This window comes from Antechinus flavipes, chromosome 3 (genome assembly GCF_016432865.1).
Source record: "Antechinus flavipes isolate AdamAnt ecotype Samford, QLD, Australia chromosome 3, AdamAnt_v2, whole genome shotgun sequence".
Taxonomy (NCBI): Eukaryota; Metazoa; Chordata; class Mammalia; order Dasyuromorphia; family Dasyuridae; genus Antechinus; species Antechinus flavipes.
The window spans coordinates 626,146,533-626,218,621 of NC_067400.1; the positions used below are offsets into that span (position 1 = coordinate 626,146,533).

General features: G+C 43.7%; 1 protein-coding gene across 1 annotated transcript; it reads right to left on the reverse strand.

Annotated features, from left to right (window-relative positions):
- Positions 1 to 13,486: 13,486 nt before the first annotated feature.
- Positions 13,487 to 54,966, reverse strand: LOC127556636 (intestine-specific homeobox-like). Its single transcript, XM_051989903.1, has 7 exons — positions 54,801 to 54,966; positions 53,252 to 53,336; positions 42,962 to 43,011; positions 36,739 to 36,834; positions 24,010 to 24,068; positions 21,342 to 21,523; positions 13,487 to 16,207 (listed from the first exon to the last, which is right to left on the reverse strand). Exons 2-7 carry the CDS (start codon positions 53,282 to 53,284, stop codon positions 15,557 to 15,559), a joined length of 1,071 nt encoding a protein of 356 aa, XP_051845863.1. The 5' UTR covers positions 53,285 to 53,336; positions 54,801 to 54,966; the 3' UTR covers positions 13,487 to 15,556.
- Between the last annotated feature and the right edge of the window lie 17,123 nt (positions 54,967 to 72,089).

Genomic DNA, 72,089 nt, shown 5'->3' on the forward strand with positions numbered 1-72,089 from the left:
AAAGCTATGATTATTGGAACTTGCTCCTTAAGGACTTACGGGACTAAAACTGATGATATTCTGAGTCTGACTCCAAGTATGATCATCATGGAATACTGTTAAGCCAATGACCTATGTGCCAGCAACCTTATGGAATTGAGGTCTGTGACCTGAAGGTGGAGTTCTCATGGGAAAGGTTGAGAGAGTGACTTAACATGGAATGAGGTAGGCTTCTCCTGATTCAATTTCTCTGGTATGAAATTTACTTTTGAATGGAAAATATTCCACTACCTGTATGACTTTAGTCCTGGCTCAAAGCAAATGGCTGTCTATGACTTGAAATTAGCATCAAAATTGGGAAATATTTTCCCTTATTGTATGGCTAGGTCCCTCATATTTTATGGCAAATTTCTATAATCATGTTAGGTACCCAGCATAAATACAATAAAGTAGATCTTTTAGGTTAATAGTAAACTCCATCTGAGTTATAATAAGATGCAGGCATAAGATTTGAGATATTTAGCCTAGAATTTGTGTCCTTTCTATGTTCTGAACAATTAAATAGTCTCTTTCTCTATATACATACATACATACATATATATACACATATACATATAGTATAGGTGTATACATATACATATATACACACATATACATAGGGAGGCATAAAATTTGAGATATTTAGCCTAGAATTTGTGTCCTTTCTATGTTCTGAACAACTACTTAGGCTTGTCATCTGTTACTATTTATGTCTATATAAATATATATGTATGTATACACATATACATATGTGTGTATAACTATATCTCTGTATGTGTGTATGTATTCATGTGTGAATTATGTGTATATAAATATATCTCTGTATGTATATGTGTATGTATTCATGTGTAAATTATGGGCCTTTCATTTCTCACAATACTATGGGATAAATAGGTAAATTACATAAACACTTGTGAAATGGGTATAATTCTGTTATTTAGTGATGTTAATATCATGACTGTCACAGTTCTGAAAAGAATTATTACAGTATACAGAAATACTGAAATATTAGCACAATTAGTTATCTTAAAAACAGAATAGCTTGTGATATAACTTAGTTAAGTTTACTTAGCTGATGAGTGAGAAGTAATCTCTGAATTGGCATTTTTATAATTAATAATTTGGAGCTTTTTTCATATGGCTGTTGAGAACTTGAATGCCTTTCTTTGATTGTTTACACCTGTAATCATTTATCAACTGGAAAATGGCTTTTAGTTTTATAAATATTAGTCAGGTCATTAAGATTTCCCATCCTATTTATTCAACTTTATCTCAGTTTATCACATACACATACACACACACACAAAACCAACTCATTTTACATGCAGTTTATGTTCCAGTCAAAAAGCTTGGCTCTTATTTCCTCCCTCATTCTTATCCTGGCTTCTCTGCTCTATACATCATTGTGCATACCATCCTCTATAATTTTTGTTTTTTTTCCTTGGTTACACATGTACATTCATTTTTTACATATTTTCACATGAGTCATGTGGGGAAAAAAATCAAAAGGGAAAAATCATGAAAAAGAAAAAAAATGGAAGTAAAAAAACAGATGGAAATAGCATGCATTGATCCACATTGAGTCTCCATAGCTCTCTCTGAGTGCGGATGGCGTTTTCCACCCAAAATTTACTGGGATTACCTTGGATCACTGAATTGTTGAGAAAAACCAATTTATCAGTTGCTCTTCACACAATTTTCTTATTGCTGTGTATAATGATTTCCTGGTTCTGCTTGCTTCACTCAGCATCAGTTCATGTAAATCTTTCCAGGCTTTTCTAAAATCAGCCTGTACATAATTTTTGATAGAACAATAACTCCATTACCTTCACATACCACCCCTTCTTCAGCCATTCCCCAACTGATGAAAATCCACTCATTTTCAATTCTTTGCCACCACCAAAAAACCTGCGAGAAATATTTTTGCACACGTGAGTCCTTTCTCTCTTTTATGATTTCTTTGGAAAACAGACCCAGTAGAGACACTGCTGGATCAAAGCTTGATAGTTTGATAGCCCTTTGGGTTCCAGAATGGCTGGATCAGTTCACAACTCCATCAACAATGCAATAGTGTTCCAGTTTTCCCACATTCCCTCCAACATTTATCCATTTCTGCCATGTTAGACAATCTGGGAGGTGTAAATTGTTTTAATTTGCATTTTCTTTTTTTTTTTTAAATTTGCATTTCTAATATCAATAGTGATTTAGAGCATTTTTCCATAAGATTATAAATGGTCTGAATTTCTTCATTTGAAAATTGTCTGTGCATATCCTTTGACCATTAATCAATTGGGGGAATAACTCATATACTTAAAAACTTGACTCAGTTCTCTATATTTTAGAAATGAGGCTTTATCAGAAACACTGGCTGTAAAAACTGTTTCCCAGTTTTCTGCTTCCTTAATAATCTTCTAATTCTAATCCCAGCTAATGTTTGTGCAAAAAAAAAAAAAATTAATGTCATCAAAATGATCCATTTTGCCTTTCATAATGTTCTTGATATCTTGCTTGATTATAAATTTCTTCCTTCTCCAAAGATCTGGCAGGTAAACTATTCCTCCTTGCTTATAGCATCACTCGTTACATCTAAACATGTACCCATTTTAAGCTCATTTTGGTACGCGTCCGTAATTTTCACAAACTCTCTGCTACGTTAACAACCACCACCATGTTCTTCCGTTAAGGTTCCTTTTCTTCCGGTCTCCAATCCCGAGGTTCCGTGAAATATTCTCCGACCCCACTCTCTGACCTCCTTCCGAGTGACCCCAATTTCTCGGCTTCCAGGATTTTCCCCCCAGTTCCTTTGATCTTCCATCATACTTTTTGCCTACAAGTCTGTGTCTCTGCCTCTGTCTGCCTTACTGTCTCGAAGGAATAAGTGAATGAAAACGCATTTATTTCGCACTTACAATATGCGATGGGGGGAGGTGGACTGCCGGGGTACAAATACAAACACAAAAAGGAGATTGTGGTCATAGGAGTAAATGATGGCCAGGCAGGAGTGCTTTGGCCTGAGAAGTTAGGTGGTCGGTGATAGAGGTGGAAAGAGGGAGGGGAGATGGCCTGGGGCCCCACGGTGGGGAAGAGGGGTCTGATTCCTTTAGATAAACTCTTATCATCAGAAGTCCCGGAACCAAGGACAGACTTGAGAGGTGCTAAGGTGGAGCCCAGGCTGGGAGCAGCATGGTGAGGGCAGCCCCACCGTCGGCTTCTAAGAAAAATGTGTTTAAATGCAAAAAAGGAAAATATGGAGGATGACAAAGGGAATAAGTACATTTAAATAAATAAATTATATTTAAATATTAAATAAATGAAATATATATATATATATCATCAAAGTATTTTTTTAAAAAACAAGTTCCCAGACTCCTAATGAAGAAGATGAAGAGGACGGATTCTCCTGCCCCACAGAACCCTCCCTTCCCACCAGGGCTTCCCAGCCGGAGGAAGCTCTACTCCCCCTTCCATGCCCCCCCCCCCCAACTCCAGCATCCAGAAGGGCCTGGGAAAGACTGAAACCCAGCAAGACTCTGAGGGGAGACGGGGGTCTGAGGCCGCTAGCATTATCACCCCCTCCCCCAGCTGGAACTGATCTCCGAGTAGGCAGGAAGAGAAGCAGAAGGAAGGGTAAGGGGAGAGGAGAGAGGAGAGGGGGAGAGGAAGAGGAGGAGAGGGGCAGGTAGGGTAAGGAGAGGAAGAGGGGAGAGGAGAGAAAAGAAAAGGAATGGGGAGGGGAAGGAGGGAAGAGAGCGGGAAGGGAGGAATCCCAGAACCCCCATGCACTAGGAGGAAGCAGCTGCTGTTCTCTGAAGCCAACGTGCCAGCATTCGGGGCTTTTAATGTCCTCTTCCTCCCTTCCCCCTTCTCTTTCCCCCAATTCTCTCCCTTCTCCTCCTCTTCTCCCTGACCCCCCGTCTCCCTCCCTCCTCTTCTTCCTGCGTCTCTTCCCCCCACCCCCCATTTTCCCTTCTTTGGTTTAGAAGCCGCCTCCTACAGGAAGCTTTCTGTGATTTTCCCTCCCGGATTTCCTTCTATCTGGGGGTCAGCAGTGGCCCGTGGGCCGACGGCCTTCTTCCCCCATGGACCTCTGGCCCTCTCGTCCCCTTTCTGCTCTTCCTCCTGCTCGCCGCCGCCCTCTACCTGGAGTGGCAGCCCTCGGGGAAGCTCCCGCCATCCCAGCCCCCCGAGTCCGGCTGCCGGCCAGCACCCAAGGGCGCCCCGGGAACCAGATGGCCAGTCCGCCCCGCTCTGCGCCCCCGCCCCGCTCTGCGCCCCCGCCACGCCGCACGGGAAGCAGGCCGCCATCTCGGCCAGGACGCAGAGAACCCCGGGCCGCCTGTTCCGCCACGCTGCCCGTCCTGCCAGATGGGCCGGCCGCGCGGGTGCCCCGGCACGGCTGGAGGACCGGGTGCTGGGCGACTACCGTCAGCCCCTAGAACTACGTCTTCTTCCGGGGCTTCGCTTGCTCATGGACCTTCTACCACCATCTGCGGGGGGGAAATCCTGCGCGAGACGGGCCGGGCCTTACTGCTCCACGTGGCCCAGGGCCTTGGCCCGAGCCTCACCTTTGTGGGCGTGCACGTGCGCAGGGGACTACGTCAGCGTCAAGCCCGAGGTGTGGAGGGGGGAGGGGTGGCCGACAGTCGCTCCCTGGAGGCGGCAGTGATCTGGTTCCGGGTCCTACGCGGTCACCAGTGACGGGATGGCCTGGGGCAGGAGAAACACGGACCCTCGGGGGGAAAGCGGTGTATGTCGGGCCGGGGCAGCTGCAGGGACGCTATGCCCCAAAGGGCTTTGCCTCGCTCCTAGCGCAAACCCACCGCCATGACCATCGCCGCCTTCCGCTTCTGGGCCTCCTGCGTGGCCGGAGGGCGCGGGGTCTACTTGGCCAACTGCACCCTGCCCGCTGCGAGTTCTCGGAGGTGTTCGCCGAGGCGGCCTTCTTGCGAGAGGGGGTGGGGAGCCCTGACTCAGCGCCAAGCTTAGCTCTCCCCCCTCCTCCCGCCCCCCCAGCGGGACCCCACAGGATCGATTCTCTCCTCCGGCTCCATCCCCTGGCCGGTGACCCATTGCTACCCCCCCCTTTTTGCAGGCAATCTTGGTTGGGCTTGTGTTCACCGACGCCCGCCGTGGCTCCCCTTTCCCCAAGGAGGCCGAGCTCTCTGGGCCTTCTCCCGGCATAGGAGTGAATAAGGGTTTGTACAATTCCCTTAGTTGGCCTCCGAATGACTGGGCTGGCGACGGGAGGTTGGGATGGTGGCGTCTCGTCCCCTCGTTTTGCTAACAACAGGTAACATTTAGCACAATGTGTATATTACTCACGCACATATGCACTTGTTTATGTTTTAAGAGTATAAGAACCAGAAACGGATGCTGTTGGCTTAAGGAACTCTCCCAGTGCAATTTATCGTGTCACACAATTGGAAAACCAAAAATTAACAGTTTTATGGCATTTTTGTTTATTTTGTTCCACTTCCTAATGACATTTTAATCCGGTTTCGGATGCCCTCAGAGCAGCATCAATTCCTGTCAAAGGTGGGCCTAGAGCCCAGGTTTCCTTCCTGTTGCATGCTGAATAATAGTGACATAGGCATGTTGGGAGAATTAAATGAGTGATATGCATGAAGAGCCAGAAGCAGCACTACGGCAGCAAACTTGGAAAACTCCACAGTGGTTCCTGGATTAGGAAAGATCAGTTTATGTCTCAATCTCTCAAAGAAATTGTATTCATTTCACATGCTAGCAAAGGGATACTTCCGATTCTGCAAGGTGGACTTCAGCAAAATGTGAACTGAGGATTACCCAGGAACAGATTGGTTTTCAAAGAGGCAGAAGAGTCCAAATTGCCAACATTTGGTAGATTATGGAGACAGAAAAGGAGTTCCAAAGAAACCTCAATTTCTTCTTGCACCAAAGCCTTTGTCTTTGTGGATCACAACAAAACGTGACAAATTTTCAGAGATGGGAGTGCCCGATCATCTTTTGTCTCCTGAAGAACCTTTATACACAGCGAGAAGCAGCAGTTAAAACTAAACATGTCACAACTAATTGGTTCACAATTGGAAGAGGAAAAGAATAAGGTTATCTAAAGTTAACTTATTTATTTAACTTACATGCAAATTTGGTGTCATTGCTGAATTGTTTTGTTGTGTCAGACTCTGTGACCCCCTTTTTGGGGGGATGCCTCTTGGCAAAGATATTGGAATGGCTTATTTTCTTCTCCAGTTTATTTTGCAGATGAGGAACTGAGGCAAACTAAAGTTAAGGTAGCTTGCCCAGAGTCACACAGCTACGTGTCTGAGGCCAGATTAGAATTCAGGATCCTGTCTTCCAGATTCCAAGCCCAGGGCTCCATCCACTGTGCTACACAGCTGCTCTATATTCAGAAAAGAAAACACTGGATGAACCAAAGGCTAGAATTAAGCTTCTCAGATGTGCAAATGATGTGATTGATGGCAGAAATTGGAGGAGGATTAGGAGCCTTTTGATGAGCGTGTGAGAAGAGCATGTAAGAGCTGACTTGGAGCTTAATATCATTCAGATATATGTGTAGTACACTGATAACAGAGTGAAGAATTAAGAAGTCTTTTGATGGGAACCGGTGTTCCTCCTTAGTCCTTGAAGAGGATCGATGATATTATGAGGGCCACATCTTAACTTGTGAGTGAATTAGATTCGAGTGAGACAGAGCTGAAGTCGTCTTCTCTCCTCCACTCAGCCAAGTCCAGTGGCAAGACAGAGATCAAAGTGACTGATAATGGCCAAGGGTGCAGTGGGTGTGGATTTCTAAATTTTTAGCCTCTAAGAGAGCCATCTGCACCCAGAGAGAGGACTGTGGGAACTGAGTGTGGATCACAACATAGCATCCTCACTCTTTTTGTTGTTGTTTTCTTGCATTCTGTTTTCTTTCTCATTTTTTTCCTTTTTGATTTTTCTTGTGCAGCAAGAAAAATGTATAAATATATGCATATATTGGATTACTTGCCATCTAGGGAACAGGGTGAAGGAAGGGGATTGAAATTGGAACACAAGGTTTTCCAAGAGTTAATGTTAGAAAATTATACATGTATATGTTTTGAAAATAAAAAAACTTTAATTAAAAAAAGAAACATAAATTATTAGCATCTTTAACCAAGTCCAGCTTCCAAAGATTAGAGTTTTCCTAGATCTCCAAAAACTGCAGACATAACTCCAGAGAAACTAGCAAGAAGCAGCCAATCACAATTAAATGGTTAATTTGTCTGGAATTTTACTAAGTTTTCCTCCATCTAAAACCCAACAGGCAATCTTGAGGGCCTGAAGCATTTCCTCCTTTGCCTACCATGGCTAAGATGTCTGCTGGATGAGACAAGTAGAAAAAAAAGGCACAATTCAACATGGCATAAAGAAAAATGGTAGCTTATGTCAAGACACACACACCTACTGCCTTCAGATCTGGCCAGAAGCTTGAAATGGCAGCTCACATAGATCCCAATATTTGTAATATAGGCCTGGGGTAAGATCGGACTAGAACAAAGAACATAGGGCATGGGGTAGGATAGGTGGGATGGAATAACTTGTGAAAGACAATCCATCCTATGAATATTTTCAGAAGAAGAGATCAAAGTTATCAACAGTCCCAGTAAAAAAAATTGCCCTAAATCACTACTGACAGAGAAATGCACTTTAAGACAATTCTGTGTGAAGTGAGTGCAAGGGATAAGGTTGTAAAAAAATTATCCTGGCATGGATTCTGTCAATATAAAGTTATTATAAAATAAAATAAAATAAAAAAAAAGACAATTCTGTGTGACTCCTCATTTATTGCTTATGTGATAAAAAAGGAAAACTGACAGATGCAGAGGGGATGTGCAAAAATTGGGACACGAGTATTGTTGGAGGAATTGTAAATTCATCTACATTTGGAATTTAAAAAAAAAAGATTATAACAAAAAATAAAGAAAAGTAGAGCAATACCCCCCCCAAAAAAAAGAAAAAAAAAAAAGGAATTAAACCCAAAGGACTAAGAATCATATATACACTTTAACCCAGTAATACAGCCATTAAGTCCATATAGAAAAAAGGTCAGTGAAAAGGAGAAAAGACATATTTGTATCCAAAAAATATAGCAGCTTTTTTGTGATGGTAAAGAATTGTAAATCAAGGAAATGCCCATCGATTAAGAAATGGCTGAACAAGCTGCAGTACAAGATTGTGCTCTTAGAAAAGAGCAGCAAAATTTTGGAAAAGCCTGTAAAGATTTACATGAACAGAAGCTAAGTGAAGTAAGCAGGATCAAGAGATCATTGTACAATCACAATAAAATTATGTGATGGACATGACTCTCTTCAACAATGAGGGGATTCAAGGTAATCCAGTAGACTTGTGATGGAAAGTGCCATCCACATCCAGGGAAGACAATGTGGACCAAAGCATCATAGTTTCACCTTTTTTGTGCTATTGTTTTCCCCTTTCTTGTTTGTTTGTTTGTTTGTTTTTTGGCTCAGCATGACAAATCTGGAATACATTTAGAAGAATTTAACCTATTTCACCTATATTATATTGCTTGCTGTCCTGGAAAAGGAGAGAGGGGGGAGACAAATTTGGAAAGCAAGATTTTGCCTAGGTGAATGTTGGAAACTCTCTTTGCATGTATTTGGAAAAATTAAATACCATTAAAAACAAGAAAGAAAAGAGAAGCAGGATAGTTTCAGAAAAATCTAGGGAAAATGCAAAGTGAAGTTAGCAGAATCCTGCAGGTTTGCAGAACACGTGTGCTGACCTCATGCTCCTACGTCTGTGAAACCTGGACAGCGTCCTGCCAGGAAATGGAATGCTTCCATTGGGATTGTCTTAGGAAGATTCTGAAGGTACCAGGATGAGGTACCAGACACGGAAGTCCTTTCTGGATCTAAAATGCCCAGCATGCCAACTATACTGCAGATGGAGAAACTCCATTGGGCCGGACACATTGTTCGAGTGCCAAATGTACATTTGCCAAAAAGACACTTTTATGGAGAACTTGCCCAGGGCAGTGCTCAGTGTGGACACTCTCCGGGTCTTTTAAGGATTCTAGAATTGCCTGTATGCCGTGGGAGTCACTGGCTCAGGATAGTCCAGCTCAGCGTGCTGAGTAATACAGAACTGAGTTAGCTTGGGAGTTTAATCCACCTCCAGAGCTCACATCCACTTCGAGCTCATTCTGCGCTAATCGGCCACTGCTGAACAAGTGTTAATATGACTCCAAGTCTCCAACGTGGTGATGTCTTAACTTTCAAGAACTAAGGAGAACAAGTCACCAATGTGACTTTGGACAAATATTATAATACTAAAATCACAGGGATGTTAGAGGCTGGAAAGAAAAACAATTGATATAAAAAAGAAAAGTACAATTAAGGAAATCCTCTCTTCTCTTTTCAGACTTGAGAAAGGATTCCTATTTATCAGGATTAAAATCCTTATCACAGTGAACCATTCAAAAAAGTTTGTTCATTCATTCTCCTGCCTGAACAAAATTTTTATTACCAATTTCTAGTAATTGCACTGCCTATGCATTATTCCTCAAGGATGTTGACTCTCTGAAGATTTTCTTTTTTCTTGTTTTTTGGGAAGGGTATATAATGAAGTGGTGAAAATACAGTATCTGGAGTTGGAGGGGCTGTAGACTCAAACCTCAGCTCCAGCATTCATCGTTGTGTGTGATCTCAGAAACTGGGCAAATCTCAGCCTCTAAAAGTACTTTCCCCCCCATTCTTATGTAAACAATAATCCTGGCTTATATTACTTTCTTCCAAAATCAGAGGCAGTCCGGTTGCTTGCAAAATCTATTGTTTAGTATTAAAATCATGAAATTTGCTACATGCTTTGAAGTTTCATGCATCAAGTTTTTCTCAGGTAGCAATCTATAGATTTAATCAGTACATAAGCATCTGTATTCAAATTTCCTAGTTTTCTTTATTATTTCCAATAGCATAGTCTTCGAGTCTTTTACATTTATCCTCCCCTCCCCCCCACCTCCCACCCCGGGAAGATTCTTCATTCTGATTTCTAAGTTGACTACTATGTGGTCTTTTTTCTCGTTTCAACCAAATTTCCATTCTCTTAATAACTTGGACTATAAATACAAAATAAGAAAGTTCTTGCTCTCAAAGAGCTCGTATTATAATAAGCAGAAACAACACATATAGGGGAACAATGGCCAGGGAAGACAGAGGAGAAATTACAGGAATGGCAAGTTGGTCCATATGGTACCCCTTTATAGAAGCTCATTTCTCAAATCTGCCCATCTCTTCTAAACCCTTGCTTTTAATCAGCAACTATTAAGAAAATACAATCTTTATCCCAAAGTCTTCACAATTTTAATAAATAATTAACAACAAAAGATCTAGGGCTTTTAGTGGTTTCTAAGTTCAATATGGCAGCTGGGTGGCACACTGGGCCTGGAATCGGGGAGACCCAAGTTCGAATATGGCCTTAGACACTAACTAGTTGTATGACTCTGGACAAGTCACAACCTCATTTGCTTCCTTATCTATAAAATGAACTAGAGAGGGAAATGGCAAATCACTCCAGTATCTTTGCCAAGAAAATCCCAAATGAGATGATGACAAATTGGACATGACTAAAATTCAGTACTCAATATTTGAGTTAGCAATGTGACTTGAGAATGAAAAAAACTAGTGCAATCTTGGGTTGCGTTAAATAGAGTACAGCTAGGAGAAATGCAAATATAAATAAACTTGAAGCTCCTCAGAGAAAACTTGAAAAGATGACAAAAGATGGGAAAAGTCAAGGTTGGAGAGTTTGGCAAAGACTGCATGCAATTCAGTGTTGGTAGAGCAGTGAACTAGTCAGAAAAACATTTTGGAAAGCGATTTTGAATTGTTAAAGTAGAGTGATTGATGTCCATACTCTCTGACCCAGAGATTTCACTGCTACCATAGAAGAAAAGAAAGGTGGTTTAGTTGTTTAATTGTCTCCAGATCTAGTGTTTTATGCATGGCATACGTCCTAATACATGCCAAAATATTTATAGTTTTTTTTTTTTTTTTTTTTGGTAGCAAAGTACTAGAAACAAAATATAGATCACAGATTGTGAACTGGATAAACAAACTGGCAAACAGCTTGTAGTATATGAATGTAACAGGATATTGTGGTGCCGAAATAACAAATATGATGAATATGAAGAAGCATGGAAGCATACGAACCATAAGCAGAGTCAAGAAAACATAATACACAGTAACTGCAATGATGTAACTGGAAAGAAAAATCACAAAACTACCAGAAGTGAATATTGCAAAATTAGAAAGAATAGCTTGGGCCCCAAGGAATAGCTATACAAACCTCCTTTACAGAGGAATCGGAGGGGAGAGAAGAGGTGGTCCATGGATATACAATATATCGAAATTTATGCTATGTAAAAAAAAAAGCCGTCAACAAAAATACTTCTAAAATTTGTTCTCTACGAAGAGCTATAAGAAAATGTCTCTTTTCCTTCTTTTCCCCTTCCTCCCACCTTTGCAAAGCTCAGGATCCACGAGTATAAAACATGACTAATATTAGATTTTCATTTGGTTTTGTTGAATTATTTTAGTGGGTTTTTTTCTTTTTCCTTAAAAAAAAATCTTTCTGATAAGGAATGACTGACTGAGAGGGATGGGAAAGGGGAAGAATACAGGAAGCAATCTGGGTGACAAAGACAGAAAATATAGCCGTTAAAAAACAATTTTTTCTTTTTTTAAAGAGGCATAACTTTCAGGAATAGAGATGACATTGCCCATATCCTCTGCAAGTGTTTTGTTTTTTTTTTTTTTTTAAGAGTGGAGAGAGATACTGGGATCAGATGGATCTTGGTCCCAGGGCTGGACAAGACTATCATCTCAAAGAATCCAGCCCCAAATACTGGGACAGCAAGCTTTTTTATAGGATAACAAGAATAGTGACATAATGGGGGAGGTATCTAGGTGGGGATATCTAATGATGGGGGAGGCCCCTAGCATGACACAATGAAGGGAGGTTACTGATATTCTAATGACATCTAAAATGGATAAAGGTTTATCCTGTCAAACATTAAGAAGGAATGTCTATAACCTAAAGATAGAAAACCTTTATCTCATCAACCATTTAAGAGGGAATGATTATAGCCTGGAGTTTTGGGGCAGAGCAACTGACTCATCAAACATTAAGAGGGAAAGGCAGAATACCCTGAGGCAGAATAACTAAATAGGATAATTGGAGAAACTGGGTCACAATATTAAAAGGAAACTGGTACAACATTCCCCCCTCTTTCTCTTGTAACTATTCAAATCTTTGAATTACCTTCCTCTAGAAGGTCTTAGCACCATAATTTTGACCAACCCTATGTGAAGTAAATAGACCAAATAAAAATCAAAATAAAGCTAGAACAATGCAAGGACTTATGAAAAGGTCAAGTCTCTCCCTGATAACCCCAGAATGAATCATCAGTACAAAGTTCCTTATTTCAATTATTTCTGACAATCAACTGTCTCTGCAAGTGTTCTTGATCGGAACTGAATCATGAAGGTTTTAGAAAAGGGGTGATAAAAACTTGTGGGCCTGGAGCCCATGTCATGGGGGAATGAGCAGGAAGACAGTGTCAATTAAGACTGATGTTAAAAAAAAAACCAAAAAACTCCCTAACAATTAGGGCTGCCCAAATGGAAAATGGCTCCCTGAAAGAAGGGGTGGGCTGCCTTTCCTTGGAGGTCCTTTAGCAATGGTGGGCCAAGTACTTAATGGGGATTTTTTTTTTTTTTTTGGAATGAATTGAACTAGATGGCTGCTGAGCCCATTAGCAGCTCTCCAATTCTTTTAATCTATAATATTTTTTAGAATAAACACAGTTAAAGTCAGAATCCTAGAGTCTTAAGAGGAATCACACAGATTACATCAGTTCAGCTATTTCTTAGAGGACCTCTCCTACCAAGGAGCTCTGTGTTATGTCCAGCATGGTTGGACTGATCATGCATTTTTTGGCTATCATTTCACGTGATTGCATCCTGACCCGTTCTTGTGCCAGACACACATGCATACAGTCTTAAGCAGCTTGCACAAATGGGCAGGTAAACACGGCACTTTGTACTCTAGGACAGCACTTGAACACTTTCTTACACAAAAAGGTATCCTTTTCCCATCATTCAAAAGCAGTGTAGGACAGGCTCCCAGCAAAGTCTGCTCCCACTGGAACAAGCCTCTGCCAAATCTGCTCCCCAATGCCCTTCTGGGAAGGGACCAGGAGCACCCAGACTTCCCGGCTCTGCTTCTGAAGGCCGCCCACAACTTCCTGCTCCATCTCCACCACAAGAAGTCAATGGGCTCCAGCTCCTGACCATTTAGTCATGGCTTGTGACTGTGCCTACAACTGGGAAGGCCAGCCAACCCTCCTGGGCCTCCGTGGTCCCTTCAGTTCCAGAGCCCCGAGCCCTTTATGTCCCCGAACGTTCCGACAGACCACAAACGAAGAGCGAGGTAATGAAAAGTCATTTCAGTTTATTGACATAAATAGGGTGATAAAAATACAACGTCGTGCCTGCCAACAGGGCCGACATATCACACAATCGAAGTCCTTGGGAATGGGAGACAAGGAGAGTATTTCCAAAGAACGGCTGCAGTCGTTTGGATCCATGGGCGGCGGTGACCTCTTCCTACTGCCCCGGGACCCCTCCACAGAATGAGGTTATGAATTCATCAAGAGCAGCTGGAGGCAGACAGTCTCAGGAAGGCTTGCTGGGACAAGAGCTCCTTGGCCAGCGCCGAGCCGGCGCCGTCCTCCCATTCCGAGCGCCAGTCCTCCCCGCCTGGAGATGCTCCAGGTGAATCCCAAGGGGTGCTGGGCCCCAGATCCCGAGGAGGCCCCTCCTCGCCGATCTCCGGAGGCTGCCGCCACAGCGCCGCTCAGCCCGCCATGGGTTCACAGTTTCTTTGGCTTCAACACTGCCCTTTACGATCCTCTCTGGAGGCAACATTTACCCACCAATCATTATCAAACAAGTACTGCTGCAGGGTCTGATTAAAATCCATCCTCATCCAATTCTCTAAGTATAATTAAGCGCCCACTACACGTGTGACACATAGCAAGGATACAAAAATAGGAGGAAAAAAGCAAACTCCCACCCCCCTCCCCCCACCCGGCCCTTCCATTCTATTGGGAATTCATTATCTAGTAAGTCAATAAGAAGAGGGGGAGATAAGCAAAGGCTTCCCATATAAAGTATCCCCTGAGATGAGCCTGGAAGAATGAAGAGCTTCTGGAGCGACAAGAAAAGAAAGAAATGCTCAGAGGAGCAAGAAAGATGGCCGCCTGATGCAGGAAGGGACCGCGGAGGTGGGACCTTGGCCCAAGCAAGCCCAGGTCCCCGCCTGGGGTGAGGGGGGACGTTGGTCCAAGTGAGCCCAGGTCCCAGCCCGAGGGCATGCCGGTGCCTCAGGCCACGCTGCCCCCTTGAAGACCGAGGGAAGAGAGGAGAAAGGGAAGGGACAGCAAGGCAAGTCGCCACTGTGGCCGTGGCCATCAGGGCCAGCTCGGCCCGCCGGCCTCTTCCCCAGAAGCAGTCGACACTTAAGAGGGAAGCCAAGAAGAGAAGTGGGCCTTGGAGAAGGTCGAGGGGTGCGGAGGGGAGAACCCTAAGTCCATCAGCGGGCCCTAACAGGAAGGGAAGGGGGCTCGCAGCGAGAGCCAAGCCCTGAGCAAAGTGCCAGGAGCCAGCTGACCTCTGCTTAATGGGTCTCGCGGAAGTATCTCCCGTCAGGGTTGGGATAAGGAAAATGGACTGTCACCTGTAAAAATACTCGTTATTATTGCCATCTTCTGTTCCTTTTGATAGGCTTAAGGCATAACTGCAGAGTTCTCAAGGGGGCCCCTCCCACTCCGTTCTCCCTCCCACACCTGCCCACCTAACACACATGGATTCCACACCATGCCCTGCCCAGAGGAGTGATGGCTGGATACAATTATGTGGGTTTTGTTGTGTCAGCTGAGAACAAAGCCTCATTTTAGGGTGGCCATTTGCAGGCTAATACAAGAACCGGGAGGGCCTCCATTTCTGGGTGCTTGGCCCTGACGTGCCACTGACGGCCCACGTACCGTGTCGTGATGAGCGGGTATGGTGCCCGGAGCCCACCAGGTCCCGCCCCTTCTTCCTCGGTCCATGGTTAATTAGTGGCCCACGGACCCCGTTAATTAAGAGGCGTCATTCCGCGAGCTTGTTGCTGCCCCACAATGGTGTCGATCTGAATCACTGATTACTAGCCGAGCGGCCGAGGATACCCACCGGCCCGCTCAGACCGAGACCTTCCCAAGCCATCACCGACCTCGGAGCGAAGATCTGTCCTTGGACAACAAAAGGGGAATCCATCATCAAACTCAAAGTACATCGAAGAGACAATTTGGGTCAAACAGCTGCCTGGTCCCAGGAAGCCGAGCGGATCGTGGATCATGGAGAAGTCATTGGGAGGAGGGGGATGGACGAGAAAGAGGTCCATAATGGTTGAGATACGAAGTGACTCCAGATGCTCCTGCAACTTCAGGCCGAGGGAGGATTCATTTGGCAGCAGCGGGGTCTGACCCCGCGTCTGTGGCCAGGGCTGCTGAGACACTGGGAACAGTATCTGCAAGGGGGGTTGCTGGTGGGCTGGGGGCGAGGGCTGGGGCCACCGGGACCGGGTGCTGCTGCAAGTATTCCAGGTACTCCTGCATCCAGGGATACTGCTGCGACTGCTCGTGCAGCTGGCGGAGATACTCCAGCCAAAGCCGCCTCTCCGGCTGCTGGCCCCTCTTCAGGCTCTGCAGCCGGGGCGGGGTGTTCTGCGGGGAGCCCCCCCAGGCCTGGGGCTTTAAGCAGGGATGAGACTCCAGAGTCAGGGCGGGGGGCTGCAGCCAGGCTCCGGGGCTCGTGGAAGCCTCCTTGGCCAGCGCCGAGGCCGTAGCCACAGTCTCCGGGAAGCCGGGACCTTCCCCAAGGGTCACCTTGGACATCTTAGAGGAGGGGAACCTGGATCGGTTTGGCCAGGCGAGCTGGCTCTCGGCGAGGGTCTCCTGCGGAACCGGGCCGGGGGCTGGAGTCTGAGCGTTTTTGGAGCCGTGAACCAAGGAGCTCTGTTCCCCCAGGTCTTGGGACTGTCCGGACAGATTCAAACTCTCTTTTTCTTTCAGCTGTCGTGATTGTTTGGCTCTTCGGTTTTGAAACCAGTTCTAAAAAAGGAGAGGAAGACATCACGTGAAGTCCACGGGGCTGTATTTCTTCTCATGAGAACAGCAGGTGTCAGGGAAGGGAGGGAGGAAGAAGGGGAAGGAGAGGAGGGAGGAAGAAAGGGAAGGAAGGAATTATAGAGCGCTAAACACTTCACACATGTCTCGGCTGATTTGACTTAAACCAGTTTGGTTGTTAGCTATAAAGCTTTGCTAAGACATGTCTACTCTAGCACAAAATTATTTCTTTTAAAGGACATCAACCTTAAGTGCAAGACCCCACCTAGGATTTGTGAACTATATATACACGTACATACACACACACACACACACACACACACACACACGCACGCACGCACATGTAGTTTACATACACATACACATTTGTACACACATGCACACATATTTATACGTTAATAATTTTCACACATATACATGTACACACATATATTCATATATAGATTTATATACATGTATCCACACATATCCATTCACATATATGTATATACACACATGTAACGGGCTAAAACTGAGCAGATGCACTGAGGTTTAGCCAAGCAGGCACTTAAGGCTAATTATCAATTGGACAATATTCTATTAGCAGTTGCTTGGAAAACGGCCCGCCCCACCATTCTGTTCGAGCTCGATCTGTTGGGATAGAGAGAGAGGAGGAGGAGGGATAAAAGGGTGGAGTAAGAAAGCCAGGGCGACTCCTGGCCAGAATGTGTCGCCATTCTCCTCACATCCAAAAAGAATAAAAAGGCCTTTTGCTGATTGACCCCGGCTGATTCTAAAGTATCAGGGTGCTAATGTGGTCATCATACACACATACCTATTTATATATACACACACATATGCACATATATTTTATTCATATATTTATACACACACACATATACATATTCATACATACAGGCACACATATTTATATACCCATACATATATACACATATATGCATGTATGTATATTTATATGCATGCATATTTTACACATACTCATATATTCATACACACATGCAGATATATCCACACACATGCATATCTACATATAGACATGCGCACACACATTCATACATGCATGCACATATTTACATGCACACATTTTACACATACATACACACGTGCACACACATATATGTATATATTCATACATATAAATGCACACATATATATCCACATACACATTTTTATATATACACACATGCATATCTATTTATATACATATACACACACATATATATATACACACATATACATATATGTAAACAGATAAGTAATTGTATTTCCATATAATTATTTTCATTTTTAAAAATTCTATTGCTTGCTACATTTGAAAACATGATTCTGAGGAGGTCCTATAGGCTTTACTGGGCAAAAGGAATGAGGACTCCGGCCGTAGACAGAGGCTACACACACATTTAGGTTCTTTATGGACATTCATAGGTTTATTGCGCAATGGCTTGCAGACAGCAGGTGCTTAATAAATGCCCCTGAAAAGAAAAATGACCACCCCTCGGGAGAGGGCACTAGACTTGTAGTTAGGAAAACTAGGGTTCCAGTCCTACTTGAGACCCATTTCCTAGTTCCTGGGCCATCCCCTTAGCCTCTCAGTGCCCCCTGCCTCACCTGGGAAATGGGGAGGTCCCTGCCCTCTCCATGTATCACCTAAGATCTTACAATTTGTGGGGCCATGATGGAGGTGGGCAGGAGTGAAGAAAGGCTGAGCTTTGGAGGAAACGAGGGGATCTCGACGGGGAGCGTCACCCCCTCCCCACGCCATGGCCAGCCTGTCCAAGAATCCTGCCCGTGGTTGAAGGGCAGAGCCCGCCGGCTTGTAGGAGGCAATCTCACCAAACAAACAACGGGCAGCAATAAAAGTGGCACATTGTGGGACGGGCAGAAAGAAAAAAAATTCAGCGAGAGCACAAGTCACATTTCCGAATGCTTTAAAGCTCACAAAGCATTTTATATTACTGGCCCCCATGGGAGATCCCAGAGGTATTAACCCCGTTTACATGTGGGGAAACTGAGGCTCCAAAAGCCCTCCTGGTGATCCTGAATGTAATGACCGCGTATTTAAAATCAGCCGGAGTCAGGAATTCAGGTTAAGGGGAAAATCTTCAATATTTATTGAAGTGAAGAGGTGAATAAAGATTGCAATAACAAATATAGGCAAGAAAGATTGCGATAGCAATATGGGCAGTTGCGACAGGAAGCCAGCTAACAGAGAGAGACGCGAGCCGAGCCAACCGTGGCAATGGCAATCCCAAAAGTCTCTCCTTCCCCTTCCTTTTCCACTCCCCTGCCTCCACCCACCAAAATCGTCATTTCCTATACAACACATCAGGACTTGCACAAAGAGTGGGTGGGGGCCATTCTTTCTCCAAGCTTATATATTAATAGAGTATGGTCCAATGACTATTTAGCCTCATGTGCTTGGGACCTCAGTGCATCAACTCAAGCCTCAGCCCATTACACCTGACAAAGGTCAAGGCAGGGTATGGGGTGGGCCCCCTAGCAGAGGGGCAGAGTCTTTCAGGCAGCAACGTGGCACAGGGCAGAGAGCCCGAAGATCCGAGTTCAGATGCAGCCTCCATTACTTTCGAGCTGGGTGACCCTGGTCCTGCTTCAGTTTCCTCGTATATGGAATGGGTGCAATAACCCCTCCCTCTTAGAGCTGAAGGGGACTTGGTGGAGTGCCTGGCACCCAGCAGGCTTAATATCATTATTAACATTCCCTTCTTCCTTTGAAGACTCCTCACCAGATCACCATGCTCCCCAGCTGTCGGCGGGATCCCCAGACTCCTGATTTAGTAACTCCATGAGCTCTGCGGGGCTGAATAACCATCTCTGCAGAGAGCTCCCAGATCCACACAAACCACCCTATTCTTCCCCCATTGCTTCGTGGACACCTTCCACTGGGGAGTTTGTTGGCATCCCAAACGTCCAGAACAGAACTGAGCTTATTCCCTTTAAAACCCGCCTTTCTTCTTGACTTCCTGATGACAGCTTCCCAAGGGTCACGCCCCCCCCCCCCCCCCCCCACTTGCCCTTGCCAGCTGACCTCGGGCATCCTGATTTGGGGATTTTCCCGATTCCTTGAAGGACCTCATTGTGCATCTTGCCTGAATGGCTGTCCGGGACAGCAGGTGGGGAGGCAGGGCTTTATTTCTTCTCCTGAAGCACAAGTCCCTGTCCCGACGCTGCATTTACTGGGTGTTAGAGAATGTGGCGTGTTGCCTTTCTGTCTGGGGGGACTGAAGACACAAGTCCCCTGGAATCGGTTCCCAGACTCCATGGGAAGAAGACCCCATTGGGCCTCTGGGAGGCTCCTGGGATTGCCGGCACTGTGTCATTCCTCCCTCTCCATCAGGAGGCCCCATGAAATCTCCCCTCCCCACCCCCACACAACGGCAATTTGGGGCTAAAGGGATTCCAAAGCCCAGCAAAGGAGGCATCGTGTGCCCTTGCCCTGGACTGTGTGAGCTAAGGAACAGCCCCATCACGCCTGGAGAGTCCTGCCACACAGGGCCTGAAAACGAGGGCCCACATTGTGTAGTTTTGGTGCGGGGTGAGAGGAGGGGGGGAGATGGGGGGAACGGGACATCTACTGAGCTTAAGCTAATTCATCTACTAAAGTGTGAGCCCAGGTGTTGTAATTTGGGTCCATCAAAGGAGTTCTGGTACTAATTAAAAAACAATAGACCCCCCCTCTCTGCCTCTGTCCCTCCCTCCCTCCATGTCTGTCTATCTCTCCCCCTCCCTCCCTCCCTGTACACATGGGATTAGACATAATCTCCCAGGGAGCTTCTGCTCACTAAGGGGAGGCCCCTAATTTGGCCAATATTATTTTCCTCAGGAATGAACCAAGGAACTGTATTCAAAAAATGCCTTCATATTCCTTCTTTCAATTAAGTTTTTTCAGATGAGATCCAAATGAGTCTTGTCTCATACAGAATTCTCCTTTAAATTTCACACCTCGGGTCCTGGTTAACCTGTAGACCCTCCCATCACTGACCGCTCACCACTAGCAAAGCTTCCACAAACTGGATCGGCACTAAATTGGGAAAGCCTTTGTAAAAACGGAAACATGGCACCCTCACCCGCAGTTCGTGGTGGAGCTATGAAATGACTGGTCTAGCCATACTAAAAAACTAGAATTTACATCGAAAAAGGCACCAACTTGTTACCTTCTTTGTCCTCGAGCTACCACTACTGGGCAATGGCTCCAAGGACGTTAAAGACGGAGGTCGCCCTTACACCAAGTATTTACGGGAACGCTTTTTGTAGCAGTAAGGAGGTAGAAACAAAGTGGGTAGCCCCAATGAGGGAATGACTACAACCAATGTGGCCTACCGATTAAAGGAAGACATTATGAAATACTGAGAGGAATTAAGAGACCCATCCACAGTCTACTCATCTGTTAAATAGGGGGAAAGAGAAAGCACCTCATTTGGGGGGTCATGGTAAAGGTCAAATGAGATGCAACAGCACCTACAAAGTTAAGGATGCTCCATGTGGAATACAAAAGGGGTGAAAGATAATCCCCCCTTCCCCAAGGAGCTCAAGGGAGTCTGGGTCAGGGGGACAAAGGAAGTACAAGTTGGGGACAAGACTGACAGGAAGTCATTCAGACGGAAGGCCGAGGCTTCCTGGACAAAGTGGGCTCTGAGCTGGGACTTGAGAGGGAGGTCAGGAGGGGACTGTTCTAGGCCTTGGTGAGAGCCAGGAAAATGCCTGCAATGGCCTTCCCTAAACCAACCCTGGGGGACAAGCTGGACCCAGTTGGAGGAGAGGTCCGGGCAGTCAGCAGATAAGACCTTCATTTCCTGTTCCCAGGGGGGATTCTGTGAAGATGGGGAGAAATGTGGAGGGCAAGCAAGCTTCTTCACACCAAAAAGGGGAAAAAGAGCTGGATCTTCCTGGTGACGCTCAAGCATCACCACACAGCTAGAAGGGAGCTCTGGGAGGGCAGAGGCCACACATGGGCCCTTCTTTGCATGTTCCCACTGAGCATCCGAGAAACGTGCATTTATGAAGTGCTTGCGGTGTGCCCAATGGGCCAACATTAACTTGGTGCAGAGCCAGGAAAAGGCCCGTAGCATGCAGCCCCCCTCGGACGCGAACCCTAACTCACCTGTATTCTGGACTCGGGAACATCGAGGCGGTTCGCAAGCTCGCTCCTGACGGAATAGTTGGGGTAGGGGTTCTTATGAAATTCCCCCAGAAGAACATCCAGCTGAACCTCGTTGAACATAGTACGTTCCCTCTTTGCCCCCTTTTTACTGCTTACAGATGAGTCGGAGGTCAAGGTAGGGTCTAAGGGAAAGGGAAAAGAACAGGAGCCTGTGAACAGGAACCAAACCATCTCTTCTCCTGGCCACGTGGAATTCCCATGAACCTCCAGCCAAGCTGTGAGGAACGCACCCGCTGAAGGAAGGGGCTGGTTCTGCTTTTTTGTTTAAGCATCCCCCTTTCATTCAGCACCAGTATGGTAACTAGCCTGCTGACTGAATAACTGATCACATTTACTGTACAAAGGAGGGATTCTTGAGACATGATGGGGAAGGGAGGAGGTTCCAGATCCAGGGGTCAAGTGGTACAAAAGCATCCTGGGGGTTATGCGGCCAGTTAGACCCGGAAGCATCCTCCAAAACCAGGGGCTGCTTCCTCTCCCCTCTGGGCAATCTTTCCCGACCCCCCCCAAAGGCAGCCAGCCTCCCCCTGAAAAGACTTTCCTTAGCTGTGGACCCCATCCCTTCCTCCTCAGCCCCTGGCAGAATCCAAGCTCCTTGAGAGCCAGAGCTATTTCATTTTTAGTTTTTATTTGAAAATTAAGGCAAACTGGGAGATAAGTACCGAGCACAGTGACTAGCTATGCTAGTGGTTACAAACAAATTTTAGGCAACTGTATGACTCAGGGTCCCTTCCCCCTGTTCACCTCAGTTTCCTCATCTATAAAATGACCCAGAAAAGGAAATGGCAAACCACTCCAATGCTTCCGCCAAGAAAATCCCAAATGGGGATATGAAGAGCCCAATAGAAACAACTCAAAATGGCTATCAATGAATTGGTCAGAATTGAGATACATCATTTGGGCCTCTTCTGAAAATCCCCAAACCACAGCCAAGGCCCATAATGGGAATCACAAAAATCACAAGATAAAGGTTCCCAGGCAAAGCACAGTGGAATTACTATAATACTTTAAATTTAAAAAAATAAATAAAAATAAAATACTTTCTTTAAATTGGTGAGTTTAACTAACCTTTTGGGTTAATCTAGCTTCTCTGCTAAGTGGAATGATGGACACGGTCACAAAGGCAGAGATAATTACAGGACAAATGCTTGACCTTGGGGCAAGTTTCTCTAGAGGGTCAGTAGTGGGTGAAGTTTATAAAGGGAAGAAACCAGAATTGGGAATATTAAATGTAGCTGGATTAAGTTTTAGTAAAATATAATAAAAAGCATTTGGGGTAAAGTGAGTTAGCAGAGGAATAATAATGATCATCAACATCATCATTATTTAACTAACACTTTCAGGTTTGCGAGAGATTTTATATATTTCATCTCATTTGACAGACATAGAAAAATGAGAATCAATAAAACCTTTTTTTAAAGGTACAGAAGGGTTCACAAACAGAGCAGTTAAGTTATTATATTATTGAACATTAAAAAGCATATAACCAAAATATACAATTTCTGTATTTTTAAATGCTTATATTTATAATTTTATTACTAAATAATGATTTAAGTTTAATTAATTTAAATTAAGGGGGGGGAGAGAAGCAGATCATACCTTCTCCCTTTTTCACCTTCAGAAGAGGAGGAAAAAATGGGCAGCTACAATCTCAAGCTACCATTTTATTTTATTTTTTATTGTGAATTTCACAAACACAACTTTCTCACTTATCCAAGAAAAAAGCTTGTAAAAGAAACAGTGAACTTCTGCTAACTACAGTTTGTTGGTTTTTGAAGGGAATAAACACTTATTAAGCCTCTATTTGTTCCAGACACTGTGCTGTACTTTACAAACATAACATAATATAATACTTTACAAATATAATATAATTCAATTTCAATATGCCTATTTCAATAGGCATTTTTTGCTTCTGAGACAACTGAAAATTTTCATTTTAGAGGGGCCTACTGGAAATAGTGATGAATTCAGGAAGACCTGAATTCAAATCTGATCAGAGACATTAGTGGTGAGATGCTAGGCAAGTTATTTCAAGGTTTTCTGCCTCAATTTCCTCACCTGAAAAACGAGGATAAGTGAACACCTATCTTCCAGGGTGATAGCAAGGTTTAAATGAGATATTATTTGTAAAATACTTTGGAAACTTTGAAGCAACAAAACAAAAAGGTTAACCAGGGCCTCCCAGTCCCCAAGCAGCCAAAAGGCCATTATTATGTAAGTGTCAGAGAATTCCAGGGTCCCCAAAGAGCCCACCCTCCCAGGAGTGGGAGGGGGAGAAGGCAGGGCCCACAGAAAACATCTACACTTTCTGAGCACAGCCACCATGCTTTCATCACTAGGGGGATCAAACAAAGCTTTCCAGAAGAGAGTCAGCTTCCATGAAGGGGGTGAAGGAGGGGGTCATCAGGCCTAAGCCCCCGGATTCCTGGCCAAGGAAGCAGCCAAGCCCGCCGAGGGTCAGGGGCGCAGGAGGCTGGGAAAGGGCCCAGCAGCACACCGAGCCTTGCACGCTCTCCCACCAGTGAAGAGGAAGTCTCACAGAACCAGCACCATGGAAAATCAGGGGGAAGGCCCTGGGCCCAGCCTGGAAGGCCATATCTCTACTCACCCAGCTTAGAGGGCTTCATGGTACCCAGGCGGTTACGAGAGTAAGCAGCCTTTCTGGGCCTGGAAGGAAAGCAGAAACAGGAAGTTGTCACACCTGAGCCAACTGGGGGTGGGGACCTGGGGGTTATGGGAGTGTCTCAGGGCCTTTTCTGTCTCCAGACTATAGGGCTCATCCCCTCTGATAGACCCAGCTGTCCCATCATCTTTCCCTTAAAATCAGGGTTCTTAAAACCTATTTGTGTATCTTTGGGTAGCCCATGGACCATTGCTAGGAAAGCTATTTAAATGCATAAAATGTATTAGAAAGGAAACCAATTATATTGAAATAGTTAGGAAAAATCTTTGTAAGTTCCCAGACTCGAATTTAAGCATCCCTGCTTTAAACAAACCCCACTCTGCACCTAGTTAAGCAAAGATCAGGCAAAGAGCCCATTTCCCTATATTTTCTTCCATTTCACCACTCTCCTCTTCTAGTTCTCTGTCTTGCTCCGAAGGGTGGGTCTGCCATTAGAACTTGGCTCATTGTGCGGAGCACAGTCAGCACTCAAGGAATGCTTTTTCATTCATTTCTTGCAGCTGACCAGTGAAGGTCTCTCCTGTCTTTCTACAGAAATGATACCTGACAGGTGTCTGGGCCATGGCAAATACAAGTATCTCTATTACCCATTAGTAAAACCCAAAGCCTTCGATAGGAAATCGGGGCTGCAGGTACTTCTCAGCAAAGAAGTTGGAGGGATTTCTTACCCATTTAGAATATTTAAATTATTAAGGGATAAAAGTAGGTTTAAATCACCGCCAATTAGTGAATAAGTTGTCAAGTTCTGGTAGACAAAGCTCCTTTCCTGTGTGCTGGAAGCATCCTTGCACTTAGGTCTTTTCAGACAGCTGAGCATAAAATTCCACGTGAGCTTGTAGCATCCGGAGAGACCCACAGGAGGCTCAGAGGAAGCCTTGCCAAGCCCGCCAGCATTAAGCCCACAACCCTCCAGAAACACTGTTTTCAAGACTGGTGACTCAGTCAAGAAGAGTCCCAAACACTGAAGGAGAACGCATGAGCCGCGGGGGGCCGAGGCCACAAGTGGGGCTGCAGGGAGGGGCCAGAGAACTGGGAGAAGAGCCACATGGATGGGACCGAAAGGCAGGAAGGGCTCGGGCCGGCGCTTTACAAGCCAACAGAAGATTCCTGATTCTAGAGGAAATGGGATGACAAGGTCAGGGACCCGGCCAATGCTGGATGGCCTCCTCTGCAGAATGAAGGTTGGGCCACCCTTCTCTGGGTTCCTTTCAGTTCTGTTCTCCAGGGACCCAGGAGGGAAATAGTGGGAGATGAAGCCAAAGTGATGAGAGAGATGGAGGAAGGCAGAAGTGCGAGGTCACAATGAATGGCCTGGATTCTCCTCATTAAATGTGAGGAGAGGTGGGGAAGGCTTAAAGAGTTTAGGAACCCAGACTGTGGAGGAATTATAACTGAGATCAATCAGGGAGGAAGAATTAGCTGAAAAGAGATGACAAATAGCAAAGAATTAGAAACATTATCCATGAATAAGCACGAAAACCTCACAAATGCAGAGGAAGAAATCTTAACTAAAACTTTTTCAGATCATGATGTGATGAAAATTAGACCGGGTTATGGAAACACAGATTAAAAATTAATTGAAAACCTGATCTACTCCTACAGAATGAGCAACCAAACGACAAATCATAGAAACAATAATTTCATCAGAGAATGACAATGGGACAGCATACAAAAATTTATGGGATGTTGGCTAAAGCAATACTTGGGGGAACTTTCATCTCTAAATACTTACATCAAGAAAATGGAAAAAGAGCAGATCAATGAATTGGGTATGCAACTAAGACTAGAAAAAGAACAAATCAAAAATCCTTAATTAAGCAGCAAACTGAAAATCCAAATCGAAATTAAAATTGAAAATAAGAAAACCACTCAACTAATACATAAAAGGGGGAAGAGAGAGTGAGAGAGTGAGAGAAAGAATTAAATGGATAAACTACTGGTTAATTTGATTTTTAAGTAGAGGAAAACCAAATTACCAGTATCAAAAATGAAAAGGGTAAATTCGACATCATTGAAGATGAAATTAAACCAACTATTAGGACCAATTTTGTTCAATTATATGCCACTGAATCTCACAATCTAAGAGAAATGGAGGAATATTTACAAAAATACAAATTGCCCAGATTAACAGAAAAGGAAATAGGATGCTGAAAGAATTGTTAGAAATTGAATAAGCCATAAATGAGCTCCCTAAGAAAAAACTCCCAGAACCAGATGGATTCACAAGTGAATTCTACCAAATATTTAAAGACCAATTCCAATAATATATAAAATATCTGAGAAAACAGGTAAAGAAGGAGCTCCACCAAATTCCATTTATGACACAAATCTAGTATTGATACCTAAACCAGGAAGAACAAAAAATAGAGAAAGAAAATTATAGACCCATTTCCCCAATGAATATTGAAGCAAATTTTTAAAATAAATAACTAGCAATAATATATCACAAAAATCATATACTATGACCAAGGAGGATTAATATTAGGAATGTAGAGCTGGTTTAATAGTGAGAAAACCATCAGCATCAATTGACTACATTGAGTATGAGAGTAGACTTAATACTTTATGAAGTCACATTGGCCCCTAAGTGGAAGACAGGTTTCAGTCAGGGAGAGACTTGAAGCAAAGAGTTATCACTTTGGGGGCTTTAGAATAGTCTGAGGAGGAATTCAACTTTTGTCAGATAATGAGATTTTGTCCCCAAAGTTTGGATCTTTGCATTCACAAAACACTAGGTTATCCTGGTCCAAGTTCACTGGACCAGCATTCTGTATCTTAGTCAGTACCAGTTGGTTTTGCTGACTATTCTTTCATAATAGAGTTTTGTTAGAATCCTTGCAAAGTGTTAAATTATTAGAATTGATAGAGACAATAATTATCTAATTTAGGATGGTACTTAGCAAATTCTCTAACTCACTAATGTATTTAAGTACTCATTGGAGTTCACAAGTATGGGAGATTCACAAAGTTAACTTTGCACTTGCCTGCACACTCCTCAGGCTTTCCTACATTCATTATGTCATTTTCTCTGGCACAGCGAATGACATTTGCATTGAAAATGGGTGGGGAGGGAGAGAAATACTAACAAATTAATAGACAAGATCAAGAAAATAGAAAGGAGAAGACTTATTGCCCTTTACAAATTCAAGTCAAGAATTCACCTGGTCCAGATGAACTACATCTATGAACACTGAAAGAATTAACAAATGTAATTGAGAAGTATCAGTAATATTAGAAAAACTTAGCAAAACAGGAAGAGGACCACAAAATTAGAGAAGGGCAAATGTTATTTCAATTTTCAAAAAAGAAAAGTCCGCAATTTAAGTCAGAAAGCTTGACGTCAGTTCCTGGTAAAATTCTAGAAAGAATTAATAAAGTCATGGTTGGTGTATGGCAAACAATCAACACAAGTCAACAAGACTTGATCAATAGCAGGTCATTCCAAACAGGGCTGTTGGGAGGATTATACCAGAGGAGTTAACATTCAAAAAGTTCTTTGCAAACTTTAAAATACTGAATAAATGCTAGCTATTATTATTAGGTGTTATGAGCCAGAACATGAAACAAGGTGTTAAGTCACTAAAATTGATAGAAATAATGCTTAAGTTTACACCTTTAAGAATTCACCCATTAATTTACAAGTTTGGGAGATTCACAAGTCAGTATTCAGTATGAGACAAGTTTATATCTCCCACAATCCCACTCTCTCAGAGGAGGAGTCAACCTTTGGGTTCACACCTGTAAGAGATCATATGTAAGAAGCTCTCAGTCTCAGGGAGGAGTCAGTTGGAGATATGGAGAGCCACAAGTCAGTGAGTAAACTTCGGGAGATTCACAAGTGAGAAGTCAGTTGGGGAGATTGAAAAGCCAGAGACTGCAGTCGGGCAGAATGAAGGATTTGGAAGAGGAGAGGCCGAGACTGGAAGAGGCAGAGGCAAAGGACTAGCAACAAGAGCTGTGGGAACCAAGGAAAGCTTACCGGGCTATTTTGGAAGAGACAATAAAGGACTGAACTTTTATCCCTGGCTGTATTTGAGGTGATCATTACTCTGAACTGAAACGAAGGCTGCCTCCAGAAACCTCCCCAAGAAATCTGCTCCCAGAGAAACATATATTATAGAAAAGAACACCACAATTAGACACAAAATTGGTTACCATAACATGGATATTGTGGGTACATTTTATCTAGATTTTAATGAAGCTTTTCATAAACTATCTTATGCTTTTTCTTGTGGAGATCATAAAACAGCTAGTCAATTATAAAATAAGTAGTATAATAAAATAAGTACTAAATATAATATATATGCTATATATAAATATATACTATATAATAAATAAAATAAGTATGATAAAATAAGTAAAAATAAAATAATTTTTAAAAAGATATAAAATTCAATTATAAAACAAGTATAAAATAAGTATTTAAAATATAAAATAATAATAAAAATTATAAAATAAATATAAAATTCAATTATAAAATCAGAATTGGTAAGTAAATGGTAGGCCTTGAGACTAGTCCCAATGGCAACATGGTAAGACACAGCCTCTGGAGTACCCAAAGATTTATGCTTTGCCTTGCACTATATGTTTTTACTAATGACTTAAAGGCATAAATGATATGTTCTCCAAATGTACTAATGAGACAAAGTTGGAGAAGGATGGTTCATTCATCGGATGACAGAGTCAAGATGATGTCATGCTGGAGCACTAGACTAAATCTTATTAGAAAAAAATAGTGGGCATAAATTAAATCTTACACAAAATTACCCACAATTTCGCAAGTAATTTAGTCTTGGTGTTAGAAAAGCTTCCAAAATGGAATAGACTGCCTCCAGAGGTAATGGATTCACCCTTCTTGAGAATCTTCAAGCAGAAGCAGTGTTGGTGTTCTTTTTCTTCTTTATCTTAATGGTGGTTTTCTCTGGGAGAAAGAGCAGGTTTCCTCTAAGAGCTCTTGCAGTTTGTCCTTTGCTTCTGCCTCTGCTTTCTTCAGCCTCCAATCCAGCTCGACTCTTCATGTAATTCCGCTGAAATCTGTCTGAGAGCCTCTGTCTGTTTCTTTTATACGAGAGAGAGGAATTGTGGGATACGAGAGAGAGGGATTATGGGTTTTCTCCCATAGTGCTCTCTGGCCCTAAGAGCTTCAAGGGAGGTGTGAATTCACAAAGTTACAAAGTTTACTTTGTGAAGCTGGCATACTTGTGAACTCCGATGAGTAAAGGTGTGAACACAAGCATTGTATCAATTAGTTCTACTTAGTACCTTGTTTCAGGTTCTGGCCCAAAACATCTTCTTGTAAGATCGGATCAATAATCTATCAACTCTAATGAATTAGTAGTTTGTAAAGATTCCAACAAAGCAGGATAATTATTTTCTGGGAAAAGTTATAGTAAGGATTCCTTTTGTGAACTGCTTAGACTAGAATATTCTACACAACTCTTCCAATTCTGAAATTCTGTGAATCTGTAATTATATTAAAAAGTTTCATCTCTTCACTATGAATTCTCTCATGCTCAGAAAGCTGTATACTCAGCTAATTTTCCACATTTTTGACAGTGAAAGGGTTTATCTCCAAGACCTTTTTTTTTTTTTAATACTTAGTTCTAGGTAAAATTATGGGTATACTACTTACATTTTCATGGATTTTCTCTAAGATTTTCCACAATAATTATAGTCAAAGGATTTTTCTCCAGTATGATTTTTCTGATGCTGAATAAGGTTAGAACTTTGGATGAAGGGATTTCTCCAGTATAACTTCTTATGTATTGTAAACTTTTCACTCTAGCTGAAGGCTATAAACATGTTTCCACATTTCATGGCCTTCAAAGAGTTGCTCTTCAGTAAGAACTCTGTATTTAGTAGATATTTGAAAGTCCCATTGAAAGTACTTTCCACATTCATTACATTCCAAGGGTTTCTTTCCAGACTCTGTTCTCTGATGCAAGATCTGAATTTTGGCTAAAAGCTTTTGTACACTGATTATACTCAAAAGATTTCTGTGCTCCCTTATGCAATCTCTTATGTTCAGTAAGCTATATATACCAGGTAAAGAATTCCCCAATTCATTACACACAAAAGGTTTCGTTCCAGTATTAATTCTCTGATGGTAGTAAGGGAACTTTTCTAGCCAAAAGATCTCTCACTTTCATTCCCATCAAAGAGTTTCTTTTCTCCAATTTGAATTCTCTTATGTTCACTAAACTGTGTATGCCGGACTCCCCACATTCATTATTTTCTAAGGCTTTCTCTCCAGTGTACACAACAAGCGAGCTGCTCCAGCTAAAGGATTTCTCTCCTGTAGCAATCATTTTATGATCAGAAGGCTTCCTTTTTTGGGTGAATGATTTCCCACAGTGATTACATTCAAAGATCTTATCTTCTGTATAAAGTCTCTGCTGTACAGTAAGGTACACTAAAAGTTTTTCAACATAAAGGATTTCTTTGTTTCTATACTAGCTTTCATGTTCAATAAAGTATACTTTAAGAGTAAATGAGTTCATACATTCACTGAATTCAAAGTATGAATTCTCTTATGTTCAGTAAGGTTTCCTTTCTGGATGAAAGATTTCCATTCAGAGGGTTGCTCTCCAATATGAATTCTCTGACATGCAGTAGGAGAAGAATTTTGTCTGAAGGTTTTCCCACATTCATTACATTGAAAGGATTTCTGTTCAGTATGGATTTTCTGATATATAATAAAGAACTTTGTCTAAAGGTTTCCCCATTCACTACATTCCAAGAGTTTCTCTTGTATACAGGAAAGATTAAAACTTTGAAGACTCTGCCACATCTGTTACATTCAAATAGTTTTTCTCTTGTATATATTATTTTACATTGAGTAAAGGCTCTCTTCTTGCTAACACATTTTCCAGATTGATGCTTATCAAGAGTTTTCTCTCCAGTATGGATTCTATGATGATTTTGTGGGCTTTTCTATCTCGGAAGAGTTTACCAGATTTATTATAGTCATATGGTATTCATTCTGTGCAACTGAATAAAGTGCTCTGAAGAGTAACTGACTGACTTCCTGCTTAAATTACATTTAAAAATCTTCCTCCTGGAAAAAAACAAACCAAACCAAAACAAAACCTCATCACATTTATTTGGTACTAAAGACTTTTAAAGTTGTTTTCATCTTTGCCACATTCCTTTAGATTTTTTCTCACAGGAACACTCTGTTGTAGAAAAAAGATTGTCCTCAAACTGAAACTTCTTCAAACATATTACATTCATGGGCACCAAACTCAGAAGTTTTCCTGCCCATGACTGTCTCTTGTCTGGATCCTTTTTCCTGGTTGTACTTCTTTTGCTCTACTCTGACATCACACTCCCAAGCTTCTCCCAAACTGTAATCCCAAGGACCATGTCTCAGCTCTTTTCTTGGATGATTTGTCCAGAGAAATGCCCTGCTTTGGGGATGACTCCATTATTTCACAGCTGCTCTTCTGACTAAGGAATTCCGAAAGAAAGAAAAAATTATCAATCTCCACTGTCTTCTGTTTTGGGAAAAAGGAAACTTTTTTTATACTAACTTTTTTATTCTTCTTTCTCTCCCAAGGAAAAAGAAAAAGTTCAGCAGAACTTCTGTGTCCCATAAATTCGGTTTGGACCAAGACCTCTTAGAACGTACCAGGTTCATGACTTGGATATAAAAAGTCAGATCCTAAACAAATCAGAGGAACAAAGAAGAAATTTCCATGGATAGGAAAAGCGTTCATGACCAAACAAAGGAGAGAGAATCAGAGAATATAAAAAGGAAAATTCTGATTGATGATATAAAATTAATATTTTGCACAAACAAAACCAATGTAAAATTTACTAATTTTTAAAAAAATTATCATCATCATTATTTTTGGTGAGGCAACTGGAGTTAAATGCTTTGCCAGGGTCACACAGCTAAAAAGTATTAAGTGTTTGAGGTACTTTGAACTCAGGTCCTCCTGACCCCAGGACCAGTGTTCTATCTACTGTGCCATCTAGCTACCCCCCAATTTAAAATTTAAAATGAGAAGGGAAATAGTTAATTGAAAAATACATGCAAAAATATTCTTTCAGAAAGGTCTAATTCAAGATAAATAAACCATGTGAAAAAATGTTCCAAGTCACTAATATTTAGAGAAACGCAAATTAAAATAACTGTGAGTTTCTACACTAGATAGAACACTGAACCTTAAGTCAAGAAAAATTGAGTTTAAGTTCAGCTTCTGGCTTTCCTGCTGACATGGGCAAGTCTGCCTCAGTTTTCTCAACTGAAAAAAAGAGGATAATCATTACACCTATCTCCCAGAATCATTTTGAGAATCATGAGAAGACCTTTGCAAACCTTAAAGCACTAAATAAATGCTGTTATTACCACTATCATTATCATCATATTGGCAAAGATGATAAAGAGAAAAACAGTAGATATTAGAGAAGTTATGGGAATATAGGTACATTAATGCACTGTTGAAACTTTAAGTCTCTTCTAGAGAACAATTTGGAACTATACCTCAAATGCCACCAAATTAGGCATACCATTTGGCTCATCAACACAACTAACTACAATTGTAGTACAAAGAAATCAATGCAAGGACAAAAGGATCCATATATGCAGAGATATTTATAGCCAGCTCTTTCTCTGGTAAAAAAAAAACTAAAAACTATGAGGTGACCACTTACTGGGGAATGGCTAAACACGTTATGATGTATGGATGTAATCAAGTGTTGTTATACTGTAAAAAATAGTGTAAGGCAAAATTTTCAAAGAATATTGGGAAAACTTGTATAAACTGATACTAAGTGAGCAAAATCAGGAAAACAATCCATAATAAGAATAGTACCGTAAAAAACAGACTATGGAAGACTTAAGAATTTTCTTCAATTCGATAACCAATCATTATTCCAGAGGACAGATAATGAATGGCAGACATAATAAGACCTAAGATGCAGAATAAACATATTTTCAAACATGAGAAATGCCAGAATTTGTTTTGCTTACATATGAATATTTGTCATAAGGGTTTTATGTTTTGTTTTTCCAGTAAGGAGAGACAGGAGGGAAAAAAAATAAATATTGATTAACTGAAAAAAAGTAAAAGTTACATTTAAAAAAAATACTGTTCAATCTCACCAGAACCTACAGTAGTCCACTAGGAGAAGATAGAAGTCAGGAATTGGTTCAAATGGTAGGAACTAATATCATGAAGCCCTGTAACAGTCTTAGATCCAGAATAACCTGTTTGTTACCTTCAACCTTAAAACTTCCCAGAGAGATCTGGCTTAAGACTGAGATCAAGCTATTCTCCTGAAGTCTTTATCTTTCATCCCCTGAGATTTCCCATGGAGCCCGATGCCAAATCCAGACCCAGATTCCTAGCATGAAGCCCTAAATATTTCCCAGAAAGCCTTACATTAGTTCCAGACCTTGGTCACCAAGCTGTGGTCTCTTCACTCCAGAAACCTCCCAAAGAGTAAAATTAACTCCAATTAAACCAATTTGACATAAATTGTTTGCAAAAAAGAGAAAGCTGATAACCTATTAAACTCTGTCTATGAGAAAAATATGGTTCTGATACCTAAACCAGGAAGAGATAAAGCAGAGAAAAAAAAAATGTAACAACATTGAACCTATTATTGGTAAAGAATTTATAATTAAGTTATAAACAAAAAATTATGATGCAATGAGACAACAGGAAATATGAAAACAAAAGAAAAAATAGAAAAACAAGAAGAAAATCTAAAGTATGTATACACATATATTCCTACCATATGTTCATTCATGTATTCTACATACATATAAGCACTTGTGCATGTATATGCACGGTGCATGTATGTATATATGTATATGCATGTGTGTGTATATATATACATGAGTATGTATATGTATATATATAGAGAGGGTGTGTGTGTGTGTGTGTGTGTATACATATATACACAAAGATAATCAACCTGCTACCTTTTGAAATCCCCAAATGAAAACTCCAAGAGTGTCACAGCCAAAATTCAGAGCTTCCAAGTCAAAGAAAAAATAGTGCAAGGAGACAGGGAGAAAAAAATTCACGTATGCAAGAACCACAGTCAAAATACACAAGACTTGGTAGTTAACTACTTAAAGAAGAACAGAGCTTAGAATATGATACTCTAAAGTGCAAAACATAAATAAAGATTTGCACCTAAAAATAACCTGAAAAACTGAGTAAAATCTTACAGGCAAAAAAAAAAAAAGGAACAGGGAACTTTAAAGCATTCCTATTAAAAGAACAGAACTGAATAGAAACACAGAAATGCAAATACAAGAATTAAAGAAAAAAATGTAAAAATAAATACATTTGAATTTTTGGAAAAGGCCATATGATGGAATACTTGTATTCTAAAAGGAGAAAATAAATAATTGCTCCTCATAATCTGAAAGTATGCTCAGAGAAGGAATTAAAACACCTGTGACAGGAAGAAAGTTATACTATTTTGATAGTTTTGAAAAGAAAGAAAAAGGAGGCAAAACAGGTAGCAGGGTAGAATGGAGGGAAAAAAATATTCTAGTCTCAATCAAGTGTGTGAAATAAAATATATATATATAAATATGAAGGGGTGGGGAGAAGAGGCATTCCATGAACCTTGTTTTTATCAGAAATAGACAAATATACACATACATTTTGGAAAAGGAATATATTAAACTCAACAGAGAAATAGGAATGAATAAACCTAGAAAAGGTGGGATTTAAGACAGAAGGAGGGGATTGGCAAGGCATTAGTCTTAAAGCAAACTAACTCATGGTAAGAGTGTACATCACAAAGCGGGGTACTTAATAGGAAATAATTCCAATGACAAAAAAATCATAAGCAATTAGGAGAAAGATTTTCATATATACAGAAAAGGAAATTCGAGTTACACAAGACTATTCTGTGCCCATCAAAAAACACAGGAGGGAATCAATGTTCTCCGAAGAACAAAAGCGCTCAAAACATTCTTGGAAAGAATGATCAGATCCCAAAAAGTTATTTTCTTCTTATGTAACCCAAACAACAGAACTATAAATAGAGCAAGTAAGAACACCGCAATATGACAACAGAGCAGCCTTTAAGGCTACATGAGTAGCTGAGAGAAGTCACTCAGACACCAAACAGAAGGGAGAGTGGCCACGGACTCAATCTCACAAAACCCTATCTAGGGGTTTTTTGCAAGATTAAATTACTGAATGGGAGGGTTCATCAAAGCAGGGCAAGAAGGCGATGAAAAGGAAGAGGTGATGAGTTCTAATCAAGTCAAAGACTAAAAATTCAGGGAAGAATGACTCCGAAGTCCCTCAGAAAGAAGGCAGCGTACAAGAGAATGAATGAGGAGGCAGAGGGAGACTGAAAAAGGTTGGGAGGGGGGATGTCATTTAAGTGGTGGGAAGGGGGACCACCAAAGAACGCTCACCCGAGGGAAGAGATACTCTAGACATGGAGAGGTCGCAAGGCATAAGATCTGCGGGTGCCTGTGCTCCGAGGGAGCACTCACCCTGCTGGCACTGTGCTCCCAGGGAGCACTCACCCTGCTGGCACCTGTGCTCCCAGGGAGCACTCACCCTGCTGGCACCTGTGCTCCCAGGGAGCACTCACCCTGCTTCAGGAGGAAAGGAAGCACAGCTTCTGAGGAAAACTCTGAAGAGTGGGAGGGCACGAACCCAGAAGAAGACTTCAAGTCAAATACGGGGAAAACCTGCCAACCAACCAACAAGGCTCTGCCCTCGTTGGAGAGTGATTCCACGAAGAACGAGCAGAAGTTGCTGACCAGGATTAGGACCCGGCCAAAGAGGGACGATGGGCCTTAGCAGCACTGGCCTTCCCGTGGAGAGGCATCCTCGAGTGAAAGCCGGGCTACTACTGGGGCGGTTAGGGCAGGATTCATCTTCCGCACAGCCGCCCAACCTTACTCTTGCGGTCCGTGAAAGGGAAATGCCCCTAACCTTCAGTGGAGGCCGCTACTGTAACCCAGGCCCCCGAGGCGCTCCCAGAGCCTCCCGCCGCTCTTGCGCTCGGGGTCCCGCCCCGCCATGTCGGTGCTTGCCCCGCCGCCGCCTCGGCTCCCACCGCGCGTCTCCTGCAGGCGCTCCCTCCTTCTCCCGTGGGCTCCGCCGCGGCCTCTCCAAACGTCCTTGTCCGCCATTCCCCCACACACCGTCTCTCCCGCTTCCCAAACCCTTCCTCCCAACCAGCTCTCAAACCTACGGCTGCCAAGTGACGGCTCGCGGAGGTGCAGAGGGACACGGCGAGGCGCGTGGCCGCGCGGGGAGAAGCTCCGACCCGATCTCCGCGAGCGGGGAAGCACCCGGGAGGCTCCCTGCGCCGCCACCCGGGAGACTCCCCGCCACCCCGGAGGCCCCCCGCGCCACCACCCCGGAGGCTCCCCGCGCCGCCACCCGGGGGGCCCCCCGCGCCGCCACCCCGGAGGCCCCCCGCGCCGCCACCCCGGAGGCCCCCCGCGCCGCCACCCCGGAGGCCCCCCGCGCCGCCACCCCGGAGGCCCCCCGCGCCGCCACCCGGGGGGCCCCCTGCGCCACCACCCCGGAGGCCCCCCGCGCCGCCACCCGGGGGGCCCCCTGCGCCGCCACCCGGGGGCTCCTTGAGCCCTTCCGCCAAAGGCCTCCCCCCTTCGGCGCGCGCCTGCCCGAGGCCTGGCTTTCACCTACTCACCCCGACAGGTGTCGCTGGAGTCGCTTCTGTTTGGCATCCATGGTGCTTCTCCCGTCTTCAACTGGAAGGTCGCATCTGGCTTGGAAGCTGGAAGCCCTGCTCATGGAAAATGATGCGGGAAAGCGTTTTGTACCGTTACCTCAGAATGCGAGTCTGCCCCCTTCCTCACAGCAGCATGCAGCTAGGGTTAGGAGGTCGCACAGCCTTCCATTAGATCTTCCCAACAGCCTGTGAGGCAGATACTATTGTCCCCACTTTACAGATGAAGAAACTGAGGTTGAGAGAGGTCAACTGACTGGCCCGTCAGAATTTGAACTCAAGCCAATCTCAAGTTCTATCCAATCTATCCAATCTGCTATCTCGCCTCAGGGAAGAAGCAAATGGGATAAAGCAGAAGTAGGTTCAAATATCACCTGACACTTAGGAGCTTTAGGCAACTCACTTAACCTCTCCAAGCCTGGTTTTATTCATCTGCAAAATGGGGATCAGATCTAGAGCAGGGTGGTTGAGATGATCAAATCGGATAATGTATAAAAAGCATTTTGCAAACCCAAGAGCTCTTCAGAGAAGTTAGTTTTCATCACACGTATTATTATTATTTTCTCTTATGGGGAAAAGATGTGCTAAGAAGATCCAGAGAACTGTAGTAAGATTATCTGTGTGTTATGTTATGGCCTCAAAAAACAAATTCATCTTCCCTAATCTTCAGCGATCTGCTATGGGACAGTACAGGACAAACTCCGACCTGATGGAACAAAGAACAGGGAAGGAACACCCACAGGGACAGAACAGTGAAGCTCATGAAATGTATCAGTGGAACAAACACACTTTTTCCATCTGGAAACAGGGAGTAGAATACCTGTCTCTTGGTCCTAAGGGATTAGAGATCTCCTGACAACATATGGCATCTGTCTGGATCCCAATGAGTCAGCCAAGTACTGCAGAAACTTCCAAGTCGAGAATGCAAAGACTCTTTCTCCCTCCCCATCGCATCATGTGCAGATGCTGACTTACAGAGGAAAGTTTTCCTCACGCAGGGAGATGAGGTTCCTATAAATATCCAATATCCCTTCTTTAAGTTCCTCTGAGCCAGTTGCCCCCACTCTTCGCTAATGAAGTCCACCGCCACATCCTTGATTGTCACTGATTCCTAAAACATCTAACACAACTCTGCTCAACCAAGGATATCTCCTCCTACAGACCTCCTTGGGGGTGGCAAGAGGTTGGTCATATTTATAAGGAGTGACTCTCATAATGCCCAACTACTTCAGGAATATGGAATACACCACCAACTTTGTACTGAATGGATTATATATTGGAACAAATTGCATTCTAACCAAAACCACTTGTCTCCCCCAAGTAAGCTACAAATGTATCATGATCCTCATTCACTCTTAGTTTTGGACCTAGGTAAAAAGTGCAGGTAGCCAAGAAAACCAAAGCAACTCCATTTTGTCTGTAGTTCTCCATTTTGTTCCTGACCCTGTTTATATTGCTGAGAGAATCCTCCCTGCAGCCTTCTTTTTGCTGAAACAGTAAGTATTCAGAACAGTCCCATTTTTTAGGGTGGATAACAAGAAACTGCTCACCTAAAAAAGAGCCTTTCCTATTATAGGTTCCCAATCCTATCCCTAACCCCTAGGGAAAAGCCCAGTACTATCAAAAGGTACTTAATCTACTTCTTTCTTAATTAAAACCTATATTAGTCTTATCCTTTTGTTCCTTCAGGTATTCTCTAGGACACCACTGAATGAATCTCCCTTGCTGGTGAACTCAACAAACTCTTATGGATTCCTAAATCTTCTGGTTCTGTTATCGGTTTCTTCCAGCATCAACAATTTTACTCACAAAAGCCACACCTATAATAAAGTCATTTAGCTCTCTTCAAATTATTCAAAAAAATAAAAGTAGGAAGGCCATAATCCCCAATAACCAGTCCCCAAAATGGTGTGTTACAGTATCACAATTCACAGCCATAACTGTACCTAAGACTCCAAAAGTATGGATGAGAAGAAGAATCTGACCCAAGCACAAAGATCTAATTAGAAAATGAAGCTAGTGATATGAATTACCAGGAGAAAACACAAAATACAATTTAAAAGAAAACCTGTGGATGCTGAGAAGTCCAAAAGATAAAGCCAAAAGATGAAAATAAATAAGAAATTCACAAGGTAAAGTAGCATCTAAGAGAAACGAATAGCTTGGCCACAAGGACATTAAGAATCTAAGGAAGAAAGGATGCAAGAAATACAAAATTAAATAAAAGATCTGGAGCGGGGAAAAAACCTAGAAAGAGAATATCTTAGGAGAGATAGAAATTCTTATGAAAGTAGCAGACCATGAAAAATTCTAAGAGCGAAAAAACTCAATTTTACTAGACAATGAGAAATATTAGAACAAGGTAAAATGCGTAGAAAAGGTAGGACGAAACGTAAGGTATCTACAATCAAAAATAAGCGACTTGGAAAACAGGATAAAAGAGCTAAACTAAGAATGGGGTTGGCAGGAGACCAAAACAAACCAAAACCAACAACCCCAACCCTGGACATAATAGTTTCAAGAAATCATTGAAGACAATTGTCCAAAACTAAGAGAACCACAGGGCAGAGTGAAAAGAGAAGCGATCCGCCAGTCACTTCCAGAAAGAACCCCATTCCCACCCCCCAATATATTCAGGAAATAAAAATCCCTCCGCCAAGAACAAAGTGAGTCCCCAGGAAGCAAGCTTTCAACATCTACCGCAGAGAGTGGGTCACAACCACCGCGGGGCTGGGTGCCCCGCCATAGGGCCTGCTGGTCACCCGAGGACACGCGCCAGGCCAGGCCCGCAACCGCGAGACCCCAGCCAGATATCTCTAGGGAACCCGCCCCACTCAAGTCAAGTCTGTGCTTTTTGCTGAGTGACGTCGGGCGGAAGGACGTGCCTTTTCGTTAATAACTATCGGTCCTGCCACAACTAATTTCCTTCCAATTTCAGACTGTGACCCCCGGACTGATTTTATTTTATGGCAGTTGGGGAAGAATTGGATCCAAAGCATGTGAGGTAGAAGGTGATTCGGTGAAAGAGAAGGAGAACCTTGAATCAGATACTACTCAGGAGTAAAGGGGGGTTCTAGAGGTGCTAGACGGCCGCACGTGGGAAACCACTGCCTCGGCGACGAACCACGTGGTAGGAAGCTTTAGACAGAAAAAGGGAGGGGTGTGGGCAACTGCCCCGTCAACATCCCGGGTAAAAGTTTGGGTCGGGGCAGAGCCAAGGCGAGAAATATGGTCTGTGATCCCAAAATTCCATGAGAATTTGGGTTAAATCTCTGAGATTAGGGGAGAATAAGGACTGGGACGCTACCCTTGTGATAAGGCGTAGCCTATCAGGACCTTTCATCCCCACTTAGAAGAAAGCTAAAACCGAAAGAGCTGTTAGGAAAAATGATCTCATTTTCCCTCCTCTTAGCCCCCTGAAAAGACTTCAACTCCCAGAAGCAGAAGCTTCTGCTTCTTGCCTTCCAACGTCAAGCCACGTGGTTTGACGTAGCAAGGTTATGGCTGGCTGCGCCTTACGGAGTGCGTGTGACGTAGGCACCATACGCCCGTTCTAGTCGCTTCTCCGCCAGGCTCCCCGGAAGCTCTTAGTACGCATGCGCGAGGAGAGGCGCTTGAAGACCGCGAGGGGGCGTATCATACATTTTTAACGGTGGGGCCCAGTAGGTGATTGATGAACAATGCGCGAGGAGAGGAGCCTGAAGACCGCGAGGGGGCGTATCTCACACAGTTTTAGCGGCAGGCCCCAGTCGGTGATTGACGAACAATTCCGGCACGGCCATTTCCAGCCTCGGCCAATACGTCATAGCCTCGGCTCTGTGGTCCCAGGGAGAGGCGGGTAGCCGGCAGCAGGAGGCGCTGCCGGCAGCAACTCCAACTCCTCCGGGAGAGGCTGAGCCCCCCCCACCCAGTGACCCGGTGACCCGGTGTGTGTGTGCGCGCGTATACCCTCCAAAAGTCTTTGTGAGACCCTGGCGGGGCTCCTATATCGCCCTCAAAGCAGGATTCGGCCTTTCAGAAACTCCGTATAAACTTTTTAAGGAATAACTGTCGCAAAAAGAGGAGTTTAAAACCACAGCCAACTTCCTGCCTCCCTTAACCCAATTGGGTATCCGGGACCGGCTTTCACTTTCCATTTCTGGGAGTCTCTATTTCCGCCCAAGGTAAACTCTTCCAGTGAAATCAAGCTCATTCATCCTTTGGGGTAGCAAACAGTAGTTAGTGGATAAAAACAGAAGGAAATCTGTAATTTAGAGCGAGTCAACTATCGGCAGCTGCTTCCTTGGCTGCGGAGACAGATGGAGACCTCATCGCAAAGCCTTTCGGCCTTGAGCTGAAACACAATAGGAGGAGTCCCTAGAACTTCCCAAAGCCTTTTGGCGGGAGAAATGAAGGTTCAGTGATCCCCAAAGTCTGACGCATCCCGCCACTAAGGCCCTGGCTTGGGAAGCTGATCCCGGCTGCCTCCAGCCCCGGCCCTCGGGCTTCCAGAACTGAGCCGGAGCGTCTCCTCCCGCCCCTTAGTTCCACTGAGCATCGGCTGTTACTGCTAAGTCCCGGTCGGTTGGCCGCTGCCTCCCCGCCATCCCGCCGGGCTCCCGAAGGTGCCACCACCTCCTGTTGGAGTGCTAATCCTCGGAGGCCGGGAGCGCTCATTTGCTTTTCTTTAACATGGCGAGTGTCGCACAGTAAATGCTTACTACGCTTTAAAGCGATCTCTTTCCCAACTTCCAAGATGTCGATGAGAAGGAGGTAGAAGCCGAGTTGATTATAGGAGGTAGCACTTTAATTTTTTAAAGGCTGGATAGAAATTCAGTGGCGCGGTGGGGGATCAGGGAAGAGGAGGAGGTAACCAGGTGACCAAAAACAGCAACAGGCCCAGGGAGACGGACTGTGTATAAAGGATAGCGCCTTCTCACGAATTTAACTACAGCAGGACTTCCTAGCCTGGGCTTATGTACATTTTCTTAATAGTTTAATAAGTATTTCAATGTAGTTGGTTTCCTTTGTAATTCTATGTATTTCATGTATTTAAAAACATTCTGAAAAGGGGCTCACAGGCTGACCGGCCTGCCCTGCTTGGCGGCACAGGGCACGAAAAAGGTTAAGAGCCTCTGGACTAGAGCAGCTCACGTGAAAGGAGGAAAGGAGCCTCAGTGGCAGTGGGGAGCGACTGAAAGGGTTTGTGCAGAAGTGACAGAAACGATTTCTATGCGGAGCAGACCAAGGTGCCGGGGGTGGGCGGGAGAATGACAAGAGTCCAGACGTTCTTAAGAGTTTGGGGATGACAAGCCTGGAGAAGTGGATGAAAAAATAGACGCATTTTGGGAATTCTCTGAAAGTGAGGTGATAGACCAAGATAATACAAAGCTTTAAACATGGAGCGTGAAGTGAACGATGGCATCGCTAACAGACGGTGGAATAGAGAGGAACGGGTATTTGGATGTTTTGGAAAGGATAATGAGCTTGTCTTTTTGTTCTGGCCAATTCTTTTTGGAAATTGAGGGATCCCATCACGTGGGGACAGGTAGGACACGTGGTATACGAATGCAATGGAACACCCTTGTGCTGTACGAAATGATGAGCAGCCAGAGGAATGAAAAACTAGGAAAGCTTACATGAACTGATGCAGTACCAGGACTGGCACACAGCAACAATAACATTGTGCAACGATCAACTATGATTAACTCAGCTCTTCTCAGCAATACAGTGATCCAAGAAATTCCAAAATTTCATGATGGAAAATGCTATGCTATGTGCATCCAGAGAACTGAGAAGAGTATGATGCAGACTGAAGCATGCTACTGAAAAATCCATGAGGATTTTTTTCCTTTTGCTCTGTTTCTTCTTTCACAATGTGACTAATGTGAAAATATTTTATTATTGCACATAAATAACCTACATAAGACTGCTTGTCATCTTGGGGAAAGGGGAAGGGAGGGAGAAAAATCTGGAACTCAAAATCTTTCAAAAAATGAATGTTGAAAATTATCTTCACATGTTAATTGGAAAAAATACTATTAACCTAAAAAAAAGAAAAATGGCTAATGCAAGTATGACCTAATGGAGCTAACTTGGAGATCCTTTTTGCAGTTCCATGATGATAAAAAATATTACAAAAAGACTTACTTTTGCAAATCAGTGAGCTCAATTAGATGATAACTGGCTAAGGTGTTGCATTTACCTGGCCCCATGTAGATGAGTTCCCATTGTAGTCGGGTTCCCAGTTGGAGTCTGCAAGGGAGATGAAATTCCCAAGAGAGATAGGTTGTTACTGTGTTAGCCCTCCCCAACATGACCCCCACATACTTATGCCTTATAATTAGATTCAGCTGAAGAGTCAGGGTCAGAGGGAACTTTGAGTTTGGCACTTAGAATAGGAATTTGATAAACAGTAATCCAGTCCCAGCCTAGGATGCAGGTAAATTTGTCTCAAGTAGGGTAAGGGTTCTTCAACACCACATAAACCAAAGGTTTTCCCATCTGGATAAAAGCGGCCGTTTGACATTGGACACCAAGATGTACCCTAGTTACCGTAAGATTTTAAGAAATGGACCTCAGGGGAAATGTGCATTCCTGGCAACTGACAGTGGACTACTAAAAGGTGAATAATGTTGTCTCGGTTAGGTCAGACATCCCTGACCTTGTCAATATGGCGGACCAGGTAGCCCAGTGCAAAGGTCGGAATCATGGAGTTCTCTAGCCAGCGGCAGTTTGTTTTTATCTGGAAAGGAGTGGAGTGTACCTCCATTACCCCAAGTCTGGCTGAACTCTGCCTGTGCAGCAGGCCGAGTCAATTCGCTGATAGTTCAGGTCCAAAAGCAGAATAAATCTGATCCGCAGGGCAAGGAGTAGCAGCAACTCCAGCATCCATGGAGCATCTGACCAATCTGGAAGGCCCTCTAACTCCATGGAGTTGGGCCTCTTATGCACTTTAAAAACAGCCTCAACATAGTCTGAAGCTACCAGGCAGTTCTGACAGCAGCTGCATTTGAGTATAACGCACCCCTCTCTCCTTCCCCTACCCCCCAATCAAGTTGTGAGAGAAGATCCTTTGCCTTTAAGAAAAGAATTAAGCTCAATTAAATTTAAATAGCAAGCAGCTGAAGAGAACCCTACTACCAATTTTATCACCATCAACACAGCCAAAGCAAGGTGGACAGAGACCTGAAAGATCCAATTTTTCAGCACACTGATGTCCACCACTACATTGATGACATAATGCTGACCAGACCAGACTAAAATAGCAACGATCCTACATCAAATGGTGGCCCATAGAAGGGACTGGAGTGGGCAGTTACCTAAAAAAAGCTAAGATCCAGGTCAGCCAGATTTGAGGGAATATGATGGGTAGAACGCAAAAGGTTCTAGACACAGTCCAGAACAAGTTGCTGTACTTACTTCCCCACAGTCTTTAAGAAGCCCAGAGAATTACTGGAATCTCTGGGATTTGTAGAATTTACAGTGTTCAACTGAGTATCCCAATAACCTTCATTTACTGATCTACCCATAAATCTGTCCCTTTGGTGGAGGTCAGGGGAGAGGAATAGGCTACACTCTTTGAAAAAACTAAAGCAAGGCACTTGATCAGATGATAAATGTTAATTAAATACATATATGCCCGACACTATGCTAAGGGCTGCCCCTTATGCTGGAGTTGCTACTCCTTGCCCTGCGGATCAGATAGGGGGTTATAAATAAAGGCAAAAACATAGCCTCTGCCTTAAAAAAGCTCACATTTAATAGAGATATCTGAAGTAAATCAATGCCAACTTAGGAAGGAGAATTTTCCAGTCCAGCATCTTCTTAGATCCAGCTTCCAGGAAGATTTACCTGATAAGGAGAGACTACTTTTGGTCAGAGTTCTAGCTGACCTCTGATCGATCCTCCTTCTATTCCCAAAACATTCACCTGAGCCATTAAGTTCCTACTCCCTCAAATGGCTCTATAACTCCTGAGAGGGAAAAAAAAGTTCCGATCCCTCTTAACTGGAAAATGTCCTTTTAAGATTATTCAAGCAAACTCTTGGTCTTGGGGGACCAAAAAGTGATTTTGTTGGGAAATGCTCTGCTTTCTAAGAGAACCAGGGAGGAGAAACTGCTGTGACATTTTTACAATGAATGTTTCCAGAAGAAAGGGTATCACCTGGATACTGTAGAGATCCTGCATCCCTGGATCAAGAGAAGGAAGAGGGCTTAGCTAGTCCCCCAACCCCCCCCCCCCCCCGGAAGAAAGGAGAAAGTCCCTCAGATGGACAGAGGTTGTGGGCTGTCAGCCCACTCTGCCACAGGTGGACTGAGGGGAGGGGGCACAGCGCAGGGGCAGCAGGGGCAGCAGGGGGCAACGGAGCTACGGGCACTTTAGATCGATTAGCCCTGTGACCTTGTGCAGGTCATGCAATCATCTGCCTCAGATACTTTGTATATAGTATATAGTAATAAAGATATGGCTAGTTCCCAGGGTTGCTGTGAGAATTAAGTGAGAGAATGTTTGAAAAGCACAGCCCAGTGTCTGCCAAATAAGAGGCACTATGTAAATGTGAGCTAATATCACTGTCACATCACCATCATTGCCATCCTCCTCCTCCTCCTCCTTCATCAGTATCATCATCCTCCTCCTCCATCATCACCATCCTCCTCCTCCATCATCATCACTATCCTCTTCCTCCATCAGTATCACCATCCTCCTCCATCAGTATCACCATTACCATCTTCCTCTTTTCCCTCCTTCTCTCTCTCTCTCCTCTTGTTCCTCTTCCTCCTCCCCCATTCCTCCTCTTCCTCTTTTCCTCTCTCTTCTTCCTCCGCTTTCTCCACCCCTCTTCCTCTGTCAGGATCAGAGCCAGCATCAGGATGGGCCGCACTACCAGAGGGAACACCCACCCGGCTCCCTTGCACAGTTGGTTGACTCTGCTGACATGTGACCATGGTGGCTGGGGCCCCGACGCCCCTCGGGCTCTCCTCATCGCCACTTTACATTAGGAGACACCTGCGAACTACACAGAGGAGCCTGTGCCAGTCAGACGGGCCCAACCACCGACACTGACAGCCAGATCCCCTCAGGCTCCTCCCGCCCCAGTCCTGTCTCCCCTTCAGAAGGCAGGACTGTTCGGGAGCCGCCGGGGGACAGCTGCCTGCTTCAGTGTTGTTTTTCTGCTCTAGAACTGCCCTTCCCAAGCGTCTCACAAGATGAGGAGCTCCCGGAAAGGTTCCCTAGTCAGTGCAATGGTTCCTAAAGCTCTCCTAGTGGCCGGAGCCGTACCCACAGAGGGCCCAATCTCTCTGTGTTGTATCCCTGTCCCTGGACCAGCTGGGACATCACCAAGCCCTGCCTGGGCCAGGTCCCCAGGCTTCCTGGTCAAGGAAGGCCAGTCCCCCCCATGTCCCCGCCTGCTGACCAGGCTCATTTCTGCGTGAGGATTAGTCAAGTCCTGCATCCCTACTGAGTGTCCTTTATGCACAATGGCTGAATCAGTCTCCTGGTCAGTACATGATGTTCAAGTGTCTTACTTTACTCCAGCCTCGAACCTGAACTAAGAGAGCGACTTGTCCCAGGCCTGCCCTACCACAACAAGAATAACTTACCTTTCAAAACTGAGCACAATCTGACAGGTTAAAAACAAAAGAGATCTTTAATAGAACAGAAGACTTTGAAGGATTCCTAATCAAAAGACAAGATCTTAGTAGAATCTCTGAAAAACAAAGAGAAACCTAAAAAGGTAAATGCATGTAAACAATGGGAAAGGGCTAAATTACAGTGAAGTGCTGACCGGACAAGTGTCTCTTCGGAATACCACTAATTTCTAGTAGTATAGAGAAGGGCAGAAAATAAATAAGAAGGCCTGAGGACAGACTGTTTATAGTGTTGGTTTTAAGAGAGGAAAGAAAAGGGAGGAAGAAAAGGAATATATTAAAGACCAATGAAGGAAGCAGGACTTGCTATTTCTCAAAACCGGCAGACAAGGAAGACAAACTTGAAAGGGATGGGGCTAAAGAAGGCATCTCATGAATCTAACTGTTCTCTAAACTAAGCAAAGCAGAGTTGAACATACAAAAACATATATAGAAATATTTATGTTATGGGAAAGAAATAATTAATTCAGTGGGGAAATAAGTGAAGGGGGAAATTTAAGAGGAAGGCTAGAAATGGGACCTGAATAGTGCAAAACAAAACAATTTTAACTTTAGAAAGGAAAATGAGCAAAATTAAAAAAATAAATAGAAGAATCAATGATCAGGATCTGGTCTAGGCACAGAGATGAAGGATAGAAGAGTAGGATCAGAAAATTTTAATTATACATTACAAAAATTTATCCCTTTTTTTCCCTCCACATTCTATATTGTAAAGAAAGGGCTACAAAGATCAAAGAAAAGGAAAAGTATAGAAAGATAGAAAATAGTTATTAAATTATAACTATTAATATGAATATGAACTCACACAAAAAATGAAACAAGGATAGCAAAATAGTTTAGAAAGCAGAATGCAACAATAGACGTTTGAAAATACAGTTGAAAAATAAAGATTCACACAGAAGTAAATAAATAGCTGAAGCAAAACTTTTGCTTCAGATGAACTCAAAAAAGCAGGGGCAACAATCATAATGCCAGACGAGGCATGTTATTAAAATAGACAGGATTAAGAAACACAAATAAGAAAAATGCATTATGCTTATTATTCAGGAAAGCCTGTATTCAAAACCCACCAAAGGCATTTACCTTTCTGAGTAAGTCACTTAGTCTCATTTGGCTTTTAAAGTTTCTTCTAACTACAAATCTGTAAATCAATGATCCTAAATATGCACCAAAAAATAGGATCTATACACAAAAAATAAATTTATAGGGAGAAATGGACAGTAAAATTGTAATAGTTGGGGGAATCTCAACATAACTCTTTCAGACTTAGACAAAATATAAGGGGGGGAAATGAACAAAAACGAAGTTAAGGGCTTGATCCCAATTTTGGAAAAGTTATATATGATATATTTCTGGAAATTACAGAATGGGAACAGAAAGGAATGTACTTGTTCTCAGCTGGGCATGGAATCTTTACGAAAAGTGAACATTTGATGCCACTGATGGCATAGTAGAGAGAGTGCTGGACTGGGAAAGTGAAAGACCCGAGTTGAAATCCAGACATCTATCCTAACTGTACGATCCTGGACATGTTGCTTAACTTCTCTTTACCTCAGTTTCCTTGACTTTAAAATGGCAATAATTGTACCTACTTTCCAAAGTGATTTTGAAGATCAGATGAAATAATATTTGTAGGAAATAACACATGTAGCATAGGGGCTGGTGCATAGTAGATGTGATATAAATGCTTATTCACTTCCCTTCTCCATGTATTAGAATGATAAAAACCTTACAAACAAATGCAAAAAAGCATAATGTTAACTATATATTTTTTACTGATAATTCAATAAAAATTACATTAAAGAACTTTTGAAGAAAGGATTAAAAATTAACTGGAAACAATGACAATTCTAAAGAATTTTGATCTATAAAAAAATCATGGAAATAGAAAATTCTATCAAAGAAAATTAAAATGAGACACACATTTGTTTCTATATTATCTAAAACCAAGAGCCAGCATTCTTGGGCATAGGTTGAGAACCCCGAGCTGTTTTCTCAGTAAAATCTAAGCTCTTTGAAAGCAGGGACTCTTGCTTTTTTTCTCTCTTTATCCCTAAATATAGCATCCTTTCTGGAGTGGAGTAAAACTACTTGATAAATGCTCAGTGAACTGAAGGGAGGCAGTTTCTTATCCTTGCCACTGTATGAGGGAAAGGGAAGTCCTACATCTGACTAGAGACTGCTCTCTGGGTCAACAAGCAATTCTCTCTCTCAGTTGGAAGCAAGGCCACTGCAAACCAACAAATTCCCTTTAAACATCAGGCTGTTCTGCCCAAAGGATGGAGATAAATACTCTTGTGTTGATCAGCTCCATGAATACCTAAAACAAGCTTCTCCACGTGGTTAAAGCAGAGGGACACAGTTCACAAATGACAAATGCCTAACTACTAACCACTAAAAGAGGGCTCTTAATCATGAATGGTAACAGGTGTACAACTCAAATTAATTCGGAGCAAAGTGGCAAAAATGGCATCAAACCAAAATGGTGGATGTCAGCTAAGCTGCGGGAGAATCAGCTCACTTGTGGCTAGAGGTCCGCCCTGAGATCGCCACTCTGGGAGTGGTTGGGAATTCCACAGAAGTCCCTCATCTTTGCGTCAGGGATCCCAGGACATGTCCCAGGACAGTTACAGACACCAAAAGAATCGTAGCAACGTTTCTGGTGGTACCAAAAACAAAGTGATCCGTGTGCACATCAAACAGAAAATGGCTGACCATGTTATCTGGTACCTGGCTCTAATGGAATATCGTTGTGACATAAGAAATGATGACTGAAGAAGTCAAAGAAGGATGGGAAAGACACACGGACAGATGCAGAAAAACACAATATAAATTCTCTCTTCCACATTGTGACTTTCCTCATCATGCTTCTGATATATCATGGGTCAACATAAGAAATTATATGGAAATTTAGAGGGAATTTTGCAAAAGTCACAGACTACACATAAATGCCAGCAAACAACACAGGAAACGTTCTAAAATTCAGAAATGCATAAAATAGAAGTGTACTATGCTATAATATCAACATATTTTATCTTTTAATACCATAATAATTCAGACTTCTTCTCTGGTACGGAGGAAGGATCAAAAAAATTTACATGGATTTTCCAGATCACAGAGATGCCACGCCCCAACCCCCTCGAGGTAGAAGGGATAACTGTAGAAAGAACAAAAAACAACCTAAACAGAATGCTGACAACTTAGAATGCCTGAGCTTGGTCCCAGAGAAGTGAGAAAAGGCAGCTCTCCCCGTTAAACGCAAAGGTAGAGTTTAGGGGGCTGCTGCACGGCTTCCCCTTTTTGGGGAAGGTGGAAAGGAGGATTTCCTATTAGAGATTGGAGCAGGTTCCCATTCCCTTCTCCAGCCCATTTGTCAGCTGAAGAAACCAGGCAAACAGGATGAGGTGACTTGCCCAGAATTTGAACTCAGATTTTCCTGGCTCCAGACCTGGCACTCTGACTGCCCTCCTTAGTTTTGCTAAACTACTTTCCCTTTCCCCACTTTAATATTTGTTATAATAGAAATCTAGGAGGGAGGGATCCATTTCTACAATGCAAAAACAAATGCATCCATGGAGCCAGGCAGATCACTTCTGGAGTCTGACCAGGACTCTCCATTCTATTTTAGCTTTCTCCCTTCTTTCCTTTCTTTGCCTCTCCTCCAGGACTTGGGCCCCAGTATTCCTTTCCAGGGTTCCCCAGGCCTCACAAGGCCAAGGGATTTGCCTAAGATCGGACACTAGTCAAAGGCAGGAGGAAAGAACCGCTGTGCAGGTGCTGGAGAAGAGAAGAAAAGAGAACTCTTGCTGTACAAGGAATCTGAATGCAATGGGGGGGGGGCAGGGAAGTCACCACAGAAACGGGGGCAAAGTGGGCAGAAGCGCTTCCCAGGCACCGAGGGTGACCCAGCACCTCACAACTATGACCTCATTTGGGAGCCTGGTCCATTATTATCCCCATTTTACAGTCAGGGAAACAGAGGCAGGGCCGCAGTTAGGAAACGCCTGAGGCTGGGTCTGAAGCCAGCCCTCAGCTCAGGGCCAGTCTTGCCCACACCGCCTGCCCACGAGCTGTTGGAGATTAGAGAGTGGCCAGGTACAGAGGGAGAAACCGGAGGCCAGGCTGCCTTTGGGAGGACTGGCTGCCTGGAGCGAGGGTCCAGCTAGGGCTGGAAACAGGGGCCTGGAGAGAAGAGGACCGGGGCTGAAGATTCACAAGTGGGCCTCCCGGGCCGTGGGGCCGGCTCCAGAGCAAGAGAACGGAGCCCTGGCCGCTGGCAAGTGGCCCGGGCCAGCCTAAGACGTGAAGGGGAATTTGGGGGGAGCCGATTTTCAGGCTGAGGCCAACATGTGCAGATGACAGAGAAAAAGCTCAGAAATTCGGAAATGCACAAAATCTGTGCACAGGGCTGTATGAAGACAACATAATTTCTCTTTTAATAATAATTCAGACTTCTCTGGGGCAAAGGATTTTCCAGATTGAGGGGGGCTGCGTCCCCAACCATTGGGATGTGGAAAGAATAGGTGAATTCTAGAAGCCCAGAAGTGGGGGCAAGGGGAGCAGAAAGCAGGCAGGGGAAGACAGCATCGAGGAGGAGGGGGTAGCGGTCAAGACTAGAGGGACTGGGATGACCACTGAGAAAGGCCATTGATGGCGAAGAGCCGAGGGGCGCCGCCTCCTCTGGGCGCCCGCTGCCCAGTGAGTGCCCACTCTCGTTCTCCTCCAGCACGCCCCAATCTGCCACTCCATTTTCCAGGATCTGCCATCCCTGTCTCCCCGTCTCTCTCCCTCTGTCCCTCTTTCTCCTTCCTTTTTTCCAGCTTCAGGGCCATCCATGAGAGAGGCAGTTAGCCCGCTCGTGATTCTGGGTCAGAGGCATCAAGCCCCTCCCCACGCAGAACCAGACTGGATGGGAACAGCCCAATATTTAACCAAAGAAACAGATACAGTAACGTTACCCTGAAAACCAAGTCAGGTCGGTGGTCCCCACTGCCGTACAGTCCCCTGTTCTACAGCCCAAAGGAACATTCCTGGGATAAGACCAGGAAGGGAAGCGGGGGTGGGATGGTTCTAGAACGCCCAAGAAAGCAGTGCAAACTGTGAGGTACAAGAGAGCAGGACGTCGCTGAAGTCCCTTTCACAGAGCACGGTCTGCATAAGGAAGTGGAACCTGGCAACGGTGGGATGGGTGGAGGAAGGGAGGGAGATAGGGAAAGATGAAGGGATGGATGGATGGACAGAATAGGGAAAGAAAACAGGGAAGTGAAAGCCAGGAAGAAGACTACTGCAGTAACCCCAGTGTATCTGTATAGGGCTACAGAGAAAACCAGGGGTGAGACTGATAATGAGAAACCATACTAAGGTAAGAAAATTCTCAACTACATACAGCGGAGCCTTACACGAAGCGTCACCTACTCAGTGCTACAGAGAAACTGGCTATTTAAACTCCTTTTTCAACTCTAAATAAAGCTCCAGCACAATCCCCACTTTGACTATTCTTTCTTCTTGAATGGCCAAATCCACTTCCACCGGAGGCACACGAAGCCACTGCACTTTTTTAGGCCCTCTGCATCCTTTTTGCACCGTTTTTTCCTCTCAACACCTTTTTTACTGCACGGAAATTTGATTCTCAGCCACAGTCCTAGAGAGAATTTCTTGTTTATCTTAAGCGAAAGGCCACAAAGACCTTCCTCTCAACCCTCTAATCTGCCCCTAAAATTTAGCCTTTCATCTCTCTCTCCACATGTAGCATTTGTTTCCCAAGCCCAGCCAAAGATTTGCTCCCTACTTAGGGGCAGAAACAAGTCACTTGAGAATGTCGCTCATGGCTTAAGGTAATGGGCCCACTTCACTCATCCCACTTCACTGGGTAATGTTCCCCTGCCATGGCCTGTCTTCCCCGGGAGAGTCCGATTAGAAACTACTCACCGGGTTTCACAAATAACAGGTTAATTCCTTCCTTCCCCAACTGACCACACGCTTATCCAGTCAAAATCTACCTTCTTCCTCTGAACCACATCAACATCAAGTCCCCCAGAACTGTTCCCACTCATTTTGGTCCCTTAAAAACCAACATTAGAAACTCCTTCATGAATACAAATAAAATAGTATCAAGGAAGAACTCTCCATAATAAACTGGACTGGCGATGTCTTTGGAACTCACAGCACCGAGCTCAGTACTGAACACACCGCAGGACTCGATTCCTGGGTAAATTAATCGGGGTCGGTGGAAAGGGACACGAGTGCCTCCCTCCAGAGATGACCTCCAGTCTATCGTGCGTGTGAGTACATATGTACATATGATGTATGTGTATATACGTATACATGTCTGTCTTATAGGCTGCCTCAAGGTTTACAAAGTGCTTTAAAGATATCACCTCATTTGATCTTCACAACAGCCCTGGGAGGATCCCCACTTTACAGAGGAGCACCTGAGGCAGGTGAGGTTTTTCGGCTCAAGGTCACATGGGCAGCAATGACTGAGGCTGGATGGGAATTCAGGCCTCCCTGACACAAGGCCCAGTTTCCGGCCCCGACGCCACCCGGCTGCCTCACGTGTTTGCGGGTTACCCGCCCAGTTACGGAGGGGGCTCGGTGAGGGCAGGGACCCGAGTGTGGCCTTTTGGGGTGCCCGGCTGAGCCAGTGCCCGGCCCGTAGGAAGCACTAAATGAACACTTAGTGACGTGACACCAGGAGTTCCGGGGAAGCCCTCCCCCCCCCGGAGGGAGGCCGGCACCCATCACCGGGGCCCCGTGTCCTAGGTTCTGGCATATGGACCAGAAGGGATTCCAAATTGTGGGAATCTGGGAATCGTTTCAGCAAATAAGAAAATCCAACTAACCTGGCACCTGGCTGATGGGATCACAGGGACCATTCTCTCCTGAATGCTTCCCTCTTGGGGAAGAGCAGAGTCCTCAGAGGCAGAGCTGGGAAGCAGAGAGCAAAAGTGAGAGGCTAGCATTTCCTGGGGCCCAGGGAAACAAGCCCCCCACCCCCACATAGGGCCTGAGGTCAGAAGAAAAGGGGGGCACAACCCTTGCTCCCCTGATTCCAGGAGAAGGGGAAAGGGCCAGTCTTTGCTGCCTGGGGAGGCCAAATTTTGCATCCCAGTAGCTGAAGGATGGCTCCTTGGCAGAGAATTGGTAGCGTTCAAACCCCCAGAGACGTGACTGGGAAACCTCCCGCTTCTACAGAAGAGCAGGTTTATAGGGTCAAAGACCGAGGGCTCCAAAGGAATTTCTGAGATTATCTCATCCTGGGTTGTACAGACAAAGATCCCGAAACCCAGAGAATTCACAATGTTTCTATCAGATTTAAGTGGTAAGCGGTAAGCACGGCCGGGAGTCAACGCTGAGCTCCCGAACCCCAGAGCTTTTACCAAGGAACGCCTTCTGCACCCCTAGCTCCCAAGGGTTCGGAGCTCTGCTATCTAGGGAAACTGAAGGCACCGCACAAGGGCCCCAGACAACCAGACCATCCTCCTCTCCCCCCACGCTTAAGTTCCGGGGCCCAGCGTTAGCCCAGGGTAATGACGGGGACGGACACCACCGAGCCTGCAAAGGACTGACTGAAGGAATCAACGAATGAATGAATGAACGAATGCCACTGAAGGCCCTTTCTCCCGAAGCTCGGGCTCAGAGGCTGGGTGCAGGCCTGAGACCGGGGTCATCTGAGGAGTGTCGGCTCCTGCGGGAATCCTCCCATCCAAGGGCCTAATTCTAGAAGATGGATCCAAAGAGAAGGGGGGGACCTGAGCAGTCTGGAATGAGGAGGGAGGGGAAGGAGGAAGGAAAGGGAAGGGAGGAGGAGAGGCAAGAGGGAGAAGGAGAAGAGGGAAAGTGGGGAGGCAAGGGGGAAAAGGAAAGAAAGGGAGGGGGGAGAAAGGAGGGGAAAAGGAGAAGGGAAGGGAGAAGGAAAGAAAGTGGGAAAGTGAGGAAGGGAAAAGGAGAGGAGGTAAGGGGAAAAGGAAAGGAAGGGAGGAAGAAAGGAAGGAAGGAAGGAAAGAGGGGAGATGAGGAAAAGGAAAGAAAAGGGGAAAGTGAGGAGGGGAGGCAAAGGAAGAAAAGGGGAGGGGGGAAGGGAGAGAGAAAGGGAAATTGGGAAAGAGGGAAGGAAAGTTAAGGGAACAAGGGGGAAAAAGGAAGAGAGAAAGGGAAGAGGGAGAAAAGAGAAGGGGGATGGGGAAGGGGAGTGAGCAAAGATAGGAGAGATGGGGGAGAAGGGGAGGAAGAAACGGAGAAAGAGAAGGGGGAGGAGGAGGAGAGGAGGGGACCGGGGGAGAGATAAAGGGAAGGAGGGAAGGGAGGAGGCCGGAGGAGGAGAGCGGGGTCCGGGACGGCAGCGCCAGGGTAGGTGGGGAGGGTCGGGGGGGCTGAGGCGGCCTCTCTCACCAGGCGAGGAAAAGAGGACAACGAGGAAGCGGAAGTCCCCCTCGGGTGGCCTGGGCCCCAGTTCCGACATTTCCGGCCCCCCCATTCCTCGTTAGTGACAGTTTCCATGGTAACTGACGGAGAACGGTCCAGGGACTGGAAAAGAGGAATTGTCGCGGGCAGGGCCTTCTGGGAAAAGTAGTCCGGCGGCCGGCGGAGACTTTTGCGCCTGCGCAAGAGAAAGGAGCTTCTGGCGCTCGGCTGAACCCACGTGGTATAGGCTACAAAAGAGTATTAGCCTCCCTCCCCTGCCCCTCCCCGGCCACCCACCCCCTCCTCGCCTTCTCCACTACTCCCCCCCACCCCCGCCTTTCTCTGCGGCCTGCGATTGATTTCTCCCTGGCTCTGGTCGAGTTCTCTTTACCTTCAGTTTCTCCTATTCTCTGTGGAGCCCGGGAGGGGTCCCCCAGAACCCCCCAGGCATCTGGCGAAGAAACAATTGTTCTTTTTTAATTTTGCTTTTGTTTTTTTTTTTGGGGGGGGGGAGGGTCTTAATAGGATTTTATTTATTAATAGGATTTTATTTTTCCAAATACACGCAAACATAGTTTTCAACATTCACCTTTTCACAGCGTTGAGTTCCAGAGTTTTCTTCCTCCTTCCTCCCTCCCCAAGAAGGCTGGCCATCCTCCCCAATTATCCTCAGCGCAAGGCCAGGCCACGGCGCTCAGTAAATGCGCGCTGACGTTGGCTAGTTTAAACAGGAAGTCAACAAGCCCGCGTGCATTTATGAAGCACCAAATGTGTGCCAGGTGCTGTGCTCAACACTGGCTCGACCCCAAAGAATAAAAATCAAAAAACCACTCCCAAACCCTCGGCCCATTTCCTGTGAGGAGAGTGGCAGGTGGGCCGCCCCTCCAGCCTCGGCCCCGAGCTGTCACCCTGGGGGGCTCTCCCTGCAGCCTCTCCGGGGCTGTCACCCTGGGGGGCTCTCCCTGCAGCCTCTCCGGGGCTGTCACCCTGGGGGCCTCTCCCTGCAGCCTCTCCGGGGCTGTCACCCTGGGGGGGGGTCTCCCTGCAGCCTCTGGGGGGGGGTCTCCCTGCAGCCTCTCCGGGGCTGTCACCCTGGGGGGGGGTCTCCCTGCAGCCTCTCGGAGCTGTCACCCTGGGTGGGGGGCTCTCCCTGCAGCCTCTCCGGGGCTGTCACCCTGGGGGGCTCTCCCTGCAGCCTCTCCGGGGCTGTCACCCTGGGGGCCTCTCCCTGCAGCCTCTCGGGGCTGTCACCCTGGGGGGGGGTCTCCCTGCAGCCTCTCGGGGCTGTGACCCTGGGGGGGGGTCTCCCGGCAGCCTCCACCCCGCGCTGTCACCCTGGGGGGCTCTCCCTGCAGCCTCTGGGGGGGGGTCTCCCTGCAGCCTCTCCGGGGCTGTCACCCTGAGGGGGTCTCCCTGCAGCCTCTGGGGGGGGGTCTCCCTGCAGCCTCTCCGGGGCTGTCACCCTGGGGGGGGGTCTCCCTGCAGCCTCTCCGGGGCTGTGACCCTGGGGGGCTCTCCCTGCAGCCTCTCCGGGGCTGTCACCCTGGGGGGGGGTCTCCCTGCAGCCTCTCGGGGCTGTGACCCTGGGGGGGGGTCTCCCTGCAGCCTCTCCGGGGCTGTCACCCTGGGGGGGATCCTCCCTGCAGCCTCTCCGGGGCTGTCACCCTGGGGGGGGTCTCCCTGCAGCCTCTCCGGGGCTGTCACCCTGGGGGGCTCTCCCTGCAGCCTCCACCCCGCGCTGTCACCCGGGGGGGGGGGGTCTCCCTGCAGCCTCTCCGGGGCTGTCACCCTGGGGGGCTCTCCCTGCAGCCTCTCCGGGGCTGTCACCCTGGGGGGGCTCTCCCTGCAGCCTCTCTGGGGCTGTGACCCTGGGGGGGGGTCTCCCTGCAGCCTCTCCGGGGCTGTCACCCTGGGGGGGGGTCTCCCTGCAGCCTCTGGGGGGGGGTCTCCCTGCGGACTCTCCGGGGCTGTCACCCTGGGGGGGGGTCTCCCTGCAGCCTCTGGAGGGGGGGTCTCCCTGCGGACTCTCCGGGGCTGTCACCCTGGGGGGGGGTCTCCCTGCAGCCTCTGGGGGGGGGTCTCCCTGCAGCCTCTCCGGGGCTGTCACCCTGGGGGGCCTCCCTGCAGCCTCTCCGGGGCTGTCACCCTGGGGGGGGGTCTCCCTGCAGCCTCTCCGGGGCTGTCACCCTGGGGGGGGTCTCCCTGCAGCCTCCACCCCGAGCTGTCACCCTGGGGGGGGGGTCTCCCTGCAGCCTCTCCGGGGCAGGATTCGCCGTATTTGCTCCTGAATAAAGAATTGTGATTTACATTCTGCTTTCACCGGTCAGGGCTGATTCAGGGAGGCTCCTGTGCTTAGCATGAGGGCTGGGACACAGGGAAAGCCCTCCAGGAGCTAACAGTCTGACGGGGGAAGCTGGGACGTGCGGGGCAGAGGGGCGCTTGAGCCAAGCCTGGGAGGATCCTGGGTAAGGGCCCTCAGCTTCCCTCGTCGGCATAAAACAATGGCCCGGAACTCTCGGCCTTGGGGTGAGGGTCAGCTGGGAGAACCTCCCTCCAACCCTTCACGGCTGTGTAAACGCTGCTGCAACTGGTGCAGGGGCGCACGGGGACAGCCCGGGCGCACGGAGACGGGTACAGAAGCGGGGCTCCCCGGTCCGCTTCCCGCCGGCCTCCGAGTTTCTTCTCAAATTTTATCACACCCGAGACATCTGTCCCAGCCAAGACTCCCTAGGAGGAGCTCACTTCCTCCTCCCGGAACGGAGCTTCTGTGATGAGATCCCGCCAGCGGGAGGAAAGCTCCCCGAAAACCCCCGGTCTTGCTTCCGCCTTTCCGCGCTGGGTGCTCACCAGTTTGGGGGCTGGAGGCCTGCGGGTTGGCGCTTCTGACCCACCATTTCTGCACGGCCTTGTATGGGCTGCAGCGTGCTCCTTCCTGTCGTGCTCCTTTCCCTCTCCCTAGAGGCAGCTCTTCTTGGAGATTGTGCTATTCCAGTGTTGGGGTTCAAGGAGACCCCAAAAGGGAGGTCCTGAGTTCAAATCTGGTCTCAGACAGGTCACCCTGGACAAGGCGCTTAACCCCAATTGCCTCAGGGGAAAAAAAGAATTTGTGGGTTTGATCCATCTCCAAGTCAAGGGCCAAGTTTATTATAATGGTGCCGCCAATTAAAGTTAACAAAGAACCAGGGGTAGGAATAGAGATTTTATAAGAAAAAGTTAAAACAGATCAGGGGCTTCGTGTCACTAATATGCTAATGTTATGGTTTAGAGGTGAAGTTGAGGGATGTTCTGATTCTGACTTTATGAATTAACAATTAAATGATCATTTTAAAAGTTCCTATTACACGGTAGTCCATGCCCTCTGCATTAGGGACAGAAAGAAATGAAACAGGTCTTGCCCAAAAGCCTTAAAGCAAAGATCCTGAATTTTTTATTTACATTTTAAATTAAATGACAATTTCCAGAAGAGTCTCCTAAAGCAAAGCTTCTTAAATGGTGGGTCCCACTCCCATACAGAGTCATGCAACTGAATGTGAGGGTCACAAAATGATGATTTGTAGGCCTATTTTATATGTCTATATACATGGGGTTGCATAAAAGTGTCTTGGATGTAAAAGGGTTGCACGTGGAAAAAGTGTAAGAAACCCTGTCCTAAAGTGCTCGGGTTAAAGACCCAAGTAAAACTGTGTTTCTGTGTCCACGTATACATCGGCGTTGGATACATCAGAGCTGGGAGGCGGGCACTCCAAGGAAAGCTACTTAAGGGGAAATTGGGGGACCGAATTTGGTCCTGGAGAGCTGACCGCCGGGCGCATGAATCCTTGTTCCGTACTTAAGCATAGTTTCGAAAGACATGAGGGAGTCTAAGAAATAGAATTAAAAAACGAGCACAACAAAACAAAATTATACTATGATCAGTACTGATGGACGTGGCTCTTCTCAACAATGAGATGATCCAGGCTGTTCCAATGACCTTGTGATGGAGAGAGCCAGCTGCACCCAGAGAAAGGACTGTGGGAAGAGAGTGTGGACCACAACATAGTATTTTCACTTTTTTTGTTGTCATTTGCATTTTGTTTTCTTTATCGTTTTCCCCCTTTTCATCTTATTTTTCTTGTGCAGCATGATAATTATAGAAATACGTATAGAAGAATTGCACGTGTTTAACATATATTGGTTTATTTGCCATCTGAGGGAGGGGGTGAAGGGAAGGGAGGGAAAAAATTAGAACTCAAGATTTTGTAGGGGTAAAGTCAAAAATTATGCATGTATATATTGTGAAAATACAAAATTTTAATTAAAAAAAAAAAAGCGAGTACATTCCAGACATGGACAAAGGGATGGGAGTCAAAGTTCTGTTTGTAAGGAACAGCAAGAAGAGCCATTTGGGTAGTCCTAAAAGGGTGTAAAGATGAGCAATGCAATGTCATCCCAATTAAATTATCAGAAATTATTTTACTGAATTATATACTATATATATATATATAAATAATAAAACTCATTGGAAGAACAAAAGGTCAAAAATATCAAAGGAAATTATTGTAAAATGTAAAGGAAGTTTAGCAGTACCAGATCTAAAACTACAGGATAAGGCAGTGATTATTTTTTAAAAATCTTACTGGCTAAGAAATAGAAAGATCAATGGAATAATTTTCAGTGGCAAATGACTATAGTAACCTTGTGTTGGGCAAGTACAAAGATTTACATCTAGGAGATAGGAATCCATTATTTGGTAAAATCATTGAGAACACTGGAAAGCAGTCTAGCAAAAATGGGGCATGATCTATTATTTCACACTGTTTATGGAGATAAGGTCAAAATGAAAGCCTGACCTAACTATAAAAGGAGATATTACAAGAAAATTTAAAGAACATAAAATTTATCATTTCCAAAGGATCTATGAAGGAAGATGCTATCCACATCTAGCGAAAGAACTTTTAAATAGAAATATATTTAGCATGATTTTACACACACACACGCACGTGTGTGTGTCTTAAGGTCACTAGTGTTGGGGTAGGCAAAAAAAATTATGTGACGATTTTATTATATATTTAAAAGGAAAAGCATATACTTGCAGTTTCATGCACAATTCTCTCTCTCTTTTTTCTATTCTACTTTTAAATGGAAATGCTTGTTTTGTATCTCAAATTCAGAGGGAAAAAAATGGATGTGATTGGGGGGGGGTCTAGTGTCTCTACATGGAGGCATCGAGGAGGCTCCTGGAAGATTTATGTTGATAAGGAATGGAAGTAGCTTAGAGAGACTCTACATTCTATAACTGGTGATCTATAAAATGGGTTCAATAATACCATCTACCTGCCAGCTTGAGTAGATTGGAGTTTGTTAGGAGACTAATGTCCAGTGAAGCAGGAAAGATAGGTGGGACAAGGTTGTAAAGAATCGTAAAAACTAAATAAAGTAGTGTATATTTTATTCTAGCGGCAAAAGGAAGTCACTGGAGTTGACTGAGTAAAAGAGTCATGTGGTCATATGAATGACTGTAGGAGAAAAGAGATTTCAATTAGTAGGATGTTACAATAATTGAAGATAGATGGGACACCTGAGAATTAAAGTGTTAATCATGATCAGAGAAAAGGGATTAGATGCTGTGAGGTAACACGTCACACCTCTCAGATTGGCTAAGAAAAAATAATGCTAAATGTTGGAGGGGATGTGGGAAAACTGGGACACTGATGCATTGTTGGTGGAGTTGTGAACCGACCCGGCCATTCTGGAGGGCAATTTGGAACTATGCTCAAAAACTTACCCTGAAGTGTTTCTACTGGGCTTATTGTAATGCCAGAGAAACTGAGGCAAGATGGAGATTAGAGAGTTTTTAATATTTTATTTGAAAGGGAGAGAGTGGGCTGGGGATATGTTGCCCAAATGCACCCAGCAGCCAATGTGGGTTCTCAATGATATATATATATATATATATGGCTCTAATTTGGGTACACAAAGGGGGGGAAGTCCAAACTCTGGTGAGTGGGAATCTGCAGGCAGGGACCATCAATCTGACAGGTTGGGAGTAGGACCATAAATTCTTACAAATTGGGAGGATTTAGGAGGGGTCCAACTAGAGTCAGGAAGTCTGGACTTGGAGATAGAGACAATCCAGTTAAGTATCTGAGATGGGACATCTGGAGTCTTATCTTCTGAAATGCCAGCCAGATCTCCACAGCCCTAATCATCTCAGTTCTAATGGGCAGAAAAGGGGGGGGGGCGTTGCAACCAGGGGGATTGAGAAAAATGATTCAAGGAAATTCAAAGACAATTAGGGAAACTGAGTCAGGACAATAAAAGGGAACTGTGGTACAACATTATATCCCAAGGATGGAAAGAGACCCACATGTGCACAAATGCTTGTGGCAGCCCTGTTTGTAATGACAAGAAACGGGGGGAATGATAATGTACCTTCGACTTTGGACTTGTTGAGTTTGAGATGCTTCTGGGACATCTGGTTTGAAATGTCCAGTAGGTAATGAGGGATTACAGTTCAAAGGAGAGACTGGATCTGTGAGTATTTCCCAACAGCAATGGCGGTAGTCCAGGAACCTGGTGAAGTTTGGTGGGTTCTTTTTTTCTTTTGTTTTTTAATGAATGTTTTTCAATTTAAAACTTTCCCAGCTAAGGCCCAGCAAGCAACCTGGGCCCTGAGCTTGGAGTTGTTGGCGACGAAGTCCCCGAACTGATGGTCTCTGAGCTCAGGGAAGCACCAAGAGGCCCGGACCTGCAGCCCTGCTCTGAATGGGCCTTTTGTCCCGGACCACCTTGCCTTAGTGCTCCTGCGACACTATGTTGTTTGATTCCTTATTTATCTTCAAATATATAAATCAAGGTTTGGCCCCACTGCCTCCTATTAGAGGAAGTCCTAACATTTGTGTCTAACTTCTCTCCCTCAATGGAATAAAGAAAGTTTTTGCTTTTAACCCTGATATTTTGGGAGTTAACAGCGGTCACAAAACCTCTGTGATTATTTGGTCATTTTTTACCAGAGCTGACAATGTCAGCCGGTGCTAGTTAATCACTGCAGGATACTAATGAGGTAAGGAATATATCCTTGCCGGTGCTTGATATTGGGGAGAACCTACGGGCAAAGGTTCTCAAGGCAATACCTCCAGGTCCCACTCCTGGGGCTCCCCCTCGAATCCTGAAAGGGAGACATAGATTTGATCTGGGACTATCCGTGGCTTCTCGTGGCTTTAGTAGATTTGAGCTAGATTGTAGATAGCCTTAATTGCCAAACTGAGGAGTTTTTACTTTCTCCCAGAGGAATTGGGAAAAGACAGAATCAAAAGTGGGAAAATTATTTTGATGGCTCACGGAGAATGGATGGAAAAGACGAGAATGGAAATGGGGAGCAATTTATAGGTTATTGCAATAGTTCAAGAAAGAGGTGATCCATCTCTACACAGTACCTGGTCTAAAAAGGTTGTGTAGTGAGCTATAAAGTGCTTCAGATTTTGTGCTTGTATTTTGTTAATTTTACTGAGTGAATGAATGCTGGAGCTGAGAGTAAAATACAGGTCTCCTGATTCAGTCTAGAAGGAAACATTTCACTTTGCTAAGGTTCTAGAGAATATGATGTACAGTGGAACAAACAATACAGTAGCTGCCAGAGGTTGCCTTAATCACCACTTCTTGGAATCTTGAGTTTCCTTCATGGCCTGTACACGCCTTCAAAGCAGAGTTATCTCCGTTTTATATGTATATTCCCCAGTACCTACTATATAATTGGTCCCAAGTAAACGCTTAGGAGAAGGCCTTGATTCCCTGAATTGTTAGCACTCTCTCCCTCCTCAAGTTAGGAGGTCTATTCACTAATGTTTGTTATTTTGTTTATAGAAGGCAATAACCAACAATTAAGTAGAATTTTAAGAAACTTTTCTCATTCAGAAATTTATAGGTTATTCAGTCCCTGAAGGATGTTGCTGATAGATAAGACTATAGAAATTCTCAGAAATACATTATGAGACCCTACCCAAAAGGGACATAACTGGCCTTCGTAGAAATAAATCCCTTTGTCTAGATTGTCTGAGGTGGTGTGGTCCGGGTAGGAATGAGTAAGAGAGACAAAGTTACCCCCACCCTTTCAGAATAAGTCCCCCCTCTCATCAGAATCTCCATTCTCTCATTAATTCTCAATCCCAATCAGAATTTCCATCTGTCAGAACACCCACTTTTCCAAAGGGATTTTAAACTTTCAGGGGCCCCCAAAGTTTATCTTTGGTTTCCCAGAGTGCTGCTGACCTTTTAAAAATTAATTATTTTCCAGTCATAATTAAAAATAAGATTGTTAATTACCCAGAAATTATGTCTCTCTGACTTTTTATTCATCACAAAAGCCTTGAGGGAAAGGACTGTATTTTACCTCGGTTATTAAGAAGCAATTTGTCACAGTGAAATCAGGAAGACTTGAGTTTAATCTCACCTAGCTAGGTGACCCTTTTTCATCCTGTTTCCTTATTTATCCTCATCTCTAAAATGATAATAGCACCAATGAGCTGAGTCTGCTTAAATAAAATGTTATTAAGGGATAAATATAACTTCACTTTGACTCAAAAATCAACTTCCCTCATGTAAGATGGGTCTGAAAAAAACCTTGGGATTTTAATGAATGGCCAGCTCAGTATTAGTCCACAATTTATGGCAGACCAAAAAATTAAGAAGACTTCACATCCAGGACTTCAGAGAGGTCTTCCTGTGCATGAACTGATATAATTCCCTCTGGAGCATTGAGCTCAATGTGGGGCACAATATTGTAGAAAGAATACTGTTTGGGTAGAACATCCTTATGAGGGCACTCAAGACCAAGGCAGATCAAAATCAGCTAAAGGAATTGAGGATGGAATATACACAAGGAAAAAGTAATGACTGGCTCCAAATATCCGAAGGACTTTTTTTGTGAAAGAGGGATTCTACTTCTTCTGCTAGGTCCTAAAAGTTTTGGGTTGAATTTGTAGAGAAATTTTTTCCCCTTCTTTTTCCACCTCTTGGTTTTCCTGACCTGGAGCCATGTGTTTGAATAACCAAGAGGTTGGATGATAAAATCAGGTTCAAAAACTTAAAAGCAATTAACATACAAAAAAATTTTTTTTAAAATACACAACAGAGACTCTAGAAAGAAGCACACAAAAGCTGAGTTATTTTGAAGTTATAACTAGGACTTATTACATAGGTTTTCATGAAATGGAAATTCATTGTTTTATATTGAATCTTCTTCTTATATTCTTCTATATGTATGGAAATGTTTTTTCCCTTTTTCGTTTTGTATTTGTTTTAAATGAATCAAAGAATTTTTTGAACAAGCACCCCCAACATATGTACTTTATAAAATAAATACTATTCTACTAATTATATACATAATTAAGCAGATATAAAATAAATTTTAAAAAGAATGAGATAAATATGAAATGCTATTTTAAAATAATTTGCTAATAAAGCAAAAACACCTTTTGTTCTCTTAATCATAATATTTTTGTGAGAATGAATATATTGGATATAACACTTGGTGATTCAGTGATTCAAAGGTCTAGGCCAAAGTTTAGTTTATTTTAATGCCTTGCTTTAATAGTTATCATAACTTAAATGGAAGGGATTCATTCTATAATGAATAGAATGCAACCAAAAAAAAATCATTTCCAAAAGGCAACAAGGATAATTAGGTAAAAATGAGGTTTTACCCTCTAGCTCATCACATTTATGTTTTCTTCCTAATCCTAAAACAACCTTTATCACTGTGCTACTCAAGGAAAAAATAGACATGTCCCTAGTTCCTGCAAGTGCTACTTCCTACAAAAGGCCATTTTGGACCTATTAGTGTTCAAACTTTGCCTCCAGACTCCCTCTACCAAATGACTTTGTACTAATTTTGTGAGTTTGTGTGAATGTGTGTGTATGTGTGTGTGTGTGTACATTCATGTTTTCCCCCCTAGCAAAATGTAAAATCCTTGATAGGAGCAATATTTTGCTTTTGTCTGTGTATCCATCCACAATTCTAGGGCCTAATTCTTACAGTTAGACGGAGGGTCACATGTGTGTTAATAAAAGTTTACTGAAATATCTCTTTTTTCATACTTCTTTCTCTTATGCAGTGATTTGTAATAATGGAGGAACAAGTGACCATCAAGGAATAATCACCTATTTCTACTTTATCTGTAAAAGAAATTTCACCAGCAGGACCAGATTTGCCCAAAATGCCTTTTTCTGGTCTACTTCATAGCGGGTTACTTTTTAAACTGTGGAGCTTAAAACACATCCATGTTGAGGATTCCACTATTATTCCCTACTCGCTATGTGACATCAGGGCAAATGCAGGGTTTGGGAAGGTGGGCTGTACTTCTTTTTCATTTATTTAATAATTACTTTATATTGACAGAATCCATGCCAGGATAATTTTTTTTACAACATTATCCCTTGCACTCATTTCTGTTCCGATTTTTCCCCTCCCTCCCTCCACCCCCTCCCCTAGATGGCAAGCAGTCTTATATATGTTAGATATGTTGCAGTATATCCTAGATACAATATGTGTTTGCAGAACCGAACAGTTCTCTTGTTGCACAGGGAGAATTGGATTCAGAAGGTAAAAATAACCCGGGAAGAAAAACAAAAATGCAGATAGTTCACATTCGTTTCCCAGTGTTCTTTCTTTGGGTGTAGCTGCTTTTGTCCATCATTTATCAATTGAAACTCAGTTAGGTCTCTTTGTCAAAGAAATCCACTTCCATCAGAATACATCCTCATACAATATCGTTGTCGAAGTGTATAATGATCTCCCGGTTCTGCTCATTTCACTCAGCATCAGTTCATGTAAGTCTCGCCAAGCCTCTCTGTATTCATCCTGCTGGTCATTTCTTACAGAACAATAATATTCCATAACATTCACATACCACAATTTACCCAGCCATTCTCCAATGGATGGGCATCCATTCATTTTCCAGTTTCTAGCCACTACAAACAGGGCTGCCACAAACATTTTGGCACATACAGGTCCCTTTCCCCTCTTTAGTATTTCTTTGGGATATAAGCCCAGTAGTAGCACTGCTGGATCAAAGGGTATGCACAATTTGATAACTTTTTGGGCATAATTCCAGATTGCTCTCCAGAATGGTTGGATTCGTTCACAACTCCACCAACAATGCATTAGTGTCCCAGTTTTGCCGCATCCCCTCCAACATTCATCATAATTTTTTCCTGTCATCTTAGCCAATCTGACAGGTGTGTAGTGGTATCTCAGAGTTGTCTTAATTTGCATTTCTCTGATCAATAATGATTTGGAACACTCTTTCATATGAGTGGTAATAGTTTCAATTTCATCCTCTGAAAATTGTTTGTTCCTATCCTTTGACTATTTATCAATTGGAGAATGGCTTGATTTCTTATAAATTTGAGTCAGTTCTCTATATATTTTGGAAATGAGGCCTTTATCAGAACCTTTAACTGTGAAGATGTTTTCCCAGTTTGTTGCTTCCCTTCTAATCTTGTTTGCATTAGTTTTGTTTGTACAAAGGCTTTTTAATTTGGTGTAATCAAAATTTTCTATTTTGTGATCAGTAATGGTCTCTAGTTCATCTTTGGTCACAAATTTCTTTCTCCTCCACAAGTCTGAGAGATAAACTATCCTATGTTCCTCTAATTTATTTATAATCTCGTTCTTTATGCCTAGGTCATGGACCCATTTTGATCTTATCTTGGTATATGGTGTTAGGTGTGGGTCCATGCCTAGTTTCTGCCATACTAATTTCCAATTATCCCAGCAGTTTTTATCAAATAATGAATTCTTATCTCAGAAGTTAGGATCTTTGGGTTTGTCAAACACTAGATTGCTATAGTTGACTATTCTGTCTTGTGAACCTAATCTTTTCCACTGATCCACTAATCTACTTCTTAGCCAATACCAAATCGTTTTGGTGACTGCTGCTTTATAATATAATTTTAGATCAGGTACAGCTAGGCCACCTTCATTTGATTTTTTTTTCATTAATTCCCTTGAGATTCTCGACTTTTTATTGTTCCATATGAATTTTGTTGTTATTTTTTCTAGATCATTAAAATATTTTCTTGGAAGTCTGATTGGTATAGCACTAAATAAATAGATTAGTTTAGGGAGTATTGTCATCTTTATTATATTCGCTCGGCCGATCCAAGAGCACTTAATATTTTTCCAATTATTTAAGTCTGACTTTAGTTGTGTGGAGACTTTTTTATAGTTTTGCTCATATAATTCCTGACTTTCCTTTGGTAGATAGATTCCCAAATATTTTATGGTATCAACAGTTATTCTGAATGGAATTTCTCTTTGTATCTCTTGCTGTTGGGTTTTGTTGGTGATGTATAAAAATGCTGAGGATTTATGGGGATTTATTTTGTATCCCGCTACTTTGCTAAAATTATGAATTATTTCTAATAGCTTTTTAGTAGACTCTCTGGGGTTCTCTAGGTATACCATCATATCATCTGCAAAGAGTGATAGTTTGGTTTCCTCATTGCCTACTCTAATTCCTTTAATATCTTTCTCGACTCTTATTGCCGAGGCTAGTGTTTCTAATACGATATTAAATAATAATGGTGACAGTGGGCAACCTTGCTTCACTCCAGATCTTACTGGGAAAGGTTCCAGTTTTTCCCCATTGCATATGATGCTTACTGATGGTTTTAAATATATGCTTCTGACTATTTTAAAGAAAAGTCCATTTATTCCTATTCTCTCAAGTGTTTTTATTAGGAATGGATGTTGGATTTTATCAAATGCTTTTTCTGCATCTATTGAGATGATCATATGGTTTTTGTTTGGTTGGTTATTGATATAGTCAATTATGCTAATAGTTTTCCTAATATTGAACCAGCTCTGCATTCCTGGTATAAATCCTACTTGGTCATAGTGTATTATCCTGGGGATGATTTTCTGTAATCTTTTTGCTAATATTTTATTTAAGATTTTAGCATCAATATTCATTAGGGAGATTGGTCTATAATTTTCTTTCTCTGTTTTCAGCCTACCTGGTTTAGGTATCAGTACCATGTCTGTGTCATAAAAGGAGTTTGGTAGGACTCCTTCAATCCCTATTTTTTCAAATAGTTTATTTAGCATTGGAGTTAATTGTTCTTTAAGTGTTTGATAGAATTCACATGTAAATCCATCTGGTCCTGGGGATTTTTTCTTAGGGAGTTGATTGATAATTTGTTCTATTTCTTTTTCTGAGATGGGACTGTTTAGGATATTTACTTCTTCTTCTGTTAGTTTGGGCAAGCTATATTTTTGGAGGTATTCTTCTATTTCATTTAAGTTGTTGAATTTATTGACATAAAGTTGGGCAAAGTAACTCCTAATTATTGCTTTAATTTCCTCTTCGTTAGTGGCAAGTTCTCCCTTTTAATTTTTAAGACTAACACTTTGATTTTCCTCTTTCCTTTTTTAAATCAGATTTACTAAGGGTTTGTCTATTTTGTTGGTTTTTTCATAGAACCAACTCTTAGTTTTATTAATTAATTCAATAGTTTTTTTACTTTCAATTTTATTGATCTCTCTTTTTATTTTTAGAATTTCAAGTTTAATGTTTGACTGGGGGTTTTTAATTTGTTCCTTTTCTAGCATTTTTAGTTGCAAGCCCAATTCATTGACCTTCTCTTTCTCTATTTTATACAAATAGGCCTCTAGAGATATGAAATCTCCCCTTATTACCGCTTTGGCTGCATCCCATACATTTTGGCATGATGTCTCATTATTATCATTTTCTTGGGTGAAGTTATTAATTATGTCTATGATTTGCTGTTTCACCCAATCATTCTTTAGTATGAGATTATTTAGTTTCCAATTATTTTTTGGTCTACTTCCCCCTGGTTTTTTATTGAATGTAATTTTCATTGCATCGTGGTCTGGAAAGGATGCATTTACTATTTCTGCCTTACTGCATTTGAGTTTGAGGTTTTTATGTCCTAATATATGGTTAATTTTTGTATAGGTTCCATGAACTGCTGAAAAGAAAGTGTATTCCTTTCTTTTTCCATTACATTTTCTCCAGAGATCTATCATATCTAACTTTTCTAGTATTCTATTTACCTCTTTGACTTCTTTCTTATTTATTTTGTGGTTTGATTTATCTAATTCTGAGAGTGCAAGGTTAAGATCTCCCACTATTGTAGTTTTGCTGTCTATGGTGGGGCTGTACTTCAAGGCACACTTTGATCAAGTTTTCCATGAGGCCTTAAAAACGAATTTTAGAATTTCACTTTAGAATTTCAATAATTTATGTATTGAAAATTTACTCTATTCAACATCCCATTAATTCTCAGCCCTGCTTAAGACATCAGGGTTGGAGGAGGCTGTGATGGGGAGAGAAAAGTCAAGTCTTCAGCTGTTTGCATTATTTATGCTTTGTTGCATCCCACAGCCTGCAATTTTTTACTCTTGCCATCTTGGGGAGAAAGCGAGATGGAATTGCTGCTTTTGCTGAGATGGACCTTTCTGGATACCTTAAAATCATGTATAAAAGCTGTCCACCCCTTGAAGCCGTTGCTCCCCTTTAGGATCAGCCTATCAGTATGCTGTTACCCTGATGAAAATGTTCCATGGGGGTGCACACGTGAGGTTTTAGCGTGCTTAGATCAACAGACTACAATCTTGGTGGTGAGAAGTCATGAGGTTCGCGAGTCTTCCACAGTAAATAACCAGTGCTGCTGCTGTTTCCAACTCCATTCCTCCCATGGTCTCCCTGCCATGTTAGGTAGTCTGAGTCTATGATAGCATTAAAGGCACCCAGTGTTATAAAAGAGTTGCCCTCTTTTCGTTGATGATAAGGGTCTGCCTGTGGCTGACCATTCTGTGATTAGTGAGACTTACTGTTTGAGGGGAAACCTTTTGAGCTTCATTTGAGTTTTGTTGTGTCTTCGGACCAAAATTTCAATAAAAATGCCAGCTACCCAGTGAGAGTAATACCTGAGACCTAAGGCCAATGGGAATTTGTCTCTTGAAATGTGTTTGGGAGGGCAACCTTGGGAAGGGTTGTTTAGATTGTTTACACTTGTTTAGACTCTATTATTTTCCCACTCAAGAGATCTGCCTACCTGGTTAATTCTGAGCCTGGCTATGCTATCCTCCACATACCTGGCTGTTTATACTATTCTTATATATGTGTTGAGCCTTCCAGTACACATAGGCTTAGGCCTGGAGACGCAGAATTGATGCTGTTATAATCATATCCCTTCGTCCTCTCACAGCAAATCTCTTTAACCAGAACAAGTTAAAGCTGTGATTTTTAAAACCGAGAACTCTCTTACTTATTTCAATCTAAAACAATAGTCAGTACTTGTTCTCAGTGATATGTGATCCTTAATAAAGGAATCTGCAGGATTCTTGAAAGATTACAGAGTAAATTGGTAAATTTCAAGCTCTCCAGATTTCCCCATGAATAGAACAAATTTGAGTCTCAGGTGAAAAATCTAGAAAAGCTGGGGCAGAACAAGGGACTTCCCAGGAAGATCTGAAGCAAGTCCCCAGGCTGGAGATTAGCCAGTGTGAAGTGCAAATATCTCCAGGCTATCTCTGAAGGAACAGCAAGTGGGGACTCTTGGGGCTAGCTGGAGTCCCAGGAACTGCAGGGACTTTCACTTCCCTGACAGCTTCAGGAGTTGAGGAAGAGGGAACATGGGCTGATTAGGAATGCTAGGCTCAGCTATGCTGGAAGAGAAGGAACCAGCACACCAGGAGTGCAGAGGGGGTAGTTTTTGGTCTGGGGTTCCAGGCCAGAGGAGAGAACTGAAGGCAGAGGCACTATCTCCCACCTAGGATTAAAGGTGCTTGCACTAATCCTGTTATTGAAAAAAAAAATGAACCGACAAAGAAGAAAAAACCCAACCATGGAAACTTACTAAGGGAAAAGAGGAGACCTGTTCATCATCAGGGGTAGACACTGAAGTAAAAGCTTCTTCTACCCCAAGGAGTAATGGAGAATTTATAGAAGAACTTAAAAAAATGCAAAAATCAAATGTGAGACATTGAGGAAAAACTAAAAAATAAGTAAAAATAAAAAACAACCAAGAAAAACAAGATTATGAAAAAAAAAAAAAAAGCAAACCAACTAGAAAAGGAGATACAGACTCTCAAAGATGAAAATAATTCTTTGAAAATCAGGATTGGGCAAGGGGAAGCCAGTGAAGCTGTGAGAGATCAAGAAATAACAAAACAGATTGTTAAAAAACAAAACAGAGCAGAATGTGAAGCATGTTATTTAAAAAAAAAAACAAAAAACAGATATGGAGAACAGATCAAGAAGAGAAAATATAACAATAACTGGACTACCTGAAAGTTGTGACCAAACAAAGAACCTTGACACAATGGTGCAGGAAATAATTCAAGAAAATTGTCCTGGAGATATTATTTTTCTGTAAGAAATGACCAACAGGATGATTTCAGAAAGGCCTGGAGAGATTTACACGAACTGATGCTGAGAAATGAGCAGGACCAGGAGATCATTATATACTTCAACAACGATACTGTATGAGGATGTATTCTGATGGAAGTGGATTTCTTTGACAAAGAGACCTAACTCAGTTTCAACTGATCAATGATGGACAGAAGCAGCTACATCCAAAGAAAGAACATTGGGAAATGAGTGTGAACAGTTTGCATTTTTGTTTGTCTTCCCAGGTTATTGTTACCTTTTGAATTCAATTCTCCCTGTGCAACAAGAGAACTGTTCGGTTCTGCAAACATATATTGTATCTAGGATATACTGTGGCATATTTAACATGTATAGGACTGCTTGCCATCTGAGGGAGGGAGGGGAAAAATCGGAACAGAAGTGAGTGCAAGGGATAATGCTGTAAAAAATTACCCAGGCATGGGTTCTCTCAATAAAAAGTTATAATTATGAAAAAAAAAAAAGAAAATTGTCCTGGAATGATAGAACATGAGAAAACATCCACTGATCACTACCTCACAGAGATGCTTTGTGGAAAACACATAGAAAAATTATCACCAAATTTCAAAACTTCCAGGTTAAAGAGAAAATTTTGCAGTAAACAAGGAAAAAAACCAATTCAGAATGTTGTGCTACAGTTCCCTTTTATTGTCCTGCCTCAGTTTCCCTGAATTGTCCTGCCTCAATTCTCCCAAGGTTGCCACACCATCCCTCACTCCTACTCATTAGAATTTAGGGCTGGCTACTCTAAGATTATAAATTATAAAAGTTTAATCTAGATTAAAGGAGAAAGACCTATTTTAGACATCATGACCCCAGCTCTTCCCTACTTATCAGAATGTCTGGTGCCGCCCTCCACCCT

What these genes read in the sequence shown, in the direction of transcription:
- LOC127556636 (XM_051989903.1), bottom strand. Translation starts at nt 53,284, where the DNA reads ATGGTCCCTGTGATCCCATCAGCCAGGTGCCAG. An exon ending in CTCCAGCGACACCTGTCGGG is followed by an intron (nt 24,069 to 36,738) that starts GTGAGTAGGTGA and finishes CTTTCCTTCCAG; the next exon opens with GCCCAGAAAGGCTGCTTACT. An exon ending in TTCCCGAGTCCAGAATACAG is followed by an intron (nt 16,208 to 21,341) that starts GTGAGTTAGGGT and finishes CTCCTTTTTTAG; the next exon opens with AACTGGTTTCAAAACCGAAG.